Source organism: Xenopus laevis, chromosome 8S (assembly GCF_017654675.1).
Source record: "Xenopus laevis strain J_2021 chromosome 8S, Xenopus_laevis_v10.1, whole genome shotgun sequence".
Classification (NCBI taxonomy): Eukaryota; Metazoa; Chordata; class Amphibia; order Anura; family Pipidae; genus Xenopus; species Xenopus laevis.
Window position 1 is genome coordinate 102,358,055 of NC_054386.1, and position 70,616 is coordinate 102,428,670.

The 70,616-nt window shown below is 42.8% G+C and overlaps 7 protein-coding genes across 13 annotated transcripts; 3 read left to right on the plus strand and 4 right to left on the minus strand.

Annotated features, from left to right (window-relative positions):
• Positions 1–390: 390 nt before the first annotated feature.
• Positions 391–6,005, minus strand: s100a11.S (S100 calcium binding protein A11 S homeolog). Its single transcript, XM_018233590.2, has 5 exons — positions 5,838–6,005; positions 1,991–2,149; positions 1,559–1,723; positions 1,207–1,365; positions 391–632 (listed from the first exon to the last, which is right to left on the minus strand). Exons 1-5 carry the CDS (start codon positions 5,838–5,840, stop codon positions 462–464), a joined length of 657 nt encoding a protein of 218 aa, XP_018089079.1. The 5' UTR covers positions 5,841–6,005; the 3' UTR covers positions 391–461.
• Positions 6,006–10,368: 4,363 nt separating this feature from the next.
• Positions 10,369–25,282, plus strand: LOC495222 (uncharacterized). Of its 4 annotated transcripts, none has more exons than XM_018232067.2 (6): positions 10,369–10,517; positions 17,396–18,331; positions 21,462–21,620; positions 22,255–22,409; positions 22,449–22,674; positions 24,323–25,282. In XM_018232067.2, exons 2-6 carry the CDS (start codon positions 17,426–17,428, stop codon positions 24,482–24,484), a joined length of 1,608 nt encoding a protein of 535 aa, XP_018087556.1. In that variant the 5' UTR covers positions 10,369–10,517; positions 17,396–17,425; the 3' UTR covers positions 24,485–25,282.
• A 2,477-nt stretch (positions 25,283–27,759) lies between these two features.
• Positions 27,760–29,623, minus strand: LOC108700415 (E3 ubiquitin-protein ligase TRIM7). Its single transcript, XM_018233579.2, has one exon. It carries the CDS (start codon positions 29,482–29,484, stop codon positions 27,928–27,930), a length of 1,557 nt encoding a protein of 518 aa, XP_018089068.1. The 5' UTR covers positions 29,485–29,623; the 3' UTR covers positions 27,760–27,927.
• Positions 29,624–36,800: 7,177 nt separating this feature from the next.
• Positions 36,801–37,727, plus strand: LOC121397600 (E3 ubiquitin/ISG15 ligase TRIM25-like). Its single transcript, XM_041574581.1, has one exon. It carries the CDS (start codon positions 36,840–36,842, stop codon positions 37,479–37,481), a length of 642 nt encoding a protein of 213 aa, XP_041430515.1. The 5' UTR covers positions 36,801–36,839; the 3' UTR covers positions 37,482–37,727.
• A 1,635-nt stretch (positions 37,728–39,362) lies between these two features.
• Positions 39,363–41,227, plus strand: LOC108700418 (E3 ubiquitin/ISG15 ligase TRIM25). 2 transcript variants are annotated; one of them, XM_018233582.2, is made up of 2 exons: positions 39,363–40,122; positions 40,522–41,227. In XM_018233582.2, the coding sequence occupies exons 1-2, from the start codon at positions 39,489–39,491 to the stop codon at positions 40,980–40,982; spliced, it is 1,095 nt and encodes a 364-aa protein (XP_018089071.2). In that variant the 5' UTR covers positions 39,363–39,488; the 3' UTR covers positions 40,983–41,227. The 2 variants fall into 2 exon arrangements, with proteins under 2 accessions (XP_018089071.2, XP_018089072.2); XM_018233583.2 differs by having other exon boundaries at positions 40,546–41,227.
• Positions 41,228–51,260: 10,033 nt separating this feature from the next.
• On the minus strand, positions 51,261–53,202 carry LOC108700693 (tripartite motif-containing protein 65). The gene has a single exon (XM_018233863.2). The coding sequence runs from the start codon at positions 53,128–53,130 to the stop codon at positions 51,421–51,423; it is 1,710 nt and encodes a 569-aa protein (XP_018089352.1). The 5' UTR covers positions 53,131–53,202; the 3' UTR covers positions 51,261–51,420.
• Positions 53,203–58,212: 5,010 nt separating this feature from the next.
• On the minus strand, positions 58,213–62,203 carry LOC108700619 (ABC transporter F family member 4). 3 transcript variants are annotated; one of them, XM_041574582.1, is made up of 4 exons: positions 62,103–62,203; positions 60,177–60,329; positions 59,333–59,908; positions 58,213–59,236 (listed from the first exon to the last, which is right to left on the minus strand). In XM_041574582.1, exons 2-4 carry the CDS (start codon positions 60,312–60,314, stop codon positions 58,334–58,336), a joined length of 1,617 nt encoding a protein of 538 aa, XP_041430516.1. In that variant the 5' UTR covers positions 60,315–60,329; positions 62,103–62,203; the 3' UTR covers positions 58,213–58,333. The 3 variants fall into 3 exon arrangements, with proteins under 3 accessions (XP_041430516.1, XP_041430517.1, XP_018089300.2); XM_041574583.1 differs by having other exon boundaries at positions 58,213–58,594; positions 58,787–59,908; XM_018233811.2 differs by having other exon boundaries at positions 58,213–59,908; positions 62,103–62,202.
• Positions 62,204–70,616: the final 8,413 nt, after the last annotated feature.

Sequence of the window (70,616 nt, forward strand, 5' to 3'; positions counted from 1 at the left end):
ATGAGTGATTCATTGGTGGGGAGGAAAGGAGATTTCACCATCAGCATAGGAAGGGGTTCTTTACTGTAAGGACAGTCAGGTTATGGGATTCCCTACCAAGAGAGGGGAATGAGTGATTCATTGGTGGGGAGGAAAGGAGATCTCACCATCAGTATAGGAAGGGGTTCTTTACTGTAAGGATAGTCAGGTTATGGGATTCCCTACCAAGAGAGGGGGAATGAGTGATTCATTGGTGGGGAGGAAAGGAGATCTCACCATCAGCATAGGAAGGGGTTCTTTACTGTAAGGACAGTCAGGTTATGGGATTCCCTACTAAGAGAGGTTTATTTTAAGGGCGAGTGCTGTGCCCCGACACCCCCAGGTGACCCATCAGTAGGCGGAGCACAGAGGGATGTGGAATTAGTTTATTACAAGTCAGCAGGAAATCTTCACAGAACAATTGACATGGGAAATTGAGGGGTTCAGTGTTTGTTGGGGCGAGTGCTCCTCAACATCATTTCCTGACACGACACCATGATGCCCCCCACCAGGTTCATAAACTCCTGGAAGTTGATCTGTCCGTCCTTCTGGTCATCCACCGAGCCGTCAATCTGCTTCATCAGCTTCTGCACAATGTTGGGGTCCTTCTGGCTCTGTTGGGGGGGAGAGATTTAATGGGTACGCAGACACTCTGGGGATATTTGGGCACCAAAGGGAAAAGTCTCTATCCCCCCGTCTCCCCACAGGCCCATTTCTTGCCCTTTAAACTGCACCCACTTAATTCTATAGGAAAAGCAGTTTTGTTGCTTCTTCTTTTCCATAAGAAAATATGTGATTCCAGGCGCCACCTAGTGGTCATATTTACTCACTGCACTTCTCTTGTCTCCTCACTCCGCCTCATTTAAAGGAACATTTATATCCAACCTCATCCAACCAGACTCTCCAGTAGCAGCACCCACCCACTCACCCACTCACCCACTCACCCACTCACTCACCCACCCACTCACAACACCTACTCACTCACTCTGTCACCCACAATACTCAGTCACTCACTCACAACACCCAGTCACCCACTCACGCACGCACTCACCCACTCACTCACCCACCCACAACACACAGTCACTCACCCACAACACCCAGTCACCCACTCAAATCACGCACTCACTCACTCACTCAACCACAACACCCACTCAGTCACTCACAAAACCCACTCACTAACCCACTCACCCGTGTGAACGTTTTCAGCTCTGTCTTCATGAAAGCGTCGAATTCCTTGTAGTCCATTTGGTACTTGTCGCCGCCCTTGCCCGCGTACTTCTGGAAAACGAGCACAATTCTCTCCATGGCCGACTCAGTGTCCGTGGGCTTCTTGTCAGATGGTTTGGGCTACACCAAGGGAAATAGGGGCAAGTGAGTAATTCATACAATAAAGTGAGCCTGGCCAGCTTGCTAGGTAGCACTTACACTAATAGGACTTCTCAGAAGCTGGTCAGACTCACTTTCTGTAGTCACTAGTTGTATCTCTTGGCTGGAAATGGAAATGTTGGAAACACAGGGAGGATTGTGGGAATGTAAATACCTTGTAGCCCTCTGGGAGTTGACACAGAGCAGCATGGCAGCCCACCATCATCCCACCAATCAGATTGAGGAATTCCTGGAAGTCCAATTTATTGTCTGGTTTCTTGTCCATCCCCCCATCGACGGACTTCATCAGTTGTTTCAGGATGTCCTTATTCTTCTGGTTCTGCCGGAGACAGAGAGAAAGGAGGTGTCAGCCCCCCATTAGCCGAATTCATTGGGCCGTTTAGTAGAAATGGGCCAGAATGAAGGAGAGAGTTACCAGAAGAGAGAAGCTCTGAATTCAGCAGGAGATTCAGGGAGGAAGGACAAGAGAAGCCCTCAGGAGTCCTCTGCAAGCTACAGATTTCAGTCAGTTGAGAAAAGGAAGAGCTAAAGGAGTAGTCTGTGCAGGGAAGGATGTCCAGGAAGTGGCAATTGGGGGGTAACTCACAAAGGTGAAAGAGCAGAGCTCGGTTTTCATGAAGTCCTCGAATTCCTGGTACGTCATGGTGTCGGCACAGCCGTCCCTCCCCGCGAAACGCTGGAAAATCACAATTATCTTCTCCATGTTGCGCTCCATTTCTGTCGGGGGGTCTGTGCGCATTTGTGCCTAAACCCAGCGCGGGAGAGAGGTGTTATTATTATTTTATTATTTTATTATTATTGTATTATTATTATTGTATTATTAGTATTACTTTATTATTATTATTATTATTATTATTATTATTGTTATTATTATTATTATTATTATTTTATTATTATTATTGTATTATTATTGTATTATTATTATTGTATTATTATTATTGTATTATTAGTATTACTTTATTATTATTATTATTATTATTATTGTTATTATTATTATTATTATTTTATTATTATTATTGTATTATTATTGTATTATTATTATTGTATTATTATTATTGTATTATTAGTATTACTTTATTATTATTATTGTTATTATTATTATTATTATTATTATTATTATTATTATTATTATTATTATTGTTGTTGTATTATTATTATTATTATTATTTTATTATTATTATTGTTGTATTATTATTATTATTTTATTATTATTATTGTTATTTTATTATTATTTTATTGTTATAATTGTATTATTATTATGATTATCACTATTATTATTGTATTATTATTATTTTATTATTATTGTATTATTATTATTTTATCATTATTGTTATTTTATTATTATTTTATTATTATTGTTATTTTATTATTATTATTGTTATTTTATTATTATTACTTTATTATTAATATGTGATTCTTTTATTATTCATATTATTTTATTATGTTATTATTTTATTATTAATATTTTATTATTAATATTGTATTATTATTTTATTATAATTATAATTATTTTTATTATTATTGGATCATTATTATTTTATTAGTGCTTTATTATTAATATTTTATTATTCTTATTATTTTTATAATTTTTTTATTATTATTAATATTATTAGTAGTATTATTGTATTATTATTATTATCAACATGTATTTATATAGCACCAACATATTGTGAGGCGCAGGATACTCCCTGTGGCAGAATGGAACCCGAATACACTGCCCCCCCACACCCCCTGCACAAAGGGGGGCCCCAGCGGCACCAGAGGAACCAGCACACCCCGATATCAGGGAAAAGCCGGGGCCCAACATGAGGGGATTAAAGTGACAGGCGACTCGAGGAGAATCTGGACAATTTCCCAGAATGCTCTTTGGGGTGGAACTGAATCTGCTGATTTAGAAATAATAAACTGGGCACATTCCTGATTCAGTTCCACCCCAAAGAGCGTGACATTCTCTGCAGAGAGGCGGAACATGTTCCCACTACCTCATGTGCATGGCGTAACTGCAACAAACATCAAAGCAACATTCCTTCGAGAGAATAAAGGGCAGGGTTGACTAAATGCGTCTCTATATTATGTACATACCCTGCGGCTCATTGGCTCAGGGCAGGTCCCCAAACTGTGAGGATCAAGTTACATTAAACAGGATCGACCTCTTTCTGCTGATTCCCCTGTTATTTGTCTCCCATAGGATCCCCAGGGCTGGTTTCTATGGAGCATTACTGGTGCTACTGTGTAACTATGCAACGGGGAACATAAGGAAGTGATACTTTACAGAAAGGGGGATAGATACAGGGAACAGACTCCCAGCAGGGTTGGTAGGACTAATACAGTAAAGGAATAGGAGGGAGAGTGAAAGGGGGATAGATACAGGGAACAGACTCCCAGCAGGGGTGGTAGGACTAATACAGTAAAGGAATAGGAGGGAGAGTGAAAGGGGGATAGATACAGGGAACAGACTCCCAGCAGGGTTGGTAGGACTAATACAGTAAAGGAATAGGAGGGAGAGTGAAAGGGGGATAGATACAGGGAACAGACTCCCAGCAGGGGTGGTAGGACTAATACAGTAAAGGAATAGGAGGGAGAGTGAAAGGGGGATAGATACAGGGAACAGACTCCCAGCAGGGTTGGTAGGACTAATACAGTAAAGGAATAGGAGGGAGAGTGAAAGGGGGATAGATACAGGGAACAGACTCCCAGCAGGGGTGGTAGGACTAATACAGTAAAGGAATAGGAGGGAGAGTGAAAGGGGGATAGATACAGGGAACAGACTCCCAGCAGGGGTGGTAGGACTAATACAGTAAAGGAATAGGAGGGAGAGTGAAAGGGGGATAGATACAGGGAACAGACTCCCAGCAGGGGTGGTAGGACTAATACAGTAAAGGAATAGGAGGGAGAGTGAAAGGGGGATAGATACAGGGAACAGACTCCCAGCAGGGGTGGTAGGACTAATACAGTAAAGGTATAGGAGGGAGAGTGAAAGGGGGATAGATACAGGGAACAGACTCCCAGCAGGGGTGGTAGGACTAATACAGTAAAGGTATAGGAGGGAGAGTGAAAGGGGGGTAGATACAGGGAACAGACTCCCAGCAGGGGTGGTAGGACTAATACAGTAAAGGAATAGGAGGGAGAGTGATAGGGAACATAAGGAAGTGATACTTTATAGAAAGGGGGATAGATACAGGGAACAGACTCCCAGCAGGGGTGGTAGGACTAATACAGTAAATGAATAGGAGGGAGAGTGAAAGGGGGATAGATACAGGGAACAGACTCCCAGCAGAGGTGGTAGGACTAATACAGTAAATGAATAGGAGGGAGAGTGATAGGGAACATAAGGAAGTGATACTTTATAGAAAGGGGGATAGATACAGGGAACAGACTCCCAGCAGGGGTGGTAGGACTAATACAGTAAATGAATAGGAGGGAGAGTGAAAGGGGGGGATAGATACAGGGAACAGACTCCCAGCAGGGGTGGTAGGACTAATACAGTAAAGGAATAGGAGGGAGAGTGAAAGGGGATAGATACAGGGAACAGACTCCCAGCAGGGGTGGTAGGACTAATGCAGTAAAGGAATAGGAGGGAGAGTGAAAGGGGGATAGATACAGGGAACAGACTCCCAGCAGGGGTGGTAGGACTAATACAGTAAATGAATAGGAGGGAGAGTGAAAGGGGGATAGATACAGGGAACAGACTCCGAGCAGGGGTGGTAGGACCAATACAGTAAAGGAATAGGAGGGAGAGTGAAAGGGGGATAGATACAGGGAACAGACTCCCAGCAGAGGTGGTGGGACTAATACAGTAAAGGAATAGGAGGGAGAGTGAAAGGGGGATAGATACAGGGAACAGACTCCCAGCAGGGGGGGTAGGACTAATACAGTAAAGGAATAGGAGGGAGAGTGAAAGGGGGATAGATACAGGGAACAGACTCCCAGCAGGGGGGGTAGGACCAATACAGTAAAGGAATAGGAGGGAGAGTGAAAGGGAACATAAGGAAGCAATAAGTTTCCTGGGAGAATCTTGTAGGCGCAGAGGTGTAGTAGGGTTAGCTGAGCATGCTGGGAGTTGTAGTATAACAGCAGAGATCAGTCAGGCAGTTCCTGTTGTACTTGGGGTGAGATCAGCAGCTCGGGCTCCTGTGAGTCACAGTTGGTAACCTGCGCTACATTCAGTCATCTCACACCCCTTCAGCTGTTGCTGAACTGCAACTCCCAGATCCCCACGGCAGTGTTCGGGGCCCGCAGGCTGATTCCTGATTAATACACATATGTAATGATGACTCACAGCCATTGAGAGGCTTCTAATAAATGCAGGTTGCTGTGCTGCACTGATTACAGGCTGAATGTAACAAGCTGAGCTGGGGGATTCTGTTTGTAGCCCACCCTCAGGCCCCTTTATACTGAAGCCCAGCAGTAAAGAGACAGCAGGAGGGACTCACCATGGTGCAGGAGGGCTGGGTGCTGGAGGTCCGGATGCTGGAGGTGCTGGAGGGCTGGGTGCTGGAGGTGCTGGAGGGCCGGATGCTGGAGGTGCTGGAGGGCCGGGTGCTGGAGGTGCTGGAGGGCTGGGTGCAGGAGCAGAGAGACAGACAGGTGACTGTGCAGAGCTGGAAGGGATGAAATTATAAGAGCAGAGCCGCACCCAGTGAGGAGAGCACCCAGCACCCAGTACCCCTCCCTAACTCTACATTCCTGTCTGTAACTGCTTCTCTGTTAAACTCACTCACTGCCCGCGGGCAACTGGGCTCACCGGCCCCTCCCGCAGGCCTTTAACTTTATCCCCCCCATTACCCCCCATATTAAATCCACGTTCTGTTTCTCTGATCAGTGCGTCAGTATAGAAGCCCCATGGCCAGTGGCCAAACAGTAACTAGATGCATTACGTGTGGCTGCTTAGTAATCATTGCAGTCGGCAGCAGCCAAACAAACTGCTCATTAGCCCTTTATACTGGGCCCCCCATCTCCTGTTTAGAAACAACCTGTGCAACTAATTAGACATTCCCTTGTATATATGCAACATATATGTCCCAAGGCTCAATTCTATAGACACCTATGATTAAGTACTGGAGGGTGTGAAACGCGTAAGGTGAGCCTTGGGACATATATGTTGGATATATGCATCTATAGTACAGATTTCTATTCGGCCAGGCTGAATGTTGCAATGGCTACTCTGTCTAGTGACTCTACTAGCCCAGATACTTTCAGGGGGTTTAGGGGCCCCCACAAGAGCTTCACACACCCCTTTATAATAATCTGCCCCAGAAACAATGAAAATCATGTAAATGCTATGGGATGGCCACAGCAAGAAGCCCCCTGCAGAACTGAAGCAGCACCAGGCTCAGGTGACCACCGTACCCCTTTATAAAACGAAGCACCTGTTTATGCAAAATCCATAAGAGCTAATGAGATTTCCCATCATCATTCTATGGACACTGAGTTGGGTGTATAATACTGAGCAGCAGGGAGCGGCTGGGATTAGTAATATTGAGCAATATCCCCCAGGCTAAAACCTGAAGATTCCTAGATAATTGCCTCCAGGTAACCTCCGTCAGATCTCATTAAAGGATGAGCCTAAACACCAGATTCATTTTGCCCTCTGGGTATTATTGGGCCTCCTGCAATACCTTTTGTTCCAGACATTGGGCGACAGATTTTTCCTTTATCTCTGCACCCGGTCTGGTGTAATAATTGACGTATTCAGATAAATAGGGTAGCTCAAGAGGGTGTATTTTCCCTTTAAAAAGGGAAGCAGAGTGACGGGCGAGTGGTTGATAATAAGTCAGATATAGCTGTGTATAGAGTGTAATACAGAGGAAATTAATCACAGAGATGGAAATTGTGTGTCAGGGGAATATTGCTTTATAATTAACCTTTAATTCTGTATCCAGAAAATAGCCCAGGCAGCACTCAGCTGTGCTTCATTGTCTCTACTTCCTGTACACGGGGGAGTGTATTTCCTGGTACTCGTGTGACTGTCTCTACTTCCTGTACATGGGGGAGTGTATTTCCTGGTACTCGTGTGACTGTCTCTACTTCCTTTGCACGAGCAGTGTATTGCCAGATTCCCCTAGCAACCATGCACTGATTGGAGACTGGAATATGAAAAGGAGAGGACTGAATAGAAATATGAGGAATAAAAAGTAGCAATAACAACACATTTGTAGCCTTACAGAGTATTTGTTGTTTAGATGGGGCTGGGTCAGTGACCCCCATTTAAAAGCTGGAAAGAGTCAGAGGAAGAAGGCAAATAACTGAAAAACTTTAAGAAATAAATAATAAAGACCATTTGCAAAGCTGCTCAGAACTGGCCATTGAATAACATGCTAAAAGTTACCTTAAAAGTGAACCACCCCTTTAATGGTGAGGAATATACCCACGTTTATCTTATTCATTCACACTCACCCTTGGTCTGTCCTGTTCTGGCAATAAATAGTTTGTTATATTTCTGTATTTCAGTGAATTAAGTGGAAGTGAATATGGAACGGCATCACCTCCTCCCCAAAGTCTCTGCTGCCCCACAGTCAGGAGTTCTACCTTGTGACCAGCAGAGGGCGCCTGATGCTTCTAATGCTGAGGACAGGTATCTGCTGAGTAGCCAGTAGGGGGCAGTATGAGCTAATATACAGTGCAGCCAAAAGGCCTTTTCATTGATATAGAGGTGCCTGCACTAAGTGTAAGCTCACCTGCCTCATCATGGGAATCTCTTTGGTCAGCTGTATATGTCACATGGAATCATGCAACTCCCTGCTTCTGTCTGCAGCCTACAATACAGCTTTGTGCAACATAGAGGACTAAACACAGGGTCCAACTGGGCCAGCGGGGTACTGGGAAAAGATCCAGTGGGCACCCAGACCTGCTCCCCGTTTCCTCCTCAATCTTTGGGCTCCCTGGTGCACTTTATACACTGGCAGTGAGGTTGGACTGCGGCCGGTGAGGGGCCCGTGGAGGTGGCCAAAAGGGGTCGCAGGGGTCCAAGTGTGTCTGGGCTCCTGATGCTGTGGGTTAGGGAAAGACTGGCTAGGGGTGCTGGGAGTTGCAGTACAGTAACAGGGAGTCACATACAATCCCTGCTCTATTCCCTGTAGCTGATCTGCATTTGCAGTAAGTGTTAAGGAAAGACTAGGGGTGCAGGGAGTTGTAGTACAGTAACAGGGAGTCACATACAATCCCTGCTCTATTCCCTGTAGCTGATCTGCATTTGCAGTAAGTGTTAGGGAAAGACTAGGGGTGCAGGGAGTTGTAGTACAGTAACAGGGAGTCACATACAATCCCTGCTCTATTCCCTGTAGCTGATCTGCATTTGCAGTAAGTGTTAGGGAAAGACTAGGGGTGCTGGGAGTTGTTGTACAGTAACAGGGAGTCACGTACAATCCCTGCTCTATTCCCTGTAGCTGATCTGCATTTGCAGTAAGTGTTAGGGAAAGACTAGGGGTGCTGGGAGTTGTAGTACAGTAACAGGGAGTCACATACAATCCCTGCTCTATTCCCTGTAGCTGATCTGTATTTGCAGTAAGTGTTAGGGAAAGACTAGGGGTGCTGGGAGTTGTAGTACAGTAACAGGGAGTCACATACAATCCCTGCTCTATTCCCTGTAGCTGATCTGCATTTGCAGTAAGTGTTAAGGAAAGACTAGGGGTGCTGGGAGTTGTAGTACAGTAACAGGGAGTCACATACAATCCCTGCTCTATTCCCTGTAGCTGATCTGCATTTGCAGTAAGTGTTAGGGAAAGACTGGGGGTGCAGGGAGTTGTAGTACAGTAACAGGGAGTCACATACAATCCCTGCTCTATTCCCTGTAGCTGATCTGCATTTGCAGTAAGTGTTAGGGAAAGACTAGGGGTGCAGGGAGTTGTAGTACAGTAACAGGGAGTCACATACAATCCCTGCTCTATTCCCTGTAGCTGATCTGCATTTGCAGTAAGTGTTAGGGAAAGACTAGGGGTGCAGGGAGTTGTAGTACAGTAACAGGGAGTCACATACAATCCCTGCTCTATTCCCTGTAGCTGATCTGCATTTGCAGTAAGTGTTAGGGAAAGACTAGGGGTGCTGGGAGTTGTAGTACAGTAACAGGGAGTCACATACAATCCCTGCTCTATTCCCTGTAGCTGATCTGCATTTGCAGTAAGTGTTAGGGAAAGACTGGGGGTGCAGGGAGTTGTAGTACAGTAACAGGGAGTCACATACAATCCCTGCTCTATTCCCTGTAGCTGATCTGCATTTGCAGTAAGTGTTAGGGAAAGACTAGGGGTGCAGGGAGTTGTAGTACAGTAACAGGGAGTCACATACAATCCCTGCTCTATTCCCTGTAGCTGATCTGCATTTGCAGTAAGTGTTAGGGAAAGACTGGGGGTGCTGGGAGTTGTAGTACAGTAACAGGGAGTCATATGCAGCCAATTCCTGTAGCTGGGACTGATGGGAATGGAATAGGGACCTTAGATTGTAAGCTCACTGGGGCAGGGACTGATGTATAATCTGTGTACAGCGCTGCAGAATATGTCAGTGCCATATAAATCCTGTATAATAAGTGTAGAATCTATTGTCTTGTTAAATAATTTGTATAAGTGCTCTATTGACAGCCTACCAACATAATATGTATGTATCAATATGTTGTATGAAAGACTTGTGTATGTCTGTATTGTGTGAGAGTCAGTGTGTGTCTGTGAGAGAGAGAGAAACTTCTCTTTGTCCAGGGATTTATTCAAAACCTGTGGGATACACCTCCCCCAATCTACCCATAAATTCCATATGTTAATTGTAACCTAATCCCTCCAGATTTAGGGAACAAATGGAGTGTGGGAACCAGTGTGTGAATGACAAATCATGGTGCACAAATGAAACATATTCAAACCTAATCAATACTGGGGTATAACCATTTTTCCAATACCCAATATTTAACAATAAGTGACTGGTAGAACCGGATACAGAGGAGACTCAATGTGAAACCTCTCACTTACTGGCTTTCTTTTCCGTTTTGGTTTTAACCCCTCCTTAGCAATTACTTTTAAAATGACTCGACTCCCACCCACTTCCTCTTTACAGCGGATCTCAGTGACGCAGTTGCTGCTGCTGATTGTTACATCTCCCCGATGAAGTTCACGTCATCCCAATAGGAGCCTGAGGTCAGTCTGGGTGTAATGGGGGGGGTATTAAGGAAGTTGGGGGGCAAGTCTGGTACATGATACATACCTACCAACTGTGCCTTTTTCGGAGGGACAGTCCCTCTTTTGACAGCTCAACCCGCAGTCCCTCATTTGTACTGGAAAGTCCCTCTTTTCTCTGCACTGAACAGCCAGAAAAAGAAACAAAGTTTCTCACTTAATTGGCTTTTAGCAGAGAGCCCAGAACAGCTAACAGGTGCAAATAAGATACTTTGTAACAATTTTGAGACACAAAAACACAGTTTAGATAAGGAGAAATATTTTCAAACTTTCATAACCTGCCAAATTTTGTAAAACAAACATGGTAATTAGGGGGTGTGGCTACAGAAAGGGGTGTGGTCAAGAAAATTGTTGCGCTACGTGCGGGAAAAAATTTTTTGTTCCTCTTTTTACTTCCAAAATGTTGGGAGGTTTACATGATATTGGGCCCTGGCAGTTAATAATGGAAGTCCCAAATGTAGGGCCCGGGAGGGGAGCAGTCAGCTGGGAGTCAGTACTGGGGCCCCTCTGGGTTAGTCTATTGAGCAATGAAGGTGCCACTCAGAGACAGACACAAAGAAGAAGCGATTCTGGGTGCAAGAACTTTCTCTACATTTAGTGCAAGTGAACGTGACAGTTGGCCAAATGTGATTGGAGGAAAGGTCCAAACTGTCAGAACGTTCCCTCCTCTGTTGCACAAACACTGCCCAGTGCCCCCCCCCCGCAGCTTGTTTTGCTGTAAAGTTGTGGCCAGTATAGGAGTGACGAGCTGAATGGTTGGGCCCCTTAGAGAAGGGTTTTCATTGGCTGGTTTCCAAGTGGCACCGCCTGTGACTCTACTTCTTCTACTTCTGAGTTGTCTGTACTTCATTAACCCTTTCCCCACTCAACCCCTCCCCCCCATGACTTTGCAGCAGTGAAACACACGGAGCCTCACTTACAAAAGTGGCGCTAAAATCAACACAAGATTTTCGGTATCAGCCCCCCCCCCACACCGGCAGCCTAGAGTTTTAAAACCAAAACACACACTGGTGGTCAGTGGTCCTATTGGCCCCAGGTTCTACATTTAAAAAGACTCCGTGTGGCACAAGAATTCCCTTCGTTTCTTTAAACGAAAAAGTGGAATTTAGTCTCGTTAATCGGATGATTTTTTTAATTAAAGCGCCAGCACTTTATCACCCAGACGAAATCATATTTCTAACAGTCACAATAGGATCAAATCTATAGGAAATTATTTTCTGCCAAAAGCACCTTTAATTGTAAGCTCAGCTGGTTGGGGGAAATGATAGCAGAAAATCCCTTTGGACTGTATTATTGTATTTTAATTACATTTGCACTTTAGATCATGTTACAGATAATATAATAGGGTTTCTTTTTATCTCATTACATTCCTGTACCTGGTGCTGCTGCCGTCCCTGCCGGAAAATGGACAATAAAGTAACCAGGAGCGGCATATTATTAACATTTAGTTCTATAGCGCCAGCATATTTCGCAGCGCCGTGATATCTGCTGACCTTTTCGTTTCTCAACTCGCCTTATTGGCGACGCACTCCTGGCTGCGTTTTTCTACAAACTGTATACAAGCTGCACTGCTGGGTTATAGCATTTTGTTCATGGTGTCAGAGATTGTCGGAAAAAGGCAAAGATCACGGCAAGAAGAGCCAGAGACCACACTAAGTACAGCCTAAGACCAAACTATCAGAAAGAGCAGAAGATCACCTCAAGGAAGAGCCAAAGAGCACCGTCGGGAAGAGCCAAAGAAAACCACCTGGAAGAGCCAAAGAAAACCCCCGGGAAGAGCCAAAGAAAACCGCTGGGAAGAACCAAAGAAAACCGCCAGGAAGAGCCAAAGAAAACCACCGGGAAGAGCCAAAGAAAACCACTGGGAAGAGCCAAACAAAACCACCGGGAAGAGCCAAAGAGCACCGCCGGGAAGAGCCAAAGAAAACCGCTGGGAAGAGCCAAAGAAAACCACCGGGAAGAGCCAAAGAGCACCTCCGGGAAGAGCCAAAGAAAACCGCTGGGAAGAACCAAAGAAAACCGCCAGGAAGAGCCATAGAGCACCACCAGGAAGAGCCAAAGAAAACCACCGGGAAGAGCCAAAGAAAACCGCTGGGAAGAGCCAAAGAGCACCGCTGGGAAGAGCCAAAGAGCACCGCTGGGAAGAACCAAACAAAACCACCGGGAAGAGCCAAAGAGCACTGCCGGGAAGAGCCAAAGAAAACCGCTGGGAAGAGCCAAACAAAACCACCGGGAAGAGCCAAAGAGCACCGCCGGGAAGAGCCAAAGAAAACCGCTGGGAAGAGCCAAAGAAAACCACCGGGAAGAGCCAAAGAGCACCTCCGGGAAGAGCCAAAGAAAACCGCTGGGAAGAACCAAAGAAAACCGCCAGGAAGAGCCATAGAGCACCACCAGGAAGAGCCAAAGAAAACCACCGGGAAGAGCCAAAGAAAACCGCTGGGAAGAGCCAAAGAGCACCGCTGGGAAGAGCCAAAGAGCACCGCTGGGAAGAGCCAAACAAAACCACCGGGAAGAGCCAAAGAGCACTGCCGGGAAGAGCCAAAGAAAACCGCTGGGAAGAGCCAAAGAAAACCACCGGGAAGAGCCAAAGAGCACCTCCGGGAAGAGCCAAAGAAAACCGCTGGGAAGAACCAAAGAAAACCGCCAGGAAGAGCCATAGAGCACTTCCAGGAAGAGCCAAAGAGCAAAGTTTTTACTATGGATTCACCAAATCCAGGATTCAGTTCAGTATTCAGCCAGGATTTCACCTTTTTCATCAGGATTCCAATTCAACCAAATCCTTGTGCCTTATCAAACTGAATCCGAATCCTTAAAAATAGGGATGCGCCAAATCCAGGATTCGGTTTCAGATTCAGCCAAAATTTGGCCTTTTTCAGCAGGATTCTGCTGATTCCAAGTACCTGGCTGAACCAAATCCAAAGCCAAAAAAATCACATGACTTTTCGTCACACAAACATGAAAGTAAAAAAAATGTTAACCGCTCAGTGCGCAGTTCTCTTTCCCCCTCATTTCCCTTATTTATAAATGCAGATTAGGGTTTGGTTTGGTATTCGGCTGAATCTTGTACAAAGAATTCAGGATTGATTTGGCCAAATCCTAAAATAGTGGATTAGCTGCATTAGCTAATTTTTACAGAAGAATCCGGGATAGTGGGAAGCACTATAAAAAGTGGGGATATATGGGGGGTATGGAGATGCGGCAGGTCCAGGCCCCATACTTCCCATACTTTTGCCGCACTTGCCAGGGGGTAACCTGTGTAGTTCAAGCACAAGATCGGCTCACCTAGAACAGAACACAGCAGGTAAGTAAAGGGTTAATGCAGGTACATTGGACTGTGAAGGTCAGATTAAACATATTGTGAAAATTCTTGTTTTATATTGTATATTTAGATTTATTGCAGTTGGTCGATATCTGTACAAACGGTGCCTAGCATGACATACACAAACCCAGATGATAGAGGCGACGCTGCCTTGATACTGGCTAAACGAAATCTCCTGCCCCGCTCCAGGATTATTCAACTGAAAGATATTTCACTTTTTTTCTTTTTTGCGAGAGAAAGTAGCATGGCAGCGCCGCACAACTCACATAGACGAATAGAAATTCCTGCCTGTGCTCTACACAGATCCAGAAAGGGGTGGACTAATTGCTGCTAATTGCAATTACATTCACTGGTCATGGTCCCCCTATAAAATTAAAAAAAAATATTGGTAGCCAGCTCCCCTGAGTTAAAACATTGGTGGCTAGAGTCCCCCATACAAGTTGAAAAAAATACATTGGTGGCAAGAGAGTAAAAAAAAAAAAGGACCAATGGTGTTCAGTACTTTTAAAATTTGGCAGTTGGTCTTCTTCCTCCTTGGTGACAGCTTCTTCTTCATTCTTCTCTGCAGCTTCTTCTTTGGTTCCTTTCATTGGCTTCAAGCTCTTTTCAGCGGCATCAGCTCCCTTCGGCGGCTCCCAGCTTCCCTGGTCCACAATAAATTGGCCATTCGCCCAAATAGCCAGATTGCCAGACCAGATTGCACTAATTGAAATGCTACAGTAAGTTGTGTAAAGGTTACATGAAGCTCCTTCAGCCTCTGGTCTCTGCTGTCCATGACAGAGTTAATGGGGGTCATTTACTTGCACTAATGTGCAAATGTTTCCCACCATGTACCAGTATCTCCTTAGTCCATCCCGTCCGTGCCATTTGCTCCTCCCTTGCCCCTTTCATGTAAAGCTGGATATACATGTAAAGTACATGCATGTTAAGTGGATAAACATGACCAATATCTTTGAACCATGGACATCAAACAAATGAAACAATGGATACTGTGTGCAGGCTCTCATATGGCAATTTTCCCTTCTGCCCGTCATCCTATGGGTTGGATAACGAAGGGTATTAGTTAGTGTATGGCCACTTTAAAGGAGAAGGAAAGGTTAAAATTAAGTAAGCCTTATCAGAAAGGTCCATCTAAATATACCAATAAACCCCCAAAGTAATGCTGATCTGAGTCCCCTGTCAAAAGAAACATCACATTTTTTTCCTTCTATTGTGTACTCATGGGCTTCTGTATCAGACTTCCTGTTTTCAGCTTAAACCTCATTGCCCTGGGCTTGAGCATGCTCAGTTTGTTCCTCTTCCCCCGCCCCCCTCCTCCCTCCCTGCTGTAATCTGAGCCCAGGGAGAGACTCAGACAGGAAGTGATGTCACACCACATTAATACTGCAGCTCCTATCCTAAACAAACAGAGTTTCTAGAGCTTTTTACTCAGGTATGGTAAAACATTCTACAGAATAAATATAGCATTCTAGCTTGCACTATTGCAAACACAAGGTGAAACTGATGACTGGGGCCAGTTAGTATGACCTATGCCCATAGTTATGTGTTTCTTATGACTGGTTGTTATTTGCTTGCAGGGCCTGGGGAAGATTTTCTCTAAACGTGGTTTATTGGGAGCAATACAATGTTGAGAGTGAGAATAAGGGAAGCAGATGAGTTGAAGGCCACAGATTGAGTAATGCCTTTTGGTTTATGCAATGCACCTGCCACATTTCAACATTTCCCAGATGACATTTTTATGAACCTCTTTGATAAATTTCTAATGGTCCAACTCAGCAATATTTTGATTTTTTTTTTTTCAGCATCCATGCAAGAACATTAATCATATGAAAAAACTATGTATAAACTGGATAAACATGAATATGAAATCATTTATTCATATATACTGATTTGTAGGATTTGTTAACATATACAGAAAAGTAATAAAGAAAGTTTCCAAGACAATAGCTCTCATTTTCTCAAAGTTCTACAAGATGCTTCTGTTGGACTTCTCAAACCCAATCAGATTTTGGCAAACTAAAGGAATCCTTTATTTCAGCTCCTATTCTTAAACACCCCGATTCTTCATTAAATGTTGTGCTTGAAGTAAATGCCTCACAAACTGCCCCTGCTTATTTCTCCAACGCTGGGGTCTCTGATCTTTTTCTTGTCCCTAAGTTTAGGATCCAAAAAAATGTTTTCATCCTGGTGCTTTCTTTTCTAAAAAGTTGACTTCTGAAAAGAATTCCAATGTTTCGGACATTTGAACAATTGTTGTACCTGTTAGAAACATCCGTTCATCTATTCATCCAATTGTTATCTATTATGACCACCAGAATTTAAAATACCACTGCGCAGCCAAGAGGATGACATCTTGAAAAGCCAGATGGGCTCTTTTCTTTTCCTCTTTTAATTTCCATATCACAGATATCTCGGAATCTCGGAATGTTCTCTATTGAATGTTGTCCAATAAGGGTTTTTCATCTAAAAATAGCACATTTTGTTGTACTGCCATGTCTTCATTGACTTCCCAATGACATTATCTTGGATAGTGGAGTGGAGTTTTCTTCTAAGTTTTGGAAGATGCAGTGCCCAGCCTTAAAGATTAAATGTTCTGTTTCTACAGCATTCCATCCAGAAATCAATGGGAGACAGAGAGAACTAATGAAACCCTAGGTAATTGGTGCAATATGCTTCCTTTGGTGGAATTCACATATTATAGCTTTCTACATTATTTAATTTAACAGATTCCTTCTTTGCCACTACTATTGTTTCCATACTGTTATGTCTTCCCAATGTGGTTTCAGTTCGAGCAGTTTAAGACCATCTATGTTTCCATCAAGACCATGCTTCAAGCCTGGGCGATCTTCTCCACCTTCTGATCCTATGTTCAAGGAGCTTAAACATTTGAAATCCAGGATTCTATACTCCATAGATAGAGGTATATTGTGCACTTGGAAGGGTTGTCCACCCAAAGAGAATTCCTGGGAACCCCTTATGCAATGTACATGCACTTTAATTAACAAGATTGTTCCATAAGGCTCACCAGGAGAAACCAGGACCCATACACATCCAGAGGCCATGCTTTGGAGGGGGCAATGTCATAGGTCCATCAGTCCATGCTCATCTCTGTACATTGGTGTGAAACTGAACACATGATGACTTGGATGCCAATAACCTATGTTTTTTGTAAAGAGATCAGCTTTTGGTCACCATTAAGTGTTGCACTGTTTGTCTGCTCTTCTGGATCGCTGCCTGCCCTGACACTGTGTATTTTCTTGGATATTTGATTACTCTGAGTCCTGTTATTTGATTTGAACTTGATTTTGGTTCCCTGGCAGAAGTATTTCTTGAACTTGTTCATCCGATGCCTGTGCTACTTTACAGCTGAGCTCATCCTGCTTCTTTCAATCTCAAGTAATCAAATGGGAGGCATTGGAGAGGCCATAGTTCTACAGATCCTTATATCATAGCAGTCACATAGTAAAATATGGTCTCTTGATACTGCGAATAACAAACTCCCAATTTGTTTCTTTTTCAGAGAGCCGAATCACTTATATTTCCATATTTAATGATGGCATTTGCTGATCTGAGATCTGAGTTAACCTGCTCCGTGTGCCGGGAGATTTATACAGAGCCTGTAACTCTGCCGTGTGGCCATAACTTCTGCCGGGACTGTATTGAGGGAACATGGGACTGGCAGTTGGGGATAGAGGAAGATCCTTCCTGCCCTGAATGCCGTCACAGATACAGAAGACGCCCTGAACTGAACAGAAACCGGAGGCTGCAGAGCATAACAGAGCAATTCCGTCCTACACGACCAGAGCAGGTGGGTGCTGGGATCTTCTGCACCTACTGTGACTCCTCTGTACCTGCTGCTAAATCTTGTCTGCTGTGTGAGGCTTCTCTGTGTGCTCATCATTTATTAAAACACAGCAAGTCTGATAAACACATTTTAATTGATCCAGTGAAACCACAGGAGAGAGGAACATGCTTCATACATGGGAGGAACCTGGAGTTTAACTGCACTAAAGATGGGACCCGTATCTGTGCATCCTGCTGGCTGGCTGGGGACCACCGGGGCCACAAGGTGGAGCTGCTCAGTGAGATGAAGAGACGGCAGCAGAGTCTGAAGAAGCGCAGGAGAGAAGTGGCAGAAAAAGCAGCCGATGAGACAGAGAGAGTCACTGCCCTGTTGAGGGACATCAGGAAACAGCTGGAAGCCCTAGAGAAGAGACTCCTGAAAAAGATATCCAGGTATAATGAGAACATTTCCCTCAAACGTTGTGATCCAATGCAGCAGCCAAAAGTATGGGATCCTTTCTGGGGAATGTATCCATACTCCATGGCACACAGTCAAAGGACAGAGAGGGAAGATCAAAATGTACCCGATCTATGGACTTTAATCTCACAGAAGTTCCTCACAGGATTAGATGAGATTGTGGACGATGTAAAAGAGAAGATCCATGGACACCAGGTGAGACACATGTTCTGGATATAAAGACTGCTGGAAATAACTTATTGATCAGTAAATGATGAAATTGCTTCTTCACACCCATGATACCACTAATGCAATGGCACTACTTACAAAGCACATGGAGTGTTAATCAGGTTTTATGCAGGAGCAATTTGCCCTCAGGGAAAAGTAGAGGTCAGTGAATTGGGGGATTGGTGCATAGGGTGAGCTACAACAGAATAAGGAGCATTGTGGGTCAGTGTAAATTTCAGATAATAAAAGGTATGGGTTTGTATAAGGCAATGGTGCCCAGACTTTACCAGTGTGAGGGATCAATCAAATATACAAGTGAAAAGCACTAAAATGTATGCAAAAAGTGGAATTTACTTTCTACAAGCCTCCCACTATGCAAGAGATGGTTTGCATAGGACAAAATATTAGAACTTCTCTAACCCCTAAACCATACATGGAAGGGAGTCAAAACCTCACATTCCACCTCATACATCCATGAACTCAGAACTAGGGATGTAGCGAACGTCGGAAAAAATGTTCGCGAACATATTCGCGAACTTGCGTCAAAAATGCGAACGGTTCGCGAACGTCGCGAACCCCATAGACTTCAATGGGAAGGCGAACTTTAACATCTAGAAAAGACATTTCTGGCCAGAAAAATGATTTTAAAGTTGTTTAAAGGGTGCAACGACCTGGACAGTGGCATGCCAGAGGGGGATCAAGGGCAAAAATGTATCTGAAAAATACATTGTTGACACAGCGCTGCGTTTTGTGCTGTAAAGGGCAGAAATCACACTACGTCACTCAGGTGATGTTTCTGGACACGGAATGTGAAAAAGCTCACACAGCTAGGTGGCACTTGGTTAAAGACTGGGCAAACAATGCCTGCAAGGGCAACGTATACAGTAGTGGATACGGAATATATTATTGCTGCTGTAAAAACATCACTCAGGTGATGTTTACCGACACAGAATTATTATTGTTATTTAGACAGAATGTGAAAAAGCTCACACAGCTAGGTGGCACTTGCATACCTCCCAACTGTCCCTCTTTTGACCACTCAACCCCCTGTCCCTCTTTTGTACTGGAAAGTCCCTCTTTTCTCTGCACTGAACAGCCAGAAAAAAAACAGTTTCTAACTTAAAGGAGAAGGAAACCCCCAGGGCGCAAAACCCCTCCCCCTCCCCTGTGTTGCCCCCCCTCCCTCCTCCCCACTGGCCTACCTGTCCCCCTGGGCAAATGCCCCTAACTTGTTACTCACCCCTCTGCGCAGGTCCTGTCCACGGAGTTCACAGTCGCCATCTTCTCCCACGCGCGTCTTCTTCCTGCTCTGACCGGTGTCTTCTGGCGCATGCGCAGTAGGAACAGTTACCGGTACAGCTCTACTGCGCATGCGCCGAATGTCACGAAGTTTTCCGATTTCACTTCGTGACATTCGGCGCATGCGCAGTAGAGCTGTACCGGTACCTGTTCCTACTGCGCATGCGCCAGAAGACGCCGGTCAGAGCAGGAAGAAGACGCGCGTGGGAGAAGATGGCGACTGTGAACTCCGTGGACAGGACCTGCGCAGAGGGGTGAGTAACAAGTTAGGGGCATTTGCCCAGGGGGACAGGTAGGCCAGTGGGGAGGAGGGAGGGGGGGCAACACAGGGGAGGGGGAGGGGTTTTGCGCCCTGGGTGTTTCCTTCTCCTTTAATTAGCTTTTGGCAGAGAGCTCAGAACAGCCAACAGGTGCAAATAAGATACTTTGTAACAATTTTGACTCTGGTTGGTGCTGGTAGTGGTGAACTACTAGGAGGAGCAGCACACCAGTCCCACTCCCCAACACAGCTCGACTAATAGCACTGGGCTCTTATAGTAGCAAAGTAAAAAAAACAAAAAAGAAAATAAAAGCAGTCCTTACAAGGACTATTGGGTTACAGGCAGCAGTCAGCAGATGAGATCAGAAGAGATCAGTGCCCACAGCAGCTACACACAGAGCACTGCAGTAGAAGGTAGATTACTAGCCAGCAAAGCTAACTAACCTAAACTCACTGTCCCTCAAATCCCTGCAGAGTTCTGTCCCTACAATACAGAGCAGTATCAAGTAGATTACTAGCCAGCAAACTTACTATCAACTGTCCCTCAAATCACTAACAGCTCTCTCCCTACACTAGCTCTTCCAAGCACACACAGGCAGAATGAAAAAACGCTGCAGGGCTTCAGTTTATATATGGAAGGGGAGTGGTCCAGGGGGTGTGGGGGTGGTCCAGGAGGGAGAGCTTCCTGATTGGCTGCCATGTATCTGCTGGTATGGGGGAGAAATGGCAAAAATAAGCGCCAGCTAAGTCGAACCCAAACTGGCGAACGTCGCGCGACGTTCGCGAACATTTGGCGGACGCAAACAGTCGATGTTCACGCGAACTAGTTCGCGGGCGAACAGTCCGCGACATCCCTACTCAGAACGGACCTAGACCCTTCCACTGGTGGTACCCTATTTGGAACATAGACATCACCTCAACTGTCACCATATCTGACATTATCAAACTCTACTCTCGCTCCATGGGAATAATGCCCTCTAGCCAATACCAGATTATGGCCCTACAACTCCTACACGACTCTTACTTAACCCCACTACGGAGGTTCAAAACAGCTCTCCTAAGCAAGTCAGCATGCCTAAGATGCTCAGAAGCTTCTCTGATGCACTGTATCTCACTTTACCCAATTATTAACTCATTTTGACTGGAAGTATATCAGTATTAGCACTCACTAACCAATAAGTCTCTAGGGCCAATAGGGAGTTAGATGAAAGACTGGCCGCAGCAACTAGAAAAGCCATATTACAGGAATGGCTCTCCACTACTCCACCGTCCATGAACCTAGTGAAACTACACTTTTTGTTTCACATGGATTGGATGGAGGCATCTCTAAATAAAGCAACTCAAACTAGTAGATTTTTTGACACCTGGACTACTTACATTCTAAGCCCCCCCCCAGGCATCAGACAACATTTCACTAATTCTCATGGTACGACCTGGAAAGTCTGTGAGGTACCAATTACTATAATAAGGAGTATGCTAAATATTGGTTTAAAATCCCAAATATTTGCTTAGTGGACATTGTAACAAAACCAAAACTTTTACTGTCCCCCTGTCCAAAAGGTTCGACCACAAGTTCATGATGTTGTGGGAAAGAATGTCCCTGAACACTCTGTCAAAGCTGTTGGGTTCCCTTCAGTGAAGGCAGCGAAAAGGGGTTTGAGGCACAGAGAATGGCCCTTGAAGAGAACAACACGCTCTGACCAGGAGACTGAAGGACGGGTAAGTGCATCAGGCACACCAGAGCCATTTTCCTTGGTTTTCAGAGAAATGCCCCACCAATTAGGAGTGGCGAGTCAATGGAGTGGGAGCTTTCCAATGGAAACCACTATAACTGAGGTAAATGGGATAATGGTTTATTGACCCCGGGCAGTACACTGGACCTCCTTCTGACAAGAAAGTTTGACATTTATTCATTTTGCACCTTAATTTAAGTTGTTTTCACAAAAAAACACCACAGTTTAAAGGACAAATCTCAAGTTATCCTGTCTAGTCTTCTGAGAAATCAAGTTAATTTGGAGCAGGGTACATATCCATTTACAATTCTACACTGTTTCAGCAAAAGAATTTCTTCCCGTGGTTGAACAATTAAAGGAGCTCTAACCTCCCCTCTATTTTTAACTACTAGGGCCCCACACATCCTTCTCCACCTCCTGCCCAATCACATCAACCACAATTCCCCTATACCTGTCCACCAAATGTAGTTATTTAAGGTTAAATATGTTCCAGTGGGATCAGAAAAACATTGATGACAATGTGTGTAAGGAGGATAAGAAATTACCTAAAGATTTGGATTTCCAAATAATTACTCTACTGACATGGAGTGCAAAACATTAACTGCCTAGTCATCCAACAGGTTCCACTGCGGGTTCAACCACGAGTTCATGTTCCTGGAGAGAAAGTCCATGAACACTCTAACAGGGGGTTCTCTTCATTTGCATTGACGCCATTACCAATGGAAGAATTAAGAAGTTCTACATTCTTCCAAGACTATGTTGGAAAAGAGGCAGAGAGTCATGGGGCAGAGAGAAAGTCATGGGGCAGAGAGAGAGTCATGGGGCAGAGAGAAAGGCTACACAGTCTATTCAGTAAGATGAGAGCACCCCCTGACCGCAAGACTGAAGGACAGACAAGTGCATCACCCACACTAAAGTGTGTTGCGGTCCAATCCGTATTTCCTAAAAGCTGCTCACCACTCCTCGACAGCTTAGAAGGGGCACCAGAAAAGAGGCTATTGATTCCGAGCTTCGCAAAGGAGGAAACCACCAAAGCGGAGGTAAGTGAGGAAGAAAATAGCACTATTGCTCAGAGTTAAAAGAGAAACTAATAAATTAAGTTGGCCATACAGGGGCAGATTTAAGATGCCAATTGGACACCTACAGATTGAGTCACAGCTTATCTACCCATGTATGGGCCCTTCCCGACAACCTCACCAACAGATATCTGAGTGAACATTTCTAGTTATCTATTGGCGGGTTTGAAAATTCCATTGGTACAGAACCTCATTGGTAGTCCTTCCCCAACAGGCCTGCATAGACCTCTTTTATGATTCATCACCAGGGTGGGACTGGGCCGGCGGGACCACGTGAAAAAACCTGCTGTGCACCAGGCCAAGACCCACGTCTCTGCCAGCCTGAAAATATCGCTCCCTGACCTCCCCCAGCCCCAGTTGATAGAAGAAATGCAGTGGAAAAGCTTGTATTTGATGGAGGGTTTGGGGGGATGTGGACAGAGGAGGGTTGAGTCTGGCGTGTGGGGCCAGTGGAGTTGGCACATGGGGGGCCCAGGGTAGGTGTGTGTAGGCCCTTGTTGTGGCAGCCCCGTTGGGCCAAGATCCGACACTGTCCTTCACACACGTCTCTTGTTTGGAAAACTTGCCCAATGAGCAGCTCATCTATATGACTGGCTAAAATTTAGTCATCTTTGCTATAGACTGGGAAACTGTTTCCAATTTAATGTAATTATTATAGAAAAAAAAACTCAAGTTCCTATTTGATCATGGACCACAAGGAACTGCATAAGTTTAGGTTTAGGTTTATTTGGAGTTGAAAGCCTAGAGACCCATCTGACTGTGTAGATGGAAATCCAGGAAAGAACACACAAGAAAATAGTTTTGTTCTGCTGACGTGAAATACCTGAGGCTGATGAATTTATGTGTGAAAAATGGAATTATCGATTGTTTTATCTTGACATATAGATAGACATGATTTATTATTCCCGACATCCAATGGGGCATTTAAAAGCATAATTAATATGAATTCACAGAGCAAGTGAGGGTAGATCTCATGATGGAACTGTAAGAATGATGCAGACACTGATATCCTAAGATCTTTAACACTTTAGTCTTTTTTTTTATTTTGTGAATGATTTTCATTTGTGTTCAGCAGCTCTCCATTTTGAAATTTCAGCGGCTATCGAGTTGCTAGTGTCTAGTTTCCAATGGCAACCAGTCAGTGGTGTGAGTGAGAGACTGGAATATGAATAGGAGGAGAAATAAAAGGCAATAATAATAATAATACAGGTATGGGATCTGTTATCCAGAATGCTTGGGACCTGGAGTTTACCGGATAATGGATCTTTCTGTAATTTGGATCTCCATATCTCCACACCTACTAGAAAATCATAGATACCCAATAGGCTGGTTTTCCTTCCAATAAGGATCAATTATATCAAGCTACAAGCTACTGTTTTATTATTACAGGGAAAAAGGTAATCATTTTTAATAATTTGGATTACTTGGATTAAATGGAGTCTATGGGAGATCGCTTTTCTATAATTCAGAGCTTTCTGGATAATGGGTTTCTGAATAACGGATCCCATAGCAGGATTGCTGTGCCATTATAGAACACGTGCAGGTCACTGTTATGCTTCTATGTTTCTACTATTTTGTGATTCACTTACTTTCTTTGTATCTCTATTACCAGGATACCCTTTTCAATATCGACACTTCCGATATGGATTTATCAACGTTATCATTATCTTCATCATCGTCGTCGTCGTCATCATCATCATCATCATCATCATCATCATCATCATCATTTGGTTTTCAAAATTTTCTCCTGAATTTTGAGTCTTTATTTAGATGAATTCTGTCTCTTTTATCAGAGAGACTGTCTTCAGTGGCCCTACTTGCTTTCAGTATGAGATCTGGCAGAGAGAGTGCTGGCTGGGACCCATCTAACAGTCCCTAGATAGTCGCTCCCCAGCAGAGGTCGAGGTTGTCATCTGGACTTACAACACTTAGCTGGGCTTCTCCTGGGAGCTTGAGTTTTTCTGTAGCAGAGCTGGGCTAATAGCAGCTCCATGCCCTGGAGTACCTCTAGCTAGACAAATGTTGGTGTGGCCCATTGGGGTAATCTCTGGAGACATGGAGGTCTGTATGGGATTGGAAATTAGAAGCAGGGCTCAGCATGAAATCAGACCAGAGAGGGAACCTCCTGGGAGAGGGGGGGTGCAGGTTTTCTGATGGTGAAGATGCCAATATATCTGCCAAAAATGTTGCCCATTTTACACTAAGCTCCTCCACTTCCAAGAATGCAGTTCAGGATTGTTTTGCAAAAAACAGGACCATTCAAAACAATGCAGAACCACAGAAACAGGGCCTGGGATAGTGAGACACATAGAGAGATACTGGGTGGGCTGAACACCCTTAGAAGACCAAGAGCACCCAGAGTAAGAGAACCCAGGGTTTGGTTTGGTGTCGGTGGAGCACTAGGTGGGTGAGCACCAAGAAAGCACCTTATACCTGATTCTTATGGATGAATTGGGGTTTTGATATTCATTTTGATAAAAGTGCTTATTAAAGGGGACATATACCATATTTTTCAACAAAGGCTCAATCAATTGGTTTTGTAATAAAATTGATTAAAACGTTGTGTCTCATACACCTTTTGTGTCCAGTTTTTCTGTTATCTTTGTGTTTCTTATGTAGCTCCGTCGGCCATCTCCCTGTCCCTGGTCTTTTTCTTCTGCGAGCAGCAGCCAATGAAAAGGACTGGGCGTGCATAGGGGGAGGCTCTGGTTCTCAGTCTAATCTTGGTGCCACGTCAATCACGTCTGGGTCCTTCTCACGAGTATGCAGGCCCGGATTTGTGGAAAGGCCACCTAGGCCCGGGCCTTGGGCGGCAGGATTTTACGGGGGCGGCATGATGCCCAACCACACCCACATTGGTTCAAAAACACTGGGGATGTTCTAGAGATACAATCATTTTTTAATTTTCCCATGCGCCAATCCCCATTGAGGATGGAAATTTGCACACTAAAGGGGAGGGGACAGGGGCAACGAACGGCAGTGGGCCTAGGGGCACCTACTACGTAAATCCGGTCCTGCGAGTATGAGCAGACAGCAAAGGAGCGAGCAAGTTAGATTCGCCCCTCGATATTGCGTGTGGCCCCGGCGCCATTCAGGACTCACTGGCAGCATTCCACACAGCTCGCGGGGCCATTGAAAATCAGGCATTCAAACGTTATAACTCCTCTTCTGGGTCGCGACCCCATCCGCTAGTTCCACTACTGCTTGAAGCGCCAGCCAAGCTCTACAGAAGAGCTGCGAGCGCCAGCGATTCATTGACACGGAGCATTTAGTTGAGCGTGAGAGCGTTGTAGTATTTTGAAGATTTGACTGCCCGATTCTCAATGGCCACGGCAAGCTCTTTGGTGGGCTGCCAGTGATTCCTGAATGGCCCCGGGGCCACACGCATTATCGAGGGGCAAATCTAACAGCAATAGACGTGTAGCAACTTAAAGTGGTGTGCTAGTCGCTCGTGCGCAGGACTCTCACATACTGTAAATATTTGGCTTCGCTGGGATAGCAAGTGGCAAATCTGAATTCAAGCTGTGCGTCACTCCTAGCGCTTTACTTCTTTCTGGGAACGCTGCTGCTGCTACATGGAGGGCTGCTGGTTGTTTTAGTTGGGCAGTAGCCTCGGTTAGGGGTGCAGGGTGGTGCCTACCTTACAGCCCAGAAGTATTTCTTTTAGTTTGTATGAGGCACACAATCTACTTTCTGGTACTGGGGATGAAATAGGTAATCTGGTGGGACTCTAAGCTACTTGGCTGCATTCAGTCAATCGTCCATATTTTTTAGACCTGAAAGTCTCACCAGCAACCACTAGCTTCTGCCCTCCACATTAAACTGCAAGGAGCCACAGAAGGGATTTTACCTAGCCGGTAAAATACCTGCCAAGGCCGGGGCCGGTATTACAAATTTACCGGCAGTGTAGCTGCCGGTAAATTTGTAATACGATCAAAAGGAGCCCTCAGCCTGCCCCCAATCCCCTGCAACTTACCTTTTTTTTTTGGCTCTTCTAGCGTCCGTGGGTCTCCGTTGCGTGACCCCGCCCCCTTTGACATCACGCCCGCCCCTTTTGACGTCACGTACCGCCCCTTTGAGGGATAACTTTCCAACGGAGCATAAGGCAGTTGGCACCTGGAGCACCGACAGGGTACAGCTTTACTTACTGTAGTTAGGCTTCAACCTAACGTTCAATCACTCCAAACAAAACCCACAGCATATATATATATATACACACACACACACACACACACACACACATACCAACCTATTTATACATATGCAAATTAGGATTCGAATTTGGTTCGGCCGGGCAGAAGGATTCGGCCGAATCTGAATCCTGCTGAAAAAGGCCGAATCCTGGCCTAATCCCAAACCGAATCCTGGAGTCGGTGCATCCCTATTTAAAACTGAACCAGAAAATATTGAGGCTTAATAAATGGACCCTTAGTGCCTGGGCACACATGCCGTTTTACCACGCGGAAAAGTGGTGCGGATTTTAAAAATGCTGATCACTGTGTAAATACGATAAGGGTTTCAAGCTTCGGCAATGGCACACTAGGTTAGCGTATTAACGTGGCGGTCGACTTTTTTAAAAAGTGTGCCAAATTTCCGCACCGAAAAATGCGTGTGTCCAGGTCCTTAATGTTATCTATTCAACACTGATGTTTGTGACTCTATGCCTTCAACTGTTTGTTATACAGGCTGTGACATTTTTGTAATATTTTGATTAAAGTGAAAAGTACAGTATATGTTTATAGTGATGCTGCTGGTATACTTAAAGACTAAGTAAACTTTTAAAATAAGTGAATGTAAAATTGATGAGGGGGCTAATCTAATTATTTTTTCAATATACATTCATTATTTATTTTTTTCTCATTCCAAGATATTATGGGATACATGTACTGTTAATGTGAATGAATTTTGTTACAACAGCGCCACCTGCTGGTCAGTTTCCCACCAGTCTGACCAGCAAGTAGTCAAGGAAGTTGTCAGGAGAAAGAAAGAGGCTGATGTTCTTCTGCTTAGGAATAAAATTGGAAACCTTTCTCACATCTTTCCTATGCAGAAGAACATCAGCCTCTTTCTTTCTCCTGACAACTACTTTTGTATTATTCTTTTCAACATTGCTTTTGCTTCTCTTTCGACAATAAATATAATGCAACATGGAATTACTCAACTTTCCCTTTTACATAGAGATGCTGCTCTGAGTTGAATTCCAAGAATCTTGCACCCTCAGCTGATTATCCTCACCCAAGCATTATCAATGCCTACCCAGAATGCCGCATGGAGGGGCTCAGTGAATTTGGCAGAGAAGGTGTATAAGTGTCTGATTGGCTCACTCAGCTCATAAAAGGACAACAGACCAATTTCATAGTCCAGGGAGATCCTAATGATCCCACAGGAAGGAACATAAGATAAATCAGTAACTTCACTATTATGTCTCACTGAATAACTATTGTTCCATACACATAAACCCCAGGACTTGTCATTAAACCCAATCCAGGACTGATTTCCATGCCTTTCTATACTGGAATAGGCCACCCCTACTGCCCACTCTCTGCTGCCCTCAAGATCCCAGTAACATCGGCCTGAAGAAAAGCTCCTGCAGCTCAAAGCCTGAGATTTCCAAAATCTTTCTGATGTTCTTGGCCAATACAACTTGGCTTTTGAAAAAGATGCAATTTTCAGATCTGGTGATATAAATATATCATTGGCCGCTGTGCTTATATCTAGTATCAGACCCGTAGCCTCCTGCCCATAGAGCCACCATTCCTTTATTCCAGTGACTATAAGAGATAACCCCGAGAGTAATGTGTCTGAGATCATTTCCACATCTAGATGTCTCTCTGGGGTCTCATAATCTCCAAATTCAGCCCCAAAAAAATCATCTCCATGTGATTCCGGTTCCTGTAGGACAGTGAGTGGATCTGCCATGTTGCACAACTTCTCAATGTGATGGATCTTCCTGGACAGCTCATCCTTCTTTATCTCCAGCTGTTGGATTTGTTCGGAAACTCGGGGTAAAATGTTTTCTGTTTGCCTGGAGATGTCCCTCAGGAGTCGCTTCTCTAGGGCTTCCAGCTGTTCCCTGATGTCTCTAAACAGGGCAGTGACTCTCTCTGTCTCACCAGCTGCTTTTTCTGCCACTTCTCTCCCGAGCTCCTTCAGCCTCAGAGTCCGTATCTCAGTCTCTTTCATCGACAGGGACAATTTAAGAAGAATACTACTTAATTTTTCCTTCTTTTTCCTAGAGGCCTCATTGACCGTCTCCACCTTGTGTTCCCTGTGCTCTTCACTCTGTCGGCCAGATGCACAGATATAGGCACCATCTTCAGTGCAGTAATATGTCAGCAGTTCCATGTGTAAGGAGCATTTTCTGTGGCCCAAGGAAGCTCTGGGGTCAGCTAAGACATGTTCCTCTGACTTGTTGTGCTCCCGCACATGATAATCACACAGAGAAGTCTCACAGTAGAGACAGGATTTAGCAGCAGGTACAGAGGAGTCACAGTAAGAGCAGAAGATCCCAGAACATTCCTGCTCTGGGTTAGTCGGACGGAATCGCTCTGCTATGTTGTGCAACCTCAGGTTCCGGTTCAGTTCAGGGTGTCTCTTGTATGTCTGTCGGCATTCTGGGCAGGAAGAATCTTCCTCTATCCCCTTCTGCCAGTTCCATGTTTTCTCAATACACGCCCGGCAGTAGCTATGGCCGCAAGGCAGGGTAACAGGGTCGGTATAGATCTCGCAGCAGGCTCCGCAGGTTAGCTCTGCCCTAAGACTATCACTTGACATTGCTTGAACAATGAACTAAAGTTTAGAGGAGACTCGTGATGTTGAACTCCTGCGTTGTGCTGCTGTAGGCTTCATAGGAAATCATGATAAAAATAATGGGTTGGGTTTCATCATTCATCACTGAACAAAAGTCTCTGTTTGCAGAGCTCTACGTCAACACTGCACATCAGCTTAACCCCTTCACTCTTAGGTACTTAACTTAAGAACAGGTTATATATATTTAAAAAAAAAATGTTAGTCGCATAAAAAAACCACCAAGACAAATGAAACTTTAAAAATGCAAAATCTTTTTTAAGAAATAACTCTGCTTGCGCTCCTCTTCAGAAAGCAATCGGGTGATCCATTGTGCAGCGCTTGATTTCTCCTCCCTGCCTTCCTTATAGCAGATATACTGTAGGCCAGGGAGGAGAAATCAAGCGCCGCACAATGGATACCTCCCTACTGTCCCGTTTTCAGAGGGACAGTCCCTATTTTGACAGCTCAACCCGCAGTCCCTCATTTGTACTGGAAAAGTCGCGATTTTGGCTGCACTGAACAGGCAGAAAAAGAAACAATGTTTCTAACTTAATTGTCTTTCGGCAGAGAGCCCAGAACAGCCACAGTTGCAGACAAGATACTTTTGTAACCATTTTGAGATAAGCATAATAAGTAATTGTAATAACATAAGATAACAGGTCCCTTGGGAGAAATAAGACTCACAGAAAAAAAAACCACAGAAATATGTTCAAACTTTATAACCTGCCAAATTTTGTATAATGAACATGGTAATTAGGGGGTTTGGCCACAAAGATGGGCGTGGTTAAAAAAAAATCCTTGGTGCTCTGCGCACCGACTTTTTTGTCCCTCTTTTTATTTCCAAAATGTTGGGAGGTATGTCATTGCTGTGTCGCCTTTTCTGAAGAGGAGCGAAAGCAGAGTTTAGGTAAGTTATTTCTTAATAAGTTTAATTTGTCTTGGTGTTTTTTTTCTATGTATACTAATGAATTTTTTTTTTGATGTTACTGGTCCTTTAATCTGCTAGAGACAGTGGTGGGTTAATGACCTGTGGCCCCTAGGCTACATGCACACAGGGCCCCCTTCTAGCTTAATGTTACTGTTTCTACTTCCAGCAGGTGGACTCGACCGGACCCAGCATCACAAATAAAAAGAAATATTAAAAGAAAATAGAAAAAATAATTGAAAAAGGTTTGATGGGCTCCTGATCAGACTGGGCTATATAGACTATGGACTAGGGGAGCCTGTGTATGAATCTGCTCCTGGCTAGACAATACTGTATAATGCACAATTTCTTGGGAACGGGAACTGCAGCTGTTTCATAAAACAATACAAGTATCGAGGATGTATGAGCTACAGTCCTGCTCAGAAGCAATTTATAAGACCCAAACCTGACCTGACCTGCAAGCCACAGCCAGCGACCCACATATTTATCCACTACTGGACCCCCATTCACTGCCTCTCATGAATACAGTGCTGCCCAATGCAGCCAGTGATGTGTCCATGGGGTTGAGTCTCTGAGTTTGAGCAACAACAGAGAAGCAGCAGTAATTTCTCTACTTTCAGGAGAAGGTGATGGATGCTCTTTGCACAGTGACCTGAACATAGGAACAAAGCCCCGGGGGAGACAATGTGTCTGAGATCATTTCCACATCTAAATGTCTCTCTGGGGTCTCATAATCTCCAAATTCAGCTCCAAAAATTCATCTCCATGTGATTCTGGTTCCGGTAGTGAGTGGATCTGCCATGTTGCACAACTTCTCAATGTGATGGATCAATCCCAACAGGATTTTCCTGCTCTGGGCCATAGATGTGGAACTCTTCCAGCTACTGGGCATACTGGGCTCTATGCTGGTTTCTGATTACAGGGGGTTAGGAGAGAATTTGGTGGTGGGGCTCTTATGTGTTTCCACAATAATTCCTCTCCCTGTATCTCTTCTGTTCCAGCATAAACTATACTCCCAGTCTGGAGCACCACAGATCTCCCCACCCAAGTAAAAGCTGAGCCAACACTCTGCTCCTATACGACAGCTCACACAGCCTTAAAACACTGCAGGAGAAGAGAAGCCCAACCTTCCCTTATATCTCCCCCAAACCTAAATCCAAGGAAGAGAAGCACATAAATGACTCATAATGAAACTAACTTCCCATTTGATCTGGACACCAAGTAAGGACAGCCCAATAGAAAGCACCCACAGATCACCCTATTCTGTTTTACCCTACTCAGAAGCACAAATCACATGGTAATGCTATTTATTTTGGGTTAGGGAATTTTGTTTTGTTCTGCACAGAAGCAAAAATCAGTTTCATGTGTTCCTGGTTTTTTATAGAGTGCTTTTCTTACAGGTCTTATCGTGAGTTAACCCCCCACTCTGTATACTGAATACCTTCACATTCTAAGCTGCACCCAGTTTTTTGCAGAAGACGTATAGGAAATTATAAAAAAAAAAAAGCAAAATTCAGGTGCAGTATTTTTCATTGAAAAAGTAATCAGTACTGAGGTTCAGGGCAAGGCGAGTGGCCAGTTACAAGGGGAAGCAAAAAGCCGCTTCTTGTAACTCAAAAAGATACATTTCTGTTGTAACCCGGAAATTTGGCTCCACTAGTGCAAAATTTTTCGGCAAGTATTCCAGCGAAAATGACGCCCATAGACCCTAATGGGTATCAAAAAATTTTTTTTTTGTTGATCAAATTGCAGTTCGCCAAATTTTCGACATTTGGGGGCTGATTCACTATGGGTGGAATACCGAGGGTTAATTAACCCTCGATATTCGACTAGGAATTAAAATCCATCGACTTCGAATATCGAAGTCGAAGGATTTAGCATAAATACTGCGATCGTACGATCAAAGGATTATTCCTTCGATCGAACGATTAAATCCGTTGAATCGAACGATTCGAAGGATTTTAATCCAACGATCGAAGGAATATCCTTCGATCAAAAAAACTTAGGAAAGCCTATGGGGACCTTCCCCATAGGCTAACATTGAGTTCGGTAGCTTTTAGATGGCGAAGTAGGGGGTCGAAGTTTTTTTTAAAGAGACAGTACTTCGACTATCGAATGGTCGAATAGTCGAACGATTTTTAGTTCGAATCCTTCGATTCGAAGTCGTAGTCGAAGGTCGAAGTAGCCCATTCAATGGTCGAAGTAGCCCAAAAAATACTTCGAAATTCAAAGTTTTCACTCGAATTTAGTGAATCGGCCCCTTGGTGAATTTTCAGTGAAGCACCCCATCACTACATTGCACTAGTGATGCTGCCCCCCTTTGACCAGCTAGAACGCTGATGTGTTAACTTGGGGCAGCAGGGCGGGCAGCCCCAGGATCACCCCCGCTGAGGTGGCTCCATACGCACCATTTATGACCCCCCCGTGCCACTGCTAAAGAATTGGATGTCACATGTCACAACACTGTCTGATTTGCTTTAAAGAGCAACTGCGCAATTGCTGACTCATTAAAAGCAGGGAACCTCAATTTCTCAGTTTAGCACAAGAAATAACAGAAAACATCATAACTGGACCAGAAGAAGGACCCTAGAGGTCCGAAACATGTAGTGCTAAATGCATCTTGAATAAACGTCTTCACTGTCACTAAATTAGCTCTCCAGTGAAATCTTCATTTTCTACAGAAAACATCATATTCAACACAAAGCCCAATTAATTGCACTCTTATTGCACAAACAGATGTACTGCCCTTTAATTATACAATTCCAGTAGCCATACAGTGATTATTAGAGATCCACATGGGAGAGCAGCAATGCGATACATACAGAGTATTTATATATATATAAGTTGTATGATTAACTAAACTCACAGATCAATTGCTGAGTCTTCCCTGTAATAGTGTTTAAGAGAGGAATATCCATCTGTCCTGAGTTTCTCCTGTTTCCTCAGAGGACACTTACCTCGGGGGATCTATCTCAGTCCCTATTACCTGTCTCTGGTTCTCCGGATTCCCTGACTAGGACACAATGACCTTGAGATCTAGGGGTATATTTATCAAAGAGTGAAGTTGCGCCACTAGAGTGAAATTCCGCAGCTCTCAATTCATTTCTATGGGATTTTTAAAGGTGTATTCATCAAAGGGTGAACTTTCACTTTCACCCATTGATAAATCCGCCTTTCAAAATCCCATAGAAATGAATTGGTAGCTGCGGAATTTCACTCTAGTGGCGCAACTTCACTCTTTGATAAATTTACCCCCTAATCTCTTCATTCACTTCTTGGTTGAGCTCAAAGCTGCTCAGTACAGGTAACCCTAAGCCTGACTGGCTCTCCTAGAGACTATTACAAGATCTAGTTACTCCTCACTAGTCCTCACTCAGATGGCTCCACAGATGTCTCTACTTTACTTAGGAGAGTCACTGGGGCTCATTTATAAACACTGGGCAAGTTTGCACTTGGGCAGTAACCCATAGCAACCAATCAGTCACTAGCTCTTTTCAGTCAGCTGCAGGTTGAACACTGAAAGCAATCATCTGATTGGTTGCCATAGGTTATTGCCCAGGAGCAAATTTGCCCATTGTTTATAAATGAGCCCCACTGTCAGAAGCCTCTGAGTCTGGCAAAAAAAAAACCCCATAGAGCCACATATCAGAACACACTGCCATCCAGTGGCAAACGCTGGGATAGCTCTGAGTCATTCTGTGACCCAGGAAATGGGCAATTACTCCCCTGCTTGGATTAAGGGTCCCCTTTGGGCACAATTTTTGAGGGAATGCAAAGTAAATAGAGATGCATTTACCATTTGTATGCACAGATTTAACTCTTTCATTGCTGCCCCGTTTCCTTTAGTCATTAAGTTGTGGGACCCAATGATGTACAGGATGGCCCAATACCAGTGGGTTTCCCAGGGGTTGGACAGGTTCAGACTGACCTTGCTGCACCATTTGTGACCTTACATTGGCGGCTTCTGACTGACAGTTTTATAGACGTGCGCCCGCCCCACCACTTTTGTGACGTCATTGGCAGGGCGGCGTGGGTCTATAAAAGGAGGGGGGAAGCCAGATGTGGGGGTCACAGGTTGGGTGTTTCTTGAGCAGCACTAGTGGGACCCCTTGCATTGACCTGGCCACACCCCTGCCCTTTAGAGGGAATTCCCGCCCTTTTGTGTCAGTCTGAGCCCCAGCCTGGATCTGGCAGTTGACTAGACTTCTCCTTATGGCGCCATAATGACAGTTTCCCAGCATACAGTTAGCGTGCGTGTGTAGGGAAGGTGGTAGTGAAAATGGTGCTGCACTATTGTTCTTATTGTCTCGCCTCTCAGCCACGTTGTTGTTGTTATTGGAGACAATTCGGACTGGAACTTCCACTTTCCTGCTCCTCACGTCGCTTCACATTTAAGGGAACATTTACTTCATGAAAGAGATTTTAAGTGTCTGTGGGAAATTATAGGGGCCACAAATGAGCTTGTACAGGAGCCTCTTTATCAGACATTTCCTAATCTCATGTTACATTCAGTTGCTCAGACAGTATAGATATAGTGTGGTCAATTCATTTACCCACTGAGACCACTCACACCCATTCTCCTCACAGCTGCCTCAGCTCAGGAAGTGACACTTACACAGCCGCCTTTTATAACTTCCTGGGCTCAACCATTCCTGTGAGACTACGGGGGAAGCCACTCTAATGCTCCTTCCTGGGATCAGACCATTCTCCTCACACTCAATTCAGTTATCATTTTAACATTAATATTTTAACATTATTTACTTGGTCTTGCATAGAATGTCGGAGAACATTTACTAAGATTCACAGGTTGAATTCTTTATCTGTTGTAAGATGCCAAAAGCCCGTTAATTGCGCGACTCCTGGGAGGCGACTTCGGCGTTTGATTCCTGCGTTGTGTCCTGAATAAATTGGTTGGTTTCTTGAAGTAACGCGTTGCCTTTTAGAGTTTCTCTAACATACCAGTTTGTGTTTGGAAAAGTAGGTGTTGTTAAATATCTAAGGGGGGTATTTCTTAAAGGGATACTGTCATTGGAAAAAAATTTTTTTTCAAAATGAATCAGTTAATAGTGCTGCTCCAGCAGAATTCTGCACTGAAATCCATTTCTCAAAAGAGCAAACAGATTTTTTTATATTCAATTTTGAAATCTGACATGGGGCTAGACATATAGTCAATTTCCCAGCTGCCCCCCGTCATGTGACTTGTGCTCTGATAAACTTCAATCACTCTTTACTGCTGTACTGCAAGTTGGACTGATATCACCCTCCCCCCAGCAGCCAAACAACAGAACAATGGGAAGGTAACCAGATAGCAGCTCCTTAACACAAGATAACAGCTGCCTGGTAGATCTAAGAACAACACTCAATAGTAAAATCCAGGTCCCACTGAGACACATCCAGTTACATTGAGAAGGAAAAACAACAGCCTGCCAGAAAGCATTTCTCTCCTAAAGTGCAGGCACAAGTCACATGACTGGGGGCAGCTGGGAAATTGACAATATGTCTAGCCCCATGTCAGATTTCAAAATTGCATATAAAAAAATCTGTTTGCTCTTTTGATAAATGGATTTCAGTGCAGAATTCTGCTGGAGCAGCACTATTAACGTATTCATTTTGAAAAAAATGTTTTTTCCCATGACAGTACCCCTTTAAACTCCGAAAGCCAAAACTCAAAAATTTGTGTTTTTTTAGTATAAAATCAGAGTTTTAATGAAAAAGAAAACCCACTAATTTTTCGGGATTTATTATACCCCAAGGATGGGAAAAGTCTGAATCCGAAAATCCGGCATGTCAGACCTGCAGTGGTTGCATATAAGTCAATGGGAGAAGCTCCATAGATTTTTTGATCTGTGCTGGGTTTCGTGCGATAATTTTTAGTGGTTTTGGGCAAAAACCTGAAAAAATGGGAGTTTTCAGGTGGAAAATCCAGAAAATTTTTGACCCCCACTACAACCGCAACCCCCCTTTCCTGAAAAAGAAAACTTGGAAATGGCAATGGGATGTCAGACAAGTCTTTTATTGTTTAGACTCAAAACTCAATAGAAGAGAGGTCTCTAGTCCTGGAGTGACTATGTATGATGTTACTATGCATGGGAATGTATCTGTTGTTGCTATAGCTCTAGTATGTTATGTCTGAACAATAATCATAAGTTTAAACACAGCACAATGAGATCTCTCTAACAATGGAGGTGTCCTGTGTATGTGATCCTGTTACAGAATTGTTACCTAAAGAACCAGTATAGCTTGTATATATATATATATATATATGTATATATGCCTCTAGTGATCTTTACAACAGGAATGTATAGCATTGTACTCACTGGGAAAGCCACAACCTTACAGGTGATAAAAGGGCTGTACATTCCCAGGTAGACTGTCAGGGGCAGAGTTTAATACCCCAGGGGCTGTGGGAGGGTCAATGCAACTGTCAGTTTCAGTGATGGCGACGGCTGGAGTAAGAGATGAGCTGAGCTGCTCCGTGTGCCGGGAGATTTATACAGAGCCTGTAACTCTACCGTGTGGCCATAACTACTGTCTGGTCTGTATTGAGAGAACATGGGACTGGCAGAAGAGTATAGAGGAAGATCCTTCCTGCCCTGAATGTAGACACATATATGGGAAAAGGCCTGAACTGAACAGAAACGTGATTCTATGTAACATAGCAGAACAATTCCATACAACCGACCCAGATCATGGCAGGACTGGGATCTTCTGCACTTACTGTGACTCCTCTGTAGCTGCTGCTAACTCTTGCCTGCACTGTGAGGCTTCTCTGTGTGCTACACGTGTGCAGGAACACAGCAACTCAGCAGAACATGTATTTACTGAACCTACAGCTTTATTTGAGGACACAAAATGTTCTGCACATAAGGAGCTGCTGAGATATCTCTGCACTGAGGATGGCGCCCGTGTCTGTGTGTCCTGCTGTCTGGCTGGGGAGCACCGGGGCCACAAGGTGGAGCTGCTTATGGAGACCCAGGTTTGCAGTAAGAAGTCACTTACTCTTATGCCCTTATTTACCCTCTCAGTTCTTGGACCACTGCATCCCAATTTGCCCTAACTTTGTCCCTTTGTATGTCCAGTTCAGGCCATGTCCATATCCCTGATCAATCCCTAGTCCAATTCCTTGCCCAGATTGTGACCTGCACTTTTGGGCTGAGTTAACCTGCAACTGCTTGAGCCCCTACAGTCTGGTGGGTCTCATCCTGAAAACTCTATCACACCAAACTGCTCCACTAGTTAGTCCTGTGTAACACCTAGATTGTTCTAGTGTAGCTAGCCTATCAATTGCTTCTCCTCATTTACATGGCCCAATTACAGTGTTTAGTAACCTTAGGGCACAAACTCTTCTCGATGTATGATGAGGCCATGCACAACCCAAGCTCCTGATGAGGCCTCCTGCCTCAGGCTATCCAGCAGGATCTACCCCTACCAGTAAGTGAAGTCCAAAGAGACAGAACCATGTGCTCCACTGACTTTTTACAGACCAGGGATCCCAAACTATTTATACCAGCCATGGGCCAATGGGAAGATAAACAGTATCTACCCCAGGGCACATCCTAGTAACCAAGAACTTCATGTAAAATGTGGGAATGGTAACTCCTTACATCCCCTCCATACATACCATTCAAGGAGAACTAAGCCAAGACAGAAAGAATTACACTTTATCAATACTTTATGGATCTATAATGTCCAACAGATGCTTTATAACTAAGCCTTTTCCCTATAATTTGATTACTATTTGAGGTACTGACTTTCTTATAATTCTACAGTCCTACCAATAACTTTACATATGGCATCTACTAGAAACAAAGGTATCGTAAAACATATCCAACAATTCATAAACCCATATCACCATTATGTTTTATTCCCTGTTCCTATTTTTAGTGATGGCGGCTGCTGGGGTGAGATCTGATATAACCTGCTACCTGTGTGAGAAGATCTATACGGACCCTGTAACTCTGCTGTGTGGCCATAACGTTTGCCTCATCTGTATCGAGAAAGCCTGGGATATTACGGGGAACATATTTCTTGATCCACCCTCCTGCCTTGAATGTGAGGAGACATACAGCACAAGGCCTGAGCTGAGAGTAGACAAGACACTGGGGGACATACTGGAGATTTTATTTCCCTCTAACCCAGAGCAGGAGGGTGTTGGGATCCTCTGCACTTACTGTGCCCCCCCCTGTACCCGCTGCTAAATGTTGTCTCCTGTGTGAGGCCTGTCTGTGTGATTATCATGTGCGGATACATAGCAAGTCAACAGAACACATAATGATGGACTCCAGCGTCTTCTTTAATGATACAGTTTGCTCCACTCACCAAAAGCCCCTGGGCTATTACTGCCGGGAGGAGAACGTCCGTATCTGTGTGGGTTGTGTCTCGGAGCACCGGGGGCACCGGATGAAGAAGCTGAAAGAGAAACCTGAACAAATTAAAGAGAAGCTCAGAATTCTACAAGGTAAACTTTTCACTCTTCTTAACATTGAGGTACAAGTTGGGAAATAGACCATTAAATCCACTGTATATACCAGTAGGGCTGAAGGATAAAATAATACAATACTAGTAGAAAAGACTGATGCATAAAGGTTCTGAAGTGCTGGATATAAACAGGGAGCTGCTCAGTCTATAAGGGGAGACATTACAGGGTGACACAGGGGAGAGGAGGTGGGAGTGGGTCAGTCTATAAGGGGAGACATTACAGGGTGACACAGGGGAGAGGAGGTGGGAGTGGGTCTATAAGGGGAGACATTACAGGGTGACACAGGGGAGAGGAGGTGGGAGTGGGTCAGTCTATAAGGGGAGACATTACAGGGTGACACAGGGGAGAGGAGGTGGGAGTGGGTCAGTCTATAAGGGGAGACATTACAGGGTGACACAGGGGAGAGGAGGTGGGAGTGGGTCAGTCTATAAGGGGAGACATTACAGGGTGACACAGGGGAGAGGAGGTGGGAGTGGATCAGAGTATTTCATACAAAAGCCTGTATTCTGCTCACTGACATGTGTTGGTATTCAGGAGTAGGAACCAGCAGTGATAAACAGTGATACTGAGTTATTCTTCTGCCCCATGGGGTATATGATACAAACACAGGATTCCATGGATAGGTTTCAATTCCAGTTTTGTTTTTGTCTCTGCTCAGTGATGCGTTATTCAGGTCTTAGAGACAATCTAACCTGCTCCGTGTGCTGTAAGATTTATACAGAGCCTGTAACTCTGCCGTGTGGCCATAACTTCTGTCTGGTCTGTATTGTGAGAACATGGGAAGAGCAGAGGAACATAGAGGAAGATCCTTCCTGCCCTCTGTGCAGACAGACATACAGGAGAAGTCCAAAACTGAAGAGGAACCAGATGCTGAGTAAAATTGTGCAGAAGTTTATTTTTACTCAGCCGGAACACAGTGGCCCCAGGGACTTCTGCACTTACTGTCTCCACTCAGCTGTCCCCTCAGCTGTACCAGCAACTAAATCCTGCCTGCACTGTGCCACCTCTATGTGTGAGGATCATGTGACACAGCACAGCCAATCACCAGAACATGAATTAACTGAACCCGCCGCAAGATGCTCCGCCCACCAGGAGCTGCTGAGATTTCTCTGCACTGAGGATGGGGCCCCTGTCTGTGTGTCCTGCTGTCTGGCTGGGGAGCACCGGGGCCACAAGGTGGAGCTGCTGAATGAGGCTTCAGAGATAAGAAATATTCAAGGTAAATGAAAAGGAAGAAAACTGTGCATTAGAAAAAAAAACCCTATACTGCTTATGGGCTGATGGGGGAGGGTGATATCACTCCAACTTGCAGTACAGCAGTAAAGAGAGACTGAAGTTTATCAGAGCACAAGTCACATAACTGGAGGCACCTTGGAAATTGACAATATGTCTAGCCCCATGTCAGATTTCAAAATTGAATATAAAAAAATCTGTTTGCTCTTTTGAGAAATGGATTTCAGTGCAGAATTCTGCTGGAGCAGCACTATTAACTGATGTGTTTGGAAAAAACGTGTTTTCCCATAACGGTATCCCTTAAAGCAGCCTACAGTTGTTAGTACCCTATGGCAATTTAAGAGAATTACAATGTCCTGTGATTTATTTTTGTTTTTTATTCCAGTGGAAGTGGGTGCAGGACTGAGAGACAAACTGAGCTGCTCCGTGTGCTGTAAGATTTATACAGAGCCTGTAACTCTGCCGTGTGGCCATAACTTCTGTCTGGTCTGTATTGAGAGAACATGGGAAGAGCATAAGAACATGGGGGAATATCCTTTCTGCCCTGAATGTGGAGTGAGATGTATGAGAGAGAAGGAACTGAGAAAGAATAACACATTGTGTAACATAGTGCCATTACTTGTGCCTCCCCCTGAGCACGACCCCTTCTGTGTACCCAAGCACAGCAAGTCAGCAGAACATGTCTCATCTGAACCCAGCGCTTCCCCCGGCCTCACACACTGCTCCGCACACAGGGAACTGCCCCGCTATCTCTGCACTGAGGATGGGGCCCCTGTCTGTCTGTCCTGCTGTCTGGCTGGGGACCACCGGGGACACAAGGTGCAAATGTTCCATGAGGAGCAGTAGTAGCTAAGAAAAGATTTTGGTAAAAAAAAGGTGACCATTCACACACAGATTTGATTCACATCTAAAGTTCATAACTCTGCCCTACATCTCAGAACTCACCCCAGATACTCACCAACCACTAGGGTTGCACCCCTTCTCTGGAATTTTCTCCCACGTTCAACCAGTCGCTCTGCCTTTAAAGGACAAGGAAAGTTCAACTAAAAAAGTAGGTAGAAATGTTGTACATGATGTTTTGTGCTTCTGTACCAGCCCAAGGCAACCACAGCCCTTTAGCAGTAAAGATCTGTGTCTCCAAAGATGCCCCAGTAGCTCCCCATCTTCTTTTCTGCCGATTCACTGCACATGCTCTGTGCTGCTGTCACTTACTGAGCTTAGGGAGCCACTCACAATATACAGTACACATAGAATAGAAATGTCACAATATAAGGCTGATTAGTAATTAATACACATAATTACTACATGGCAGCACAGAAACCAGTGCAATTAGCATCAGAATTGAATAATCAGCAAACCTGTAGCATCAGCTTATATTACAGCCAGGGAAGCTCATTTTCTGCTGCTGGATAATTAGTGACGAGCCCTAAGCTTAGCTTCTCAACAGCCAATCAGAGCCCACTGAGCATGTGAGTGTCACAGACACTTTCCAAGATGGTGACCCCCTGTGACAAGTTTGAAGTCCTGGATCATTGCTGCTATTGACAAGCTGAAACTTTAGCCTCGTGCAATAAGTTCACTATATAAAATAGGACATTTTTAGCCATATTCAGGTTTAGGGTTTAGTTCTCCTTTAAGTCTCCCAGGGACCCTTTCTGGATTCCCGTCCAATCAGAAAAATGACTATACTGTGAAAGAACCCCAATCAGGGATGTTTTTTAGAGAAGAAAAACAGTAGCTGGGTGCAACAATAAATCAAGGGGGAACCTAACAAATTGGCACAACCGATTACACTTGAGTTTTCTCAATTTAAGAATTGTGTCTCCCCCACTTTAACTGGCAAACGGAATCTCTTTCCACCTTCATATTTGCCCCCCTTGCCCCAGATGCAGCCTAAATGCAATAGTTCATAGACATTCTTCGAATGCAAATAACATGGTTTCTTTCCATCAAAGAGAGAAGTGAAAGAGATGGGGAGAAGACAATATGATGATTCTTGAGTTTCTTTTACTTCCTAGAAAATTCCCATTTCTTCATGTGCCTCACACAGAATGGATTATTAATACCCATTGGGGATTTAAAACTGCTGATATGAGGCAAGAAAAAGCCAAGATGTGGCTACAGCCCTGGAGAAACAAGATGACTCTGCACTCATTTCAGACTTCTCTATTGCAAACCTGCATCCAACATTCTGATTTGTTTGTCCAGGTACTGCTTGTCTTAGGCTTGTGTTTATGGTGTAGACTTGGTTAAAGAAGGCCATGAGATTGTCAAGAAGAGCAGATATTGACCTTACCCATTGTCCTTTAGATTCATAAATAAATTGACATTTTGTTGAATTGCCACTTCATACAATTCAACCATAGTCTCGTGAGTGAGTGAGTGAGTGAGTAAGTAAGTAAATAAGTGAGTGAGTGGGTGAGCTGTGCCTTCTGATGTAGGTGAACCCTAGAGATACAAGCTGGTCCAGAGCAAAAGACTATTTTGTCTACTGTCTATTTTTAGGGTTGCCAATTGGTGGTTCACCAGTCTGGTCAGTAAAATACTAGCCAAGGCCAGGGCAGCAATGTGCTCAGTAATAAATTTGTTATAACTTGTCAATTCTCCTCAGTCTGCCTTTGGACTCGATTTAATGCATGGGATGGAAGAAACTTTTGAGTAAAGCCGAAGATTGATGAACTCTTTATTTGATAATTGGTGGTGGATATCCTGAAATTAATTTGATTGTGGCTTGAACTGATGATGATTATTATAAATTTATCATTTTTACTAAATAAAAAATTTCTGCTAAGCAACGCTGAAGAAATACTGTTATGTTGAACATGATAAGCCATCCTACTGCTTGCTCTAGGGACTTAACCATCATGAGGGTTGTCATATCAAAACTCTGTCTTGCCACAAACTTCCCTTGGCAGACTTATCACGTGTAGGGATAGAAATAGAACACATGCACACACTGATCAATATTAGATAAGAATAATATATTGTAAGTAAATTAATACATCACCGATTGAACACAACACAATGTCTAGCCGAGCTTTCCTTGGCAGACTTTTGAGAGGAACTTCAGCTGGGGGACCCCGGGGCAAGTACAGCGAACTCTCAAAGCCAAATAAATCCGGCAAGGATCTGCATAACACGTCTGCTTGTAGATGAAGGCCCAAAGGCCCCTTAACTGAGTTCTCTTTTTATACTAATGTAACAATAAAATAATCAGTCATAACAGAATTTGGTCTTAATTGTGGACATATACCAAAATAATGGCCATACGCCCAGAACTGTGACCATGAGAATAAACACAATAGTTGTATGCCTAAAATTATAACCATGTGAATGAGGTATGAGCTTCCTCCTTGATAAACATGTTTATAAATTGATGTGTTAATTACCTCAACTCCAGTTGTTCCCTTGTCTCCAACTAATGTTGATATATCCATATTAATTACCTCAACTCTGGTTGTTCCCTTGACTCCAACTAATATCAGTACATCCATTTTGTAGCTAAGGAGCCATATTGGATACACTTGATCACACTGACATTCATACATGACCTCAGTCTCTCACTGACTTTCTGGGTTTATCATTACTCTTCACCATCACAGTTCTCATCACAGAGCATAGGCACAGATCATATATTCCAGCAGTCATTGTTTTGGGTTGTTCTCAACCCTCCTTGGTCCTCTACACCACCAACATACTTTCACTGGCACGGTTTAACTTGTAGTTCAAAGTCACCCATCTTGGAGTTAACTCAATACTCGGAGTATACCCTACAGACTTTAATTCTGGGTACTGGAGCCATCCTCAGATAACTTTTCTTCTGTTTCACTGGATTTTAGTTGAGCCTAAAGCTGCTCCATTGCTTTGGCCTGTATTGGTATGTATTGCTCCAAATCTTCTTCCTGGGCTTTGCTATCACACAGTAGTTTCTCCAGCATTCCATGTGACTGGGAAAGGCTGTCCAACTGTACCTCCAATCTTGCTCTTTCTGCAGTGTCTCTTCTTATCTGTTCCTCACAGTCTGTACTCCTTGGCATCAGTCTTTTGTCGATTGCCTTAGCACATTGATCACATGTGTCTGCAGTGAAGGTTTGAGACCTCAACGAGCCTCAACAAGTCAGGTCAGCCCCCTCCTTCTGTAGCTCTGTCACAGAGCTGACTACTGGGCTTTTCAGCCTCTGAAGCAAGTCTCTCTCTCTCTTTGCTTTCTATTTGAGACTGTCCAAGTGGGCTTTCTTTCTCTTTAAAAGCCTTGTCCAGGTAGGCATAAGCCACTGATGCCCAACCTCTTGGGAGGTCACAGCACCTTCACTCTTTACAACTGGTACACTTCCCACCAAGGATACACTCTCATTATAGGCCAGTACCTTTACTAGTAAGGGTAGAGATGGCATGATATAGTTCCCTTTGCTATTAGATGTGTGAAACACAGGAATATACTTTCTGTTGACGCCTTGCCCTGATGATTTAACCTTTCTGATAATTCTGGCAAAGCTTTTTTTTCTAGCAACATTTGGCATGGCTATAGCTCTTCTCTGCACTTGGATGCACAAGAACCATTATAAGCACCCCCCCAGCTCTCTAGTCTGTAATAGGGCTCTACTATGTGTATGGGACAACATCTCAAGGATAGAAAAGGCTTCTTCCGCCACATCACATTGTATCTTTTCCAGTCGTATGGGAACAGAATCAAGGAGAGTCAGGAAATACATTTTATCGCTTGGAAGGTAGAGTTTACAATCTGAAGTTATGATTCATATCCAGCAGTTTAACAAGTGCAAATTCAAAACTCTGTATGATAAATGCTTACATAGTCCCTTTTGCAACCACTGAACCATCTCAGTAAGGCACTGGAGTTCTTACTGTCAGTTTCATTCTATTTAACCATTGCTGTACATGGAAGTTTGGTTTAGTGTTAATTCCCTTGGGCTGTGAGCCACCTTTTTTTCACATGTCTATGCCCCATCAACTCCAACATCAGTTTCATGTTTAGTCACACAATTCACGCCATTTTCTGCTAAAGACTTTTCATGAAAGCAATTCTGAATCTTCAAGAGACTTATTCAGTAAACACTTTGCTTTCACATTATAACATCACTAAATATGTGGCCAACACCTTAGCTCAGTTATTTGGCAACACACTACACCACATTCAGAACTCCATGGACATTGCCAACAAAGTGCATGAGGTAAAACTGGAGACCAGTGGGCCAATGGGGTCCTATGATTTGACATCTCTAGTCACATGAATACCCACATCTGAGGCAATTGGAACAGTGAGGAAACAGCTGATACAATGCACCACCCTCAGCAGCAGGACAAAGCTGAACCCAGAATACTGGACCCGTTACTCAAAAAATTATATCCTGGAAGCCGCTATATATAAAAAAGTCAAAAAGTTATATTAAATATACATAGTAAAAAAAAGGTACATACTGACCTTCCAATAATTCACTCTACGTGTTTCGTACCGTCTGGTACTTAGTCATAAGTGTCTTACTGGACCCTTGCCTTAATACCAATTACTTCAAGACTTTTATCGACAAAAACATGGTTGTGCCAAGGGTTCGTTTGTATCTCCAATCGTAGAGAACCTTTACATGGAAGTAGTGGAAATGAAAGCCCTGAATACCTTCAAGGGAACAGCACCAAGTCATTGGTTCAGATACGTGGACGACACCTGGGTCAAAATTAAAGCACAGAAGACTCCAGCTTTCACTCAACAAATAAACTTGGTGGATGAAAAATATCAAGCTCACTAGGGAAGATGTAAAAGATGTCTAGTCATCAAAGAGGGGGGGAACCTGTAGCGATGTGCGTGCTGGCCCAATACCCACAAGACCTGAGGGTCTAGACCCACACATTACTAGGAACCTGAATTTGAAGTATACAGGAAACCTACTTATACCAATCATTCACCCTCTGGAATCCTCTGAAACTGAGGATTGTAAGGACTCTACACCATCAGGCTGAAATTTTGGCAACCAGTGCAGAAGCGAAAGAGAAAGAATACAAACATCTCAAAGGAGCTCTGAATACCTGGTCTGGGCCTTAATCGAGTAAAAACAAAGCCAAGCAAAAATACCAAACCAAGAACTAGAGGGGAAGAGCATAGCAGGCAAAGATACATAATCATCCCATATGTGGCCTGAACTCTGTAAAAATATAGGAGAATTTTCAAGAAACATCACATTCCTGTGTTTTTCAAATGCAGCAACACCCTGGCAGAAGTTGGTACACCCTAAAGACCCAACAGCAAAGCACATGAAAAGCAATGCGGTCTATGCTGTCCAGTGAGGAGTGCTCCCATCTATACATTGGGGAGACAAAACAACTGCTCTGTAAGAGAATGGTCCAACATAGAAGGGCTAATGCCTCAGGACTTGGCAGTGTATCTACATCTCAAGGAAAAAAGACACTACTTTGAGGACGGCGATGTGCACATTTTGGATAAAGAGGACAGATGGTTTAAAAGAGGTGCTAAGGAGGCCTCTTCTGCCGAACTGGAAAAACCATCCCTAAGCCGAGGAGGATTATTATTATTAACATGTATTTATATAGCGCCAACATATTGCGTAGCCTGCAATACCTTTTGTCATTAACGTACAATGCTGCTTTGACATCCTTACCCTGGTGGCTTCAGAACAATTCAAACTTCCAGTCATGTATTTTGAAAGATTAACACCTGCCTCAATAAATTGTGGTACCATCTTGACTGTATCCCACTTTCACACCTCTGCAAGTTTCAGTCAACACCAACTGAATAAGTTCAATGGAACCATTGTTGAACTGAAGAAGCAGCTTGGATACTGCTAGATACTGCTTTCACAGTAGCTTTTCTGTTTTGCTTGCTCATATCTGCTACTCTGGCCACTGCATATACAAACTGAATCAGTTCTCCACTTTCATTGCCCTGGACTCGATAGCAGACTTTCAGCATTTCTGAGCTCCTGAATCACGGAGCAATGATTTAACACCTCTCATATGATTCTCAACATAAGTTTGAGCCCACATTTACTTCACACAGTCTCACAGTAACCACAACAAACAACATTAAACTAATTTAAACTCATGGTACACTTTTTTTCCCAACTTCACTGTTTTTGGCCCACCTTCAGCCTTGCCTTTAGAGGAGAAAAAAAGCTAGCAAGGCAGCTTATTGCCAATAGATTAGGCACAACAGTGCAAGCTATAACACTATATTTATTCTGCAGAATGCTTTACCATACCTGAGTAAACAGCTCTAGAAGCTCTCTCTGTTTGTTTTGGATAGCAGCCATATTGGTTTGGTGTGACATCACTTCCTGCCTCAGTCTCTTCCTGCTCACTCATAGCTCTGGGCTCACATTACAGCAGGGAGGGGAGAGGGAGAGAGGAACAAACTGAGCATGCTCAAGCCCTAGTCCTGGAGGTTTAAGCTGAAAACAGAAAGTCTGATACAGAAGCCCATGAGTACACAATAGAAGATTGACAGAGGACTCAGAGCATCATTACTGTGAGGGTTAATTGGTGTATTTATATAGACCTTTTCCTAGCAAACTCTTGCCCGCATCCTCCACCATATGTAAGTTTGCAAGATCCACAACTGTCACTTTCTTCACTTTAAGTCAGTTTATTTCAACAAATCATACAAATACATCCTGCCTATTGGGTGCTACAAAAAATTTCTTGAGGTCAGCCCTGAACTCACTACTGTTTTTGTGGATTGCTCAGATTTCTGGCTTTCCTCTTGACCAAGAGACTAAGGGGCACATTTACAAAGCTCCAGTGAAGGATTCGAATTAAAAAAACTTCGAATTTCGAAGTGTTTTTTGGGCTACTTCGACCATCGAATGGGCTACTTCGACCTTCGACTACTACTTCGAATTCGAACCGAACGATTCGAACTAAAAATCGTTCGACTATTCGACCATTCGATAGTCGAAGTACTGTCTCTTTAAGAAAAACTTCGACCCCCTACTTCGGCAGCTAAAAGCTACCGAAGTCAATGTTAGACTATGGGGAAGGTCCCCATAGGCTTGCCTGAGATTTTTTGATCGAAGGATATTCCTTCGATCGTTGGATTAAAATCCTTCGAATCGTTCGATTCGAAGGATTTAATCGTTCGATCGAAGGAATAATCCTTCGATCGTTCGATCGTAGGATTTGCGCTAAATCCTTCGACTTCGATATTCGAAGTCGAACGATTTTAGTTCCTAGTCGAATATCGAGGGTTAATTAACCCTCGATATTCGACCCTTCATACATCTGCCCCTAGGTGTCAAGTGCTCCCTTGGCTCCTTGCACTGGCAAAACCTATCCCAACTCTTACTGGAGTTCTGTCCACAGACATGTAACCTTCCTGCCATACGCCCTGCCCAGTGCAAACCTGCACCTGCAGTGGAGCTTACATCTCCCACTATGGAGAAATTAAAGCCAAACATGTTTGTTTACCCATAATCTTTTGATCTCCTTATCACAACCCTATCATGATAATATTTTAAGCATGCTGCGAGGGAGGTTGAGTCTGTGTTATCTTTTAAAATTCAAAGTACTTTTACTCCCCCCTAGTGAATACAATGTTGTCGTACAGGGCCATTTACTGGAAGCCCACAGATAAAAAAGCCCTGCTTCAGCACTGCCCATTAATTTCCCAATTCTATAGAGTGTTAAATAATTCTATTTAACACAGGGGTGAAAGACTATTTAATGAGACGAGGGCCCAATTTAAGGACAACGTTGTGATGGGACACATGGCTCTACAAAAAGAGAATGAGGCCTGGGATTTAGTATGAGTTATAATCATTATACTAGACCTATGGGTGTGTTTATACTGGGGCTCTGTTATACTGGGGGCTAAACACAGTTTGTAGATACATGACACCAGGTTAGTCCTTCTTACACCCACAAATGAGCAAACGCTTTATGATTAGATGTCATATCAAGTGTTGGATTTGGTGAGATGCCCTGGTGAGATATCACATGTTGGAATAACTGACCAGACTCTTAGACTGTGCATGGAGGTCCATTGATCAGCAATAAGCACAGCCTTTAGAAGTGGCATAACTAATAAACCTGTGGCTAAACACTTGGAGATGGGCCATAGTTTGCAGTAAACTTTAGCTTGTGTCCACCCTTGCCCGTTTCCACCGGAGACACTTCTTTTTATATACTCACCTATAAGGCCCTGCAATGTATACTGAATATATCATGTGTTGTAAATGTTAATTGAGTAAGGGATATACCAGGATGTGTAGATATTTGTAATGTAACTAATGATATTTTGGGGTTTGGTTTGAACATTATATATATGCTATTGTTTGGCAATACTTGTTTCCATGATTAAGTGCTGGGTAAGCATGAAACGTGTTAGGCTATACTTATGGGGTTTAAAAAGCAGGTAACCTGAAGACTGAAGACTGAAGAAGGTTTCAGCATTGCATTGATCAAAATAAACTCACAAACCCCCTGCACCATCTAAACTGTAGAAAGCCAAGAAATAGAAGGGAAACCCAGAGTGAGGCTGTAGTTTCCTGAAAGCAGTTGCATTGTGAAGTGCTGGCCCTTTCGGAAAGCTCTGGACCAGGCACAATGACCTGAGATATACCTACACACCAATATTACTATGTATTAAATGATGGAATGAATTGTATGCAGTGTACCCAGTGAAATTTAGTATTAATAACGAAATAACCAAACAAATCATGACACAAATGCCTTTAATTTCATACAAAGGAGGTTAAACAGTCAAATGCCATTCGTGGTTCTCTAGAACTATAGGATGAAACCCTCATTAAACAGGATATTTGATACAAAACAGAGCAAAAAAACAATGACTGGAACACATATTGATTGAATCACATAAAGAAATCAGCGCCCAATACCTGTACAAATTCGTAACCTTCTGAATAACAGGTTTCCAGATAATGGATCCCCTACCTGTACTGGCACCTTCTTAATGTAAAGAGAGATATCCACACGCAAGTGAAGTTCATCCGATTGGAAAGACACTTTTATAAATAGTTTTGTGACTTTTTTTGGCAAGATCCTAATGAAGGGCAGTTATCCGTTATTAGGAAACCCGTTACCCAGAAAGCGATGAATTACAGAAAGGCCTTTTCCCATAGACTCCATTTTATCCATACAATCAAAATTTTTAAAAATGATTTCCTTTTTTTTATAATAATATGAGGCAAACCCAGCCTATTGGCTTTGTTTAATGTTTCATGATTCTGGATGTAAAAATATCCAAGCGACTTATACCGTTAATGGGACTGCACTAGGCAAATCCATAATGGAGACGGAGCTTGGAGTCCTTGTAGATAATAAACTTGTCTGTAGCAAGCAATGCCAGTCAGCAGCATCAAGGGCAAATAAGGTCTTGACTTGTATTAAATGGGGCAGAGAGTCACGGGAGGAGGGGGTCCCACTGTATAGAGCACTGGTAAGGCCCCATCTAGAATATGCCCTACAGTTTTGGTCTCCATCACTCAAACAGGACATTATTGTATTAGAGAGGGTACAGAGAAGGGCAACTAAGCTGGTAAAGGGAAAATCTTAGCTATGAGGAAAGACTGGCCAAATTGGGGATGTTCACGCTGGAGAAGTGGCGCTTAAGGGGAGATATGATAACTATGTATAAATATATAAGGGGATCATATAATAATCTCTCTAATGATTTATTTACCAGAAGGTCTTTCCAGCTGACACAAGTTCACCCATTCGGATTAGAAGAAAAGAGGTTCCAGCTAAATATTGGGAAGGGGTTTGTTACAGTGAGAGCTGTGAAGATGTGGAATTCTCTCCCTGAATCAGTGGTACAGGCTGATAGATTAGATTATATTATTTGGTATAAGAAGGGGTTGGATGGTGTTTAGCAAGTGAGGGAATACAGGGATATGGGAGATAGCTCATAGTACAAGTTCATCCAGGGACTGGTCCCATTGCATCTTGGAGTCAGGAAGGAATTGGAGTCGGGTCAGGAGGGTTTTTCGCCTTCCTCTGGATCAACTGGCAGTTAGGCAGGTTATATACAGACTTAAGGTTGAACTTGATGGACTTGTGTCTTTTTACAACCTTACTTACTATGTTACTATGTAATATAGGTATGAAGATCCAAATTATGGTAAGATCTGTTATCTGGAACACCCCAGGACCCGAACATTCTGGATAACAGGTCCCATACCTGTAATTATAGGTGCTCTTGCAACTAAGTAACAATGTAGAAAGCTTCCTCTGGTTGTTAGTTTATTGTACGATTTTTCCCTATTTTATGTTAGTTTCTATTGCAGATTAGTGAGCAGTGCTAGTGAATAATTCTCACCCAGGCATTCTCTCCTAGCATTTTCCACTCGCTTACACAAAATGCAACATGGAGGGGCTCAGTGAATGTGGCAGAGAAGGTGTGTAAGTGTCTGATTGGCTCACTCAGCTCATAAAAGGACAGACATCCAGCCTCATAGTCCAATGAGATCCTGATTCTCCCGCAGGATGGGACGTGGGATAAAACAGAAACTTTACTGGCATGTTTCACTGAATAAACATTATGCCCTCTGCACAAACCCCAGGACTTCCTATTGTCCCCAATCAAAGAGTCATTTTTGTCTCTCTCTATACTGGGATAGGCCACCCCTACCCTCCAGCTGGCCGATTCACTGCCCTCCACTTCCCAGTAATGTTGCCCTGAGGCAAAGCTCATGATGCTAAGAACTTGAGGAACCTTAAATCTCTCAGGGGTTTGTAGGTAACCTTGGTCTGTTCCATACCGGGAAGCAGTTTTCCCATCCTGGGATACACCTACATTAAAGCCAGCTGTGTTTCTATCCAGTACCATGTCTGTAACCTTCTGAACGTGGATTGCCTTCTTCACGCTGCTCACAATCCCAGTGAAGTTTGCAACAACTGCCTGTGAGACCACGTCTTCTCCATCAGCAGGACCATTTCCATTATAAATCTCTCTCATTTGAAAACATTCATTGGTCTGCCTAAAGACAATTTTAATATTAGTCAAGAAAGCAACCATCAAACTGACTAAATCACTTGAGCCATTCAAATGAGAAACTTCACATTCTCCATGGACCTCCTCATTGTCTTTCTGTAAGTCACTGAGAAAACAATAAAAGATATCCTTGTGTAATTCCCACTGGTGTAAAAGAGTAAGTGGATCTTTCATGCCGCACAGCTCTTCTATTTGACTGATCTTTTGGGACAACGTGTCTCTTTTTATTTGTAGACTTTCAGTTGTTGAAGATGTTGGATTTGAAAGTCCCACTCTGAGCTTGGCTATCTCAGCCTTGATCTTCTCCTCTAGGGCTTCCAGCTCCCTCTTTGTCTCTATAAACAGCTCCGTGACTTTCTCTGTCTCAGTTGTTACTTTTTCTTCAAATTTTTGCCTGGACTGGAGTCTGTCTGTTGCTTTGACTTCCTCGGGTAACAGTTCCTTCAGAATACATTTTATTTCCACTAGTTTCTTTATGGATATTATATTTATCTTCTCTTCCTTGTGCCCATTGTGCTTCTCAGTATTGCAGCAGGCGGCACAGATACAGGCACCTTCCTGGGGGCAGTAGAACTCCAAGGTCTGCTTGTGTACGGAGCATTTTCTGTACCCAAAGTATTCCGTGGGTTTAGTAAATACATGTTCTGCTGACTTTTTGTGGTCCTTCATATGTTTAACACACAGAGAAGCCTCACAGGGCAGACAGGATTTAGCAGCAGGAACAAGGGTGGCACAATAAGTGCAGAAAATCTCAACAGGATTTTGATTTGGTTTAATGTACTTGTAATGTTCCACTATTTTACGCAGAGTCACATTTCTTCTCAGTTCAGGGCATGTCTTGTATGTCTCTCTGCATTCAGGGCAGGAATTAAATTCTTTTTTCCTCCTCTGCCAGTTCCATGTTCCCTCAATACAGAGCAGGCAGAAGCTATGGCCACACGGCAGAGTTACGGGGTCCAAATAAATCCCCTGGCACACGGAGCAGATCAAGTCAGCCCTCAGATCAGTAGTTGCCATCACTAAAGGCAGAAGAGAACCGTTTCAGATTTAGAGCAGCTAGATGAAATATAGTAGAAACTGAGTCAGACAGTCGTCACAAATACCTCCCTATTAGAAACCACTAGTGGGTTTTCTGGTGCCAGGGAGAAAAAAAAGGAACAGGGTTAAAACAAAACAAAACAGAAATAAAATAGCAACTTTGTACCTGGTGAAAAAGGCTAGACATCATCTAGAACCCGAATAACCGAAGGGGGCACAAAAACAAACTTAGTCCATTAAGTTTTTCCTTTTCAATTGTTTTTTTAAGATTCTGAACCGATCTCGAAATTTGACATGTTATAATGTGAAATTATGCACAGAAATGTAAGGTTATGTTAACTTTGTTTGTGTTTAACCTTCTTTGCTTTCTTTCTATCTTTTCTAATTTTTCTAAATATATATCAATAACTGGGAAAAAAATATGTATCAATAACTGGACATATAAATTGTCCAAAGACTATGTCACATGCTTTGAAAACTAATAAAAACTATTTTCAAAAAAAAAAAACCTCCATCCAAGAAGTCTTTATTTGCCTTGTAAAAGAAGATGTGATTCTGGGGAGCTTCCCAATATCCATTCATTCCTTATGTGTAAATGTCATTGCTATTGAAAATAGTGTCTGTCTGTCCCTTGCTGTTCTCTTGTCTAGCCAGTCAAACAATGCAAATTGGCACCTATTTATTTGCTTATCACGGATTATATCCCTTCATCAGATCTAACTTGGTGAAAATATAGACTTCATCCAAGTAACCAAGTAACTTGGGGACTAAGGGTAAAGGATATCTAATCACGGCCCAATTTAGAAAAGATTATCAGCTCCCTATTTATCAAACACATCTGAAAAGTCAAAACAAGGGTTTTCTCAATGTTCATTTCTGATGAAATGTTCAGTTCCTCTTACCAAATTAATTGCTGGATTATCTTTAATCTTGACCAACCTTGAAAATCCTAGAGTGATATCAAAGGTTAAAAAGAAAACACATCTCAGACTTCAGTGTAAAACTGGACCTGACTAAAGAGGGGAGCCATCTGCTACTTCTACTGACAAAGGACTGGGCAGAAAAATTTGGAAGAAAGGAAATTTGTCCAGCAACAATTAGTTCCTTCATTGTATTGTGCAAATAAACAAAAAACATTTATAATGAAGAGTAGGGGGTTGGGATGGGCAAATCCAATCAGTTTCTCTTCACCTAAAATTCACAAAATGGCAAAAAATTCTCAAAACACATTGAAGTCAATGGGGCGTTTGTTGAGCGACATTTTTAACTATACATTAGAGTCTATGGTTCTTTTTTCATTGTGTTTTACACCCTGAACAGTTTCTGTTGTAGGGGATCCGGACCACTAACTGGTAACCTAAAGGTGCATCTTAAACCTACCAAAATAGACAATATTGTGTGTGCTTCAACCACCTTATTTAACCTTGTAGGTTGGTTGTAAAGCAGTCTGGAACCCTTGCCAGGGGTTTGCATAGACATACAGGACTGCAGCACCACTAGTAAAAACTTGAATTTATTAGGTCACGCAACAAAGCGGTGCTGCAGCAGTATTTTTTTCCTGCATCTTAAACCTACCAAGCATCTCCGAGGTGGTGTCCAAGAACCCTGCCCTACCTTTGACTGATTCTGATTGCTTACAATTCTACCTCACTGATCATTTAAATAACTGCTCTAAGTTGCCTTGCTCAAGTATTTTATATTATTGTTTCTAAACTGCTATTCCTTTAGGATTTTAAACTTAGTGAATGTGATTTTACTACACATTAATTCCATAGTGGGTGCTGGTGCAGATAAGCCCATATGTGTGGAAGTCATATTTTGACCAGACCATACCCGTTCCCATGGCAGATGCCGGAGGTGGGACAACGTAGATATTCTGTCTGAGATGTCCAGCTTCTCTATTAACCCGAGGTGGAGGTATGTGTAGTCAAACTACACTGTGAACTGAGTGACTTTATTACAATGAGACTGCTGGACTGGTCTCTATAGAGCAGTGGTGGGACCCAATGACCCAATATGTAGAGCCTCTACTACAGCTATAGAGACCTTACAGCCAGGGATATCTGCAGTTGCAGATTCCTGAGAAAAGCCTTCCCTCACAATGTTCCCCATGAGGAGATCCTACTCAGTGCTCAGCCTACCTGCCCCCCATAACCTTTTGGGTTGCAGGGAATGAGGAACCTCCCCATGAAGATTCTAGGGGAGTTGAAAAGCCCATAGAGCCCTTAGAAAAATGGGCCAGACAATTACCCCTGTTTCTAAATAGAGCTGTGTGAGGTTGATTCCCCCCTAAAGAGAATTCACGCCCTATGAGGTCTTCCACAAATCCTCCACAATCACTCCACAAGCTCCTCCTATGTTTGATGATTACTTTTTGGTTTGATCATACTCAAGTCAAGTAATCAGGTGCTTAGTCCTTCTATATTCCTTGTGACCATGGGGGGGAGGGTCTATGATGAATTGCTGTACAGCAAGCTCCTTAAAAAAAGACAGGAGGGAGTCAGGGAGGACTTTTCCATAGTGACCCAAGGAAGCATTCAGTAACGAGCTGTGAAAAGATCCAAGAGAACCAACACTTTAGCCTCAGTGGTTGCCTGGTAGAGGAAGGAACGATAAACCACAACCAATGTTTTATTTTTAAATAAGGATACTTTTGTTACATTTGGTTTCCTCCACAGTGTCTCCTGTTGTTTTTCAGCTCTAGGAACCCATTTCCTTAGGAACTTGCTCTCCTGAGAGTTTTAGCTTATGATACTGGACTCCCTTGTGCATATTTGCATCCAGTATCTCTTAAAGTGATGCAACAATTAGGCCTGGACCTCCCTAGATGATATTTGCGTCCAGTGCCCCCTATGTTTCCAGACTACCTTGAGAAGGTTTGTGCCTGGAACCTTTCATTTTCATGTTGGATTCCTTGAGGACATCTGTGTCCAGTGTCTCCCCACAGAGGTGTGGACATTTGCATCCAGGGCAACTACAATTCTTGCCCATCTTGCCTTTTCCTCGTTTCTTTCCAAGTGAAATCCACAGACTCTGGGACTGGGTGTTATAAGAGGGACTGGACTCTGGATGGCACTGTACACAATTTTAATCCATTGTTTATGTTAGCACTGTTAAAAGTTAATGTTGCACTAATAATGTGTTTACTATGTTAAGTGCCCTTATTTAATTAACTGTGCTTGGGTGATCTCAGGAAGACATCCATAATTATTTTTCCTAAGTGCCTGGGTGATCTTGTGTAAGACACTCATAAAAGGTTGTAGACAGCTTGAGTAATTGTTACCTTCCTTCAGAGCATGGAATGCTATGGAAACACTAATGAAGATTTTCATTCATCCAGGTCATGGTATATCTAGTATAGGTAATTCTAAAACAACTGGACTTGTTGAGTAATCAATGAAGACGTTTCACTACTCATCCGAGCAGCTTCTTCAGTACAACTGACTGGTGTGGGAAGTTCTCGGCATATAAACTCTTCCACTAATCCAATCACAATGGCACATTGTAACTCTTCAAATAGGTGAAATCTGAAAACTCACAGAGGTGTGACGTCTGAAATGATTACTCAGCAAGAGAATCGCCTATACTAGATATGTGTTTATTTGTTTTATTTCTTGTACGGCAACCATTGTACAAAAACCATTGTACAGCAATGTCTACACAGCAACCCTTAAACTATACTGCTTCTCAAGAGGGAACACCTGAAATGTAACGTCAATGACAATGCATATATTTGTGGGGTTTTTTTTTTTTGGAGATTGTGTATTATTCTTGAACACTATTGCTGGGAGGGAATGGTGTCTCCAGAGGTGTATGTAGGGACCTTATCTCTTGGAAATCCACTATATGTTTGGAAATCCCCTTAGCAAAGCCCTGGAACTTTTCCTAAACCTTTATTTATTGGCCCTGAGTATTCAGACTTTGATATAGCAACTGGAAAGGGGTGGCTCTTTCTCTTTGGCCTCAACCTTTTCTACAGGCTGGATGCTGTTGGGGAGCCTGGGATCAAGAAGGCCCCAGTAAAAATTGCCCTAAGGTAAAGTAAAGACAAACAGTTGGAAGAGAAAAAGAGAGGAGCGGAGATGAGAGACAAAGAGGAGAGGGGGTTAGGAAATAGAGAGACAAATGGAGAGGAGAAATATAGAAGGGGAGAGAAGAGGGAGGATGGGGGAGACTAAGGCCAAACAGTTGGGGGAGAAAAGGAAAGGAGAGGGGATGAGAAACAGAAGGAGAGAGGAGAAGGGGGTTAGGGAGTAGAGAGACAAATGGGGGAGAGGAGAAATATGAAAGAGGAGAGAAGAGATGGAAGATGGACAACACAGAAAGGGATGAAAGGAGAAGGTATGGAAGACACAAGATTGGTGAAGAACCGAGTGTTAGGAAATAAAAACTAATTAAAGCAGAGATGCAGAAGGTGAGAGAAGTGGTAGGATGAGGGAGAACAGGGCCAAACAGGGTTGAAGAGACGGAAATGCAAAAAGTCTAAAAGCAGAGAGGAAGACAGAATCAAAGAGGTTCAATTTTACTAAATGTTTCTATAAAAAGGAGCTACACAGAAGAACTTGTTGAAAGTTGTGGTGACCAGGTACAATATGTTATATATCAGCACCATCACTAGATCTTCATATTCTGTTCCTCTAGTTGCTTTATTTCATTACAAGATTCTTGCACTGAGGTCACCTGTAATAAATTCAGGGTTCCATGTGAAATGGTTGTTATTTTAGCAGTGTAATTGGCTAGTACCCCTAACATGGATAAAGTAAATGTCACCAGCCCTACAGAAGAATCCAAGTTTTCCTTTTGAGTAGTTGTACTTGTCCAACCAACACTTCACACAGTATGTAATACCCCTGAGATACACAGAACCCTACGAACTCTTAGAAGTGAATAAAATCCCACCTTCCAATTGGATGCTATACCTTGTATTACACTTTGCTCCTCATTTCACCCTTTATAACCATGTGATGTATTGCAGTCTAAGCCTGAACACCCATTGGCTTGCACTGCTAATATGATAGAATTACCTAAATGCATAAGATGATGCACACGAGACAGAGGAGACACAGGGAAACCATCACTTTATTGTGCAACAAAAGAGAGAGAAGCAAGCTCTGCAGTATAAGCACATAGTGGCACATTGACTTCTTGTAGGACACACAGATCCTTCCTAGTGTTCATGACCTTAAGGGTTTTTCTTCTGGGTGGAAACGTGGGACTGGTATTGGTGCACATGCTGCTGGGTCTGCTGATACATTTGAGGGGGTTGGGACTGTTGATACATTTGGGGCATCTGAGGAATTTGAGGGGTAGCAGTAGGCACTGTTTGAGGTGTCTGATTACTCTTTGGGTCTGGCTGTGTTACTTGAGTGGTGGGTTTGCTTGTTTGTGGTACTTGGCTTTCTTTCTGAACAGTTGGGGTCACTGGTTTGACTGGATTTGGTAACTGATCCTTCTTATCTTTGTCCTGTTGAATTTGTGTAACTCTCTGATCTTTTTTGTCCTGGGTAATCTGGGTCACTGGTTTGACTGGAATTGGTACTTGATCCTTCTTATCCTTGTCCTGTTGAATTTGTGTGACTACCTGATCTTTTTTGTCCTGGGTAATCTGGGTCACTGGTTTGACTGGAATTGGTACTTGATCCTTCTTATCTTTGTCCTGTTGAATTTGTGTAACTCCCTGATCTTTTTTGTCCTGGGTAATCTGGGTCACTGGTTTGACTGGAATTGGTACTTGATCCTTCTTATCCTTGTCCTGTTGAATTTGTGTGACTCCCTGATCTTTTTTGTCCTGGGTAGTCTGGGTCACTGGTTTGACTGGAATTGGTACTTGATCCTTCTTATCTTTGTCCTGTTGAATTTGTGTGACTACCTGATCTTTTTTGTCCTGGGTAATCTGGGTCACTGGTTTGACTGGAATTGGTACTTGATCCTTCTTATCTTTGTCCTGTTGAATTTGTGTGACTACCTGATCTTTTTTGTCCTGGGTAATCTGGGTCACTGGTTTGACTGGAATTGGTACTTGATCCTTCTTATCTTTGTCCTGTTGAATTTGTGTGACTACCTGATCTTTTTTGTCCTGGGTAATCTGGGTCACTGGTTTGACTGGAATTGGTACTTGATCCTTCTTATCTTTGTCCTGTTCAATTTGTGTGACTACCTGATCTTTTTTGTCCTGGGTAATCTGGGTCACTGGTTTGACTAGAATTGGTACTTGATCCTTCTTATCTTTGTCCTGCTGGGTTTGTTGAACTGTTTTGTCTGTGACTGGTTTCACTGGTCCAGTTTCTTGAGTTGGCTTTTGGTCAGCTTTCTGGCTTTGCTGATTGTCTCCTGTTGCCGTTGTTGTTGCAGTTTGACCTGTTTGAATGGTGATGCTTTGGGACTTTGCATCTGTTGAGTAGACCTGGTTGGCTGGTTTCTTTCCTTGGTCTTTCTGCTCCCCCTCTTTAGTCTTATCAAGATCAGGGTACACTACTGGATCCTGGTAGTATTTAGTAGGGGACTCAGGTTTGCCTTCAACAGGCTTTGATTGGTGGTGTTCATCTTGAGTTACTTGTGTTTTTTTATCAGTCTCCTCTTGATTCTTCCAAACTGGGGCTTTCTTTGGGCACCCTTTCTCCATTTGTTGCATAGCACGGTAGGTGGCTTTAAGAACCTTGCACAGCAGTTCAGAGAATTCATCAAAGTCAACTTCTTCATCTTTATTCTGATCAAGGACTTTCATCAAAGCTTCAACAGTCTTTGGATCCTTTGGGTTCTACAAACAGAAGTGGTTGTAACATTAGTTATGAACTGTGGTAGACTACACCTTTCTACTCCTACACATAAAACTTGATTGTCTACTTTTGGAATGGAGCACCTTAGAGGAGAGAGAACCAATAGGTCCAAATATCTACAATATTAATAAAACATTGTCTAATGAACATTCCCTTCCATAGGCCAAGAGGACACCAATTGAGGCCGAAGGAGGCATTCCAAACTAGTAAAGTGATAGAAGCACTATAATTGGGTATGGAGCCACCTACCTTGATGACATCAGAGAACTCATTCTGAATTAGTTTGTCCATCTCATGTTTGTTCAGCTTGTGGGGGCCACATTCCCCCCCAGAGTAGCTTAGGAATATTTCAATGATCTCATGGATGACCCCTGTGAGCTTGGACATTATGGCTGATCAAGGCTGTAGAGAGAGAAAGTTAACATTGTCAGTGCAATTTATTTCATGGAAACTACCCACCAGGAGGCAGTAGAGCATCAGGATGTAGATTTTCTCATCTGGATATCTGCATATGAGTAGGAGCTGCCATAGTGTTTCCATTAGACAGTATGAGGGTGCACTGGAAACTATATATGTTTCTGCAGGTTGTTACCTCTCTCCACATCCAAGGGAGATCCCTGCCATTGCAGATGCTGTTATTACACAGGCGTCAGGAGTATTCAACTCCCAGTACCGCACCCACATTGTCAGTGCAGGACTTGCAGAATGTTACACTTGTTGCAACTTGTTCTTGATAATGAATCATTCCTCATTAGGCTAATTAGCTGCTGATAACCCAATGTGAGGTCTCTCGCTATTGTGCTGGGATCTGAACACGTGTCGGTTAATTAAATGAGCCCTAGTGTTTGGGGAAGGGGGGTAGACCTATAGGAGAATGATCTCAGGTGTACGTATCTCTTGTGCGTTAAAGTTCAGCAATACCTGCAATAATTACCATTATTATATTATTAATAACGAATACAATATGTGGGGGCCCATATACCCTCTCTGTTCTGCATCAGTCCAATAGTCATGGAATTAAACCCTCTTGATCCCCCTCCCCCTGCCCTACACAAACCTGGCACCTCTCCGTTCCAATCTCTTCTAAACTCTTCCTCCCAATCACCTCCCACTCCTATAAACTGAACCCCGTTATTGTGAATATTCTGATAATGGACTCATGGACTTTTCAGCTACTGTGAGTCTTTTGCAGTGTTAGGGCTCTTACTGACGAGCGGTTGAAGCTGTGCTCCCCTGCGTTCCGATTTTCTGCGTTCAGCCGCAGGAATAGACGCATTCGGTTTTTTTCAATGGGGCTTTACTCACACAGGCGCGTGTAGGCGGCGAACACAGGAAAAATGCAGCATGTTGTGTCTCAACCTGCGTTCGGCGCCTACATGCGCCTGTGTGAGTACAGCCCCATTGAAAAAAACCTAATGCGTCTATTCCTGCGCTCCCCTGCGGCTGAACGCAGAAAAACAGAATGCAAGGGAGTGCAGCTTCAACAGCTTCACAGCTTCAACTCTCGTCAGTAAGATCCCTTAGTCCAACTTCTCCAGTCCAAGCCCAACTTGAAGCTCTAATCTTTGCCCTGGGTCCTGAAGGTCCAGCTTTTGGTCATGCCTCCCTCCCCAGCTCATGAAATAAATAAGATATCAGTCATTCAGCCATAGTTTCAAGACTATTTGGGGACACAGATATATATGTACCCCAAATCTCACCCTAACTGACCATCAAGCTGGCCCTTTGGGTGCAATTAGGAGAGCTTATGGCCAATACTTCCATCTACACCAGTCGAGTAGATACCAAGTCCTGCCACAAAGCAATGCAGCACTGCTGTTTTGTTCAAGATGGGAAACAGCAGGAAAAACACTGTCCCTAAGTACAGAAAGTGATTTTACCCAATGTATTGGATTGTTTCCAGTATCAGTAACGTTGCTTAGAGCTACATTTTCTTCAGTATGAAAAAAATATTTTGTTTCCCCTTTAATGACAGGACCTGCCATTTTTATATTCTCCCTATTCCTAAACTTTCTCTTAATTTGTATCAGTGAATCAAATTAATTGCAAGCTCTTTCCTCTCATATCTAACTCAATCATACACAATTAAAGGTAATACATTCCGCCCCCAAATCAGCCTCAGAGTTAACCCTTTCTACACCATTGACAATTTCCAAGACAAAGCTTTGCACTCACCAATTCCACAAAAATCGCACTGGAACTGAAAGGACTGCGAGTGACCGGCGTGACTGGGTATTTATAGGGATGCGCTGCCCTAATTTCCAAATAGGAGGCTCCTCATTTCCACACTCAAAGTTTCTGTCCCAACCTAAACCAGTCCAACCTGCAGTATCCAGTATAGGAAAAGCTAAACTGTGTGTCACACACCGTCACACCTTCTGCACAACCGACTCACACCCTGTCTGTCTGTCCAACCAACCAACAGCCCCATGTCCCTTCCATGGTCCCACATCTCCTTGATGTTCATTCAGTGCAGAGTAATCTTATCATTATTATTATTATTTTATTTTTTTTCTATTATTATTATTACTACCACATGCAGTGAAACCTCAAGTTTATATACACTGATCCTCTGTACTTTCTCTATTTCATTACTATTTCATTACTGTCCCCCTTATATATATAGTGATCATATCCCCCTTATACATTTATATATAGTGATCATATCCCCTTATATATTTATATATAGTCATCATATCCCCTTATATATTTATATATAGTTATATCCCCCTTATATATTTATATATAGTGATCCTATCCCCTTATATATTTATATATAGTCATCATATCCCCTTATATATTTATATATAGTCATCATATCCCCTTATATATTTATATATAGTCATCATATCCCCTTATATATTTATATATAGTCATCATATCCCCTTATATATTTATATATAGTCATCATATCCCCTTATATATTTATATATAGTCATCATATCCCCTTATATATTTATATATAGTGATCATATCCCCCTTATATATTTATATATAGTGATCATATCCCCTTATATATTTATATATAGTGATCATATCCCCTTATATATTTATATATAGTGATCATATCCCCTTATATATTTATATATAGTGTTCATATCCCCTTATATATTTATATATAGTGTTCATATCCCCTTATATATTTATATATAGTGATCATATCCCCTTATATATTTATATATAGTCATCATATCCCCTTATATATTTATATATAGTCATCATATCCCCTTATATATTTATATATAGTCATCATATCCCCTTATATATTTATATATAGTCATCATATCCCCTTATATATTTATATATAGTGATCATATCCCCCTTATATATTTATATATAGTGATCATATCCCCTTATATATTTATATATAGTCATCATATCCCCCTTATATATTTATATATAGTGATCATATCCCCCTTATATATTTATATATAGTGATCATATCCCCTTATATATTTATATATAGTGATCATATCCCCTTATATATTTATATATAGTCATCATATCCCCTTATATATTTATATATATTCATCATATCCCCCTTATATATTTATATATAGTGATCATATCCCCCTTATATATTTATATATAGTCATCATATCCCCTTATATATTTATATATAGTCATCATATCCCCTTATATATTTATATATAGTCATCATATCCCCTTATATATTTATATATAGTCATCATATCTCTAACCTAGTCACTGAGAGGGGTGCAAGAGGCCAAGTTAATTTATATCCTGCTTTTCATACACCTGGGGGTCAGTTGATCCTACGCAAATGAAACATTCGGCCTTTCTTGGGTTTCTAACAAATGGAATCTTCTTATGGAATCTACGTCATTTCATAGGAAAACTTATCCTGTCAGGTGGAGAACAAACCTGGAGTGAGACCCCATAGGTCAGTTGCAGCAGGTGTTGCCATGTTAGTTACCCCCGTGTCTAATACACAATTATTATCACTTCTCAATGAATCCAAAGCTTTGTAACAGCATCATATAGACTCATGCCGGGATTTAATGAGCATATATAAAGCTCTTTATTAGCTCTGAACAATATTTCAATCTACGCCGCAGTCTGTGCCACTTCTGCTACCCTGACGCCCCTGCATTTGTCTGGGTGCAGCTGTGAGTGATCACCCAAAATTCTGAAATTCTTAAATGAGCAATAAGCACATTTCTGTGCAGTTCTACATTATACAATATTCTCCCCCTCCTGATATCATTTGTTCCCCAGAAGAATTTCCCTTAAGTCTTAAAAGCTGTTTTTTAGGGTCTCTGTCTGATTAAACCATAAGTAATATTTATACAATATGGCAACTCCTACTTATATATATTACTGCAGATATACAGAGTGTCAGTGTTCTGTCTTTATGTTCTGTATTAAGGAGAGTAAATTGAAGATAATCCATGCTAATAAATACAGTGCAGTTTCCTAATGAAAGAATAAATTACATTTAATTAGTAAGCGGAATGTTATGAGCCAGGTCTATTGCTTGTTCTGCTAATTGTCTAAAAATATAATAGAGATTGTTTTTCTGCCTAAAGAGATGGGGTAGAATGTCATGCCCCTAATGTGCCAACTAATGAGTAGGAGGAAAGTAGAAACTGATGGCAAGAGGCTGGTTCCAAGGGGTCCGATTAGTGGAGAAGATTAGTTCAGCTCTGCCATGTGTTCACCCTGTATGTGACGGCCCCATGGAACAACATTGGGTGGAACCCCCAGCAGTACAAAAGGCTGGGACAGAGCTACAGTCCATCTCTTGGATTGGCCATAAGCAAGATGGAAGCTATAAGTCCTGATTATGGTTTAGGAGATCCCACTGGAGAGTGACCTTGTGAATCAGGACGAGGCAGTGATAGGACAATAAGAAGAATTCAAAAGGAATGTTTTTAATCAGTAAAATCTTGGTGCTGAATGTGAGAAGCACATGTAGAGGCCGTCTTCCACTCCCTAGTCTAATGGTGGTTGGACTTTTTCCACTCAAGGCCAATCTTTGGTCAGGGCCCTCATTCACTCGTAACAAAGATATAGCCACAGTTCCAAGAATATCTGGGGCATCAAATGAGATTTTATCCTAAATCTCCTCCTGACCACACAGGCTGGGCGTTCAAGTATGTTTTAGGCACCAAAGTAGAAGTATCTCCAAATTCCATTCTAACTGGCCTTTCGTGCTGTCCTTTCAGATCTAGGAGAGCAACCAGGCGTCACACCAAGTCCTCCAGAATGAGCCCACCTGACTCTTCTACAAGCCCTGCTTTATCATCATTGCCCTAGTCTTTATCATCAAATTACTGGCGTCTGTTTGGGGCAAGTTTATAGTAATGAATGTCCTGTTGCCTTTGTTCTACGGTTCATCCATCCAAGATATATATATATATATTACTAACACAAATGGAAATTTAATCCAGATTATCCCTGGCTAATTAAGCAGTTAGGTGATTTATTGGGAGTTATCGAATTGAAGATTATCTCAGATCATTAGTCATATACAATTTTTGGAATGAAGCAAGTGCAGAATGCTCAGGACCTGAGGTTTTCTGCATGAGGGATCCTTCCATAATTTGGATCACCATACCTTAGATTTCCTTAAAAAACATTTGAACAATAAATAAAGCTGAGGGGTTGGATTGTTTTGCTATCAATTTGATTCATGCAGCTCTGTTAGGCTCAAGTACAAGGTACTTTTATTATTATTAATATTATTATTACAGAGAAAAGGAGAGTCATTAATAATGAATTATGGTAGGTGCCTTCCTGTACTTTGGAGCTTTCTGGATAAGGGATAATTCTGTGTATAATCCAATGGGTACTATGAGTATTCCAGAGTACTGCAGTATTTGTATATTTCCCCTTTTATATCCTATATAAAGAACTGTACTGGATACAGAGGTGAAATTAGTGCCAAACCGATATTATTCATCAACTGTATTTAGTTGACCTTGGATCCCACCCATAACCTCTGGCAATACTATTGACCCTGGAAGATGTAGGCTACCCCTGAACTCATCCCTGTGTGATGCAAATACCATGATAATTATAAAATGAGTCAAACTGAATCACCCAAGGGTGAAGGGTGGGGAGAGACTGCACCGTCTGAGCTGGAAAGGGTGGAAAAATTTCTCATAGAACTGATCCATAACCTTATATATTATTATATGTATATATTATATAGTGAATAAAGTACCCCCTCTTGTAAAATATAAGGATATTATAAGTTACCGAGGAGTTTCATGACCATACAAAAATACGAGGCCGAAGGCCGAGTGTTTTTATACAGGTCATGGAACTCCGAGGTAACTTCTAATATCCTCATATTTTACAACTGGGGGTACTTTATTTATTATAATACACAAATAGTGAGTCATGTGACAGAAATGACATCACTACTCACCGTTTTTTTACTGATGACATCACTACTCACCGTTTATAAGGATATAATTTACAGGATATTCATGGCTTTTGTGTATTATATAATATATTATGGAGGAGGAGAAGAACATTTGAATTTGTACAGACATGGACAGGGTCCCATTGATTTCCCACAGAAAAAGGGTCTATTAAACCAAGTGCATTTAAGGAGAAGGGAAAGTATCTCCATATCATAGAGTCCAACACTTCATTCTACAATGTGTCTTTTTTTCTCATATGGTTCATTCTATTTAAGGAGAGACAGTCTACAGATCCATTGGCTCCATTGTTGAAGAAGACAGGTAACCCCCCAGGTATTATAGCAGGCTAAAACATGCAAGAGATGGAGATAAAACTCTAATAGGTATAATTCTGATGGCCCTGCCTTGGGATAAGGCCGCCACCTGATTGTACCAGTAGTACAGATGCCAAGTGTTGATGAGCCAAGGCTCCCTAGTTGGGGATGTTCCGGGGAATGTCCATGTGCCTGTCCATGTCCAGCCCCATCATCTTGTTTTCCAGTCTAGACTCACAAAGAGAAGTTCCTTAGGGCTCAAATGCAAATTGTATTGGGGGAAAGGTGTTAAGTTAATAAACAGGGCAATAGGCAGCCCATTTTTTTGAATGACCCTAGAATATGTATTGCATAATATTGTTTACCCCATGACGTTGTGTATAAACAGGAGCTCCTTTCTAAACATTCCATCGCAATGAAAAGAGTTTATTGTGGTCAGGCACCATTCAGTGAATAACCCCATTAATGTGCAGTAACTGCATTTTGGCAAACGTAATTGTGCAACAGAATGCAGTTGGGTTGCCCATTAATGCAAAACAATGAATAATGAGCTCACCACGAGGGACTTCTCAAGTGTGCGGATAGTTTTAGTTATAACATTTATCTGTGAGTTGCGAGATTGAGATATTTCTCATTATTGACTCATCGAGGTGTAGTTAATACCTGCAACTTCATCAGCAAATATTAGAAGTAAATGCTTATGTCAAAACCTGCCAGACCGGATCATTTGGGAACAGGGCCATTGTATTCAATTAGGGTTCATGTACAGCACCTGTTTACCCCTTTCAGTTGCCTAGACTATAATAAAACAGATATGTGTTTAGGGAGTTAGAGACCAACTGAGGCTGTGCTAAACTCTAGTTTATATAAAATATATTCTTGGAACTCTAGGTATGAGCCAAGGAGGCTCTTGGGCAAATGCTAGACCTCCGAGGGGGAGTTCTATCACAGACTCTAGTGCCGTGTATCTCTACTTTAACATGCAGTTCCTTACCATTCCATATAACTACAGATATGGGACCTGTTATCCAGACTGCATGGGATCCGGGCTTTCCAAATAATGGATCTTTCCATAATTTGGATCTTCATACCTTAAGTCTACTGGTTTTGCTTCCAATAAGGATTAATTATATCTTAGTTTGGATCAAGTACAAGGTACAGTAGGAAATAATTTTTAAAAATTTGGATTACTTGGATAAAATGGAGTCTATAGTATATGAGCTTTCCATAATTCAGAGCTTTCTGGATAACAGGTTTCTGGATAAAGTACCTGTACATTCAGTACTAAGCGTTAATATACTCAAATAGTTCCCATCCAGATAATAAGCCTTCACAACACATCCCAAAGTTCAAATACAACTGTTAGGTTCTGATTCAGATGCTAGGCAACCAGATTTGATCCCTAGGAAGGACAAATCCTGGAAAGTGCCTGTAGAGTTTCTCCGATCGCTAGAAAGCCCCCAGGATGATGAGTGATTTAAATGTGAGAGCCCAACATCTCTATTCAAGGGTTGCCTGGACATGGGATGTGGTGGACACCTCAATAGAGATGAAAATGACAAGTTAAAGAAAATGTCATCACAAGATGCAACTTGACCACAGTCCAAAGTATCTGAGACACAAAGGGCTCAAGCAAAGGCCCAGTTGAATTCATGGAGGTATTGTCTCTGAAGACCATGATTAAATGGTCTCTTACATAGAACCATGCAGGTCCTGCAAATAATCAAGGGAATGCTGCTTACAGCTAGATTTATGATATGTTAGTACGGTTTCTCTCAATACTAGGGACGCACTTTGACTGGATCTCAGCTAGAGAAGTGACACTGAACACGTGGCTTGGCATCTACAGGTTCAGTGTTGGTGCTAAGGCTGCAATAGGGTATTGGTCTTGCATTTAGTGAATGCCCAACCTGTGTAAGAGGGTCACTATATTTGGGTTGTTATGTGGAGAGGCCATCATTTCTTGTAGTGAGCAGATGCAGGGAGAGCTGTATGATGAGGGATATATATAGGCCAAGAATGTTGGTGCCATTGGACAGAGCATGACTGGCTCCAATTGCCGAAGTGCATAGACATTGTGCTGGAATATTATGTTGCCATTGGATAAAGAGTTTGGAGAAAGAGCAGGAATTCTGTTTTACATTCATGTATTAAACATTGAAAATAACTATAAAGGCCTAACCCTTCCCTACTTCCTAAAATAGGCCATCACAAGATCCATAATTTTCTTCCGGAATGAATTTTGAGAAGAGCTTGGGTCCCACTTCCGAAGAACATTGGACCTTCATTCTTTACCTTCATTCAGATTTGGGAAGAAATGGTGAGTGGCAAAGCCCAATGTTGCTGGCCCTGAAACTCAAGAGGTTCCAGGCTGTCCAGGTTCTTACACAATGTTTGGTTGATATGTAGACTGTGCATCCCTTATACCACCATTTCATTGTTCTAAGGAGATCATGTATTTGAATAAGGTACAAAGTGTCACATAGACACAAACATCAGTTGGTTCCTAAATATCTGGCAAAATCTTGCTATATCTGTTGCTTTTTTCGATATTAACATTGGCACCAGTCTGGTCAAATACTGGACAACCTTAAGCCCAGGCCCAGATGAAGGACCCATGGAACCTGGAGGTGGAAATGATCGTGAGTCTGTTATCTCTGTCTATTAACATCATCAGAATCCAGGGGAGCCACTAACAATAAACAGATATGGGTAGGGTTGCCACCTTTTGGTCTGTCTAACTCCGGGCAGGGGGCAGGACCATGACATAATGGGGGTGGTGCGTGACGCGCCCCAGGAAGGAGTAGTGACATCAGGGACTGAGCTATTACTCATCGCCGCATCAATCATAGGGAATCCTGCCCAGTTTTGCTAATTTGGAAAACCAGGACAGGCAGTTTTGTCTCAGACAGCCCTTCAAAAAACTGGACTGTCCGGGTCAAAACCAGGTAGGTGTCAACCCTAGGTATGGGATCCGGAAACCAGTTAGCCAGAAAGCTCCAAATTATGGGGAAGGCCCTCTGCCACAGACTCCATTTTAAGCAAATTATTCAAATGTTTTTAGGGATGCACCGAATCCAGGATTAAGTCTTTTTCAGCAGGATTCTCATTTGCCCAAATCCTTCTGCCTGGCCTGGCAAATTAGGTTTCGGATTTGGTTCAGTATTCGGCCGAATCTTTCGCAAAGAATTCGGGAGTTCGGCCGAATCCAAAATAGTGGATTCGGTGCATCCCTAGTAATAATGAAACAGTCGCTTGTACTTTATCCCAACTAAGATATTATTAATCCTTATTGGAAGCAAAACCTTTATTTCATGTTTATATGATTTTTTTAGTAGACTTAAGGTATGAAGATCCAAATTACAGAAAGATCCATTATCTGGAAAAACCCCAGGTCCCAGGTATTATGGATAACAGGTCCTGTACGTGCTTCTTCTTGGCCCCAATTCTATTGTGAATATGTCTATGTGCATAAGAAACAACACCTCCTGCTCATTATCCCAGAATAATTAATTTGTAATGAACATTCCTTGCTCGTTAGTCCTGTATTCTTTAACCCTGCCCTGTGCTGGTTTCAGCCCCACACCCTGGGTGGTTAGAGAATTCAGGGCACAGAATGTTAATGGAGATATTGACTGATCCACCCAGCAGCCAGACTGCAAAATATTGACATTGAACCTGTATCCAGTAGCAGCCAATCAGAGTTCAGATTTTACTTGGCTATGTCAGTTACAAAGATGAATGGAAACATTTCATTGGTTGTTACTTCCAGGACTCATAGTAACCCCCACTGCACTGGATTATACCTTTACGGTTACAGAAAGGGGTGCCATGGGCAATGCTGAAAGCCTGGGGGACCCTGGGGGTATCATTCAGCAGTTAATGAATCCTTTTTAAAACCCAGTTTAATTTCTGTTACATAAGAGGGACAGATGACATATATTGTGGTTTTCTTTGCTCTGCTTCAGCCAAGCTTTCTT

What these genes read in the sequence shown, in the direction of transcription:
- s100a11.S (XM_018233590.2), bottom strand. An exon ending in AGCTCTGCTCTTTCACCTTT is followed by an intron (nt 1,724 to 1,990) that starts GTGAGTTACCCC and finishes TGTCTCCGGCAG; the next exon opens with AACCAGAAGAATAAGGACAT. An exon ending in AGCTGAAAACGTTCACACGG is followed by an intron (nt 633 to 1,206) that starts GTGAGTGGGTTA and finishes CCCCCCCAACAG; the next exon opens with AGCCAGAAGGACCCCAACAT.
- LOC495222 (XM_018232066.2), top strand. Translation starts at nt 17,426, where the DNA reads ATGATGGCATTTGCTGATCTGAGATCTGAGTTAACCTGCTCCGTGTGC. An exon ending in AGAAGATCCATGGACACCAG is followed by an intron (nt 18,332 to 21,461) that starts GTGAGACACATG and finishes CCTGTCCAAAAG; the next exon opens with GTTCGACCACAAGTTCATGA. An exon ending in AGGAAACCACCAAAGCGGAG is followed by an intron (nt 22,675 to 24,322) that starts GTAAGTGAGGAA and finishes CTCTATTACCAG; the next exon opens with GATACCCTTTTCAATATCGA.
- LOC108700415 (XM_018233579.2), bottom strand. Translation starts at nt 29,484, where the DNA reads ATGTCAAGTGATAGTCTTAGGGCAGAGCTAACCTGCGGAGCCTGCTGC.
- LOC121397600 (XM_041574581.1), top strand. Translation starts at nt 36,840, where the DNA reads ATGCAACTGTCAGTTTCAGTGATGGCGACGGCTGGAGTAAGAGATGAG.
- LOC108700418 (XM_018233582.2), top strand. Translation starts at nt 39,489, where the DNA reads ATGGGGTATATGATACAAACACAGGATTCCATGGATAGGTTTCAATTC. An exon ending in AGAGATAAGAAATATTCAAG is followed by an intron (nt 40,123 to 40,521) that starts GTAAATGAAAAG and finishes TTTTTATTCCAG; the next exon opens with TGGAAGTGGGTGCAGGACTG.
- LOC108700693 (XM_018233863.2), bottom strand. Translation starts at nt 53,130, where the DNA reads ATGGCAACTACTGATCTGAGGGCTGACTTGATCTGCTCCGTGTGCCAG.
- LOC108700619 (XM_018233811.2), bottom strand. Translation starts at nt 60,314, where the DNA reads ATGTCCAAGCTCACAGGGGTCATCCATGAGATCATTGAAATATTCCTA. An exon ending in AGTTCTCTGATGTCATCAAG is followed by an intron (nt 59,909 to 60,176) that starts GTAGGTGGCTCC and finishes TTCTGTTTGTAG; the next exon opens with AACCCAAAGGATCCAAAGAC.